Source organism: Syngnathus floridae, chromosome 17, assembly GCF_059516105.1.
Source record: "Syngnathus floridae isolate MCC-2025c chromosome 17, RoL_Sflo_1.0, whole genome shotgun sequence".
NCBI lineage: Eukaryota > Metazoa > Chordata > Actinopteri > Syngnathiformes > Syngnathidae > Syngnathus > Syngnathus floridae.
Genome location: NC_142429.1, coordinates 1,552,094 through 1,623,726, shown reverse-complemented (window position 1 = coordinate 1,623,726; position 71,633 = coordinate 1,552,094). Strand labels below are relative to the sequence as shown.

The 71,633-nt window shown below is 45.1% G+C and overlaps 2 protein-coding genes and 3 long non-coding RNA genes across 11 annotated transcripts in view; 3 read left to right on the top strand and 2 right to left on the bottom strand.

Moving 5' to 3' along the window:
- The window catches only part of LOC148383153 (uncharacterized), a 4,964-nt gene extending 2,127 nt beyond the window's left edge, over positions 1-2,837 (top strand). The window contains exon 2 of the long non-coding RNA XR_015853438.1: positions 2,449-2,837. This is a non-coding gene — a long non-coding RNA (uncharacterized LOC148383153). The remainder of the gene's footprint in view (positions 1-2,448) is intronic.
- A 25,476-nt stretch (positions 2,838-28,313) lies between these two features.
- Positions 28,314-45,142, top strand: gprc5ba (G protein-coupled receptor, class C, group 5, member Ba). Of its 3 annotated transcripts, XM_088357596.1 has the most exons (5): positions 28,314-28,792; positions 36,749-37,809; positions 39,186-39,304; positions 39,445-39,485; positions 39,580-45,142. In XM_088357596.1, coding segments are annotated over exons 2-5 (1,191 nt in total). In that variant the 5' UTR covers positions 28,314-28,792; positions 36,749-36,779; the 3' UTR covers positions 39,581-45,142. The 3 variants fall into 3 exon arrangements, with proteins under 3 accessions (XP_088213722.1, XP_088213721.1, XP_088213720.1); XM_088357595.1 differs by having other exon boundaries at positions 39,445-45,142; XM_088357594.1 differs by lacking the exons at positions 39,445-39,485; positions 39,580-45,142 and having other exon boundaries at positions 39,186-39,438.
- iqck (IQ motif containing K) lies at positions 45,124-55,956 on the bottom strand. Of its 4 annotated transcripts, none has more exons than XM_088357600.1 (9): positions 55,867-55,956; positions 49,586-49,674; positions 49,081-49,243; positions 48,907-49,004; positions 48,599-48,651; positions 48,433-48,510; positions 48,221-48,305; positions 46,104-46,215; positions 45,124-45,712 (listed from the first exon to the last, which is right to left on the bottom strand). In XM_088357600.1, the coding sequence occupies exons 3-9, from the start codon at positions 49,235-49,237 to the stop codon at positions 45,516-45,518; spliced, it is 780 nt and encodes a 259-aa protein (XP_088213726.1). In that variant the 5' UTR covers positions 49,238-49,243; positions 49,586-49,674; positions 55,867-55,956; the 3' UTR covers positions 45,124-45,515. The 4 variants fall into 4 exon arrangements, with proteins under 4 accessions (XP_088213726.1, XP_088213725.1, XP_088213723.1 ...); XM_088357599.1 differs by lacking the exon at positions 55,867-55,956 and adding an exon at positions 50,162-50,439; XM_088357597.1 differs by lacking the exon at positions 55,867-55,956 and adding an exon at positions 49,772-49,905.
- Positions 51,665-57,972, top strand: LOC148383150 (uncharacterized). Its single transcript, XR_015853346.1, has 2 exons — positions 51,665-52,867; positions 53,675-57,972. It is a non-coding gene; the product is annotated as an uncharacterized LOC148383150 (long non-coding RNA).
- A 5,034-nt stretch (positions 57,973-63,006) lies between these two features.
- Positions 63,007-68,254, bottom strand: LOC148383149 (uncharacterized). 2 transcript variants are annotated; one of them, XR_015853423.1, is made up of 2 exons: positions 63,935-68,254; positions 63,007-63,442 (listed from the first exon to the last, which is right to left on the bottom strand). It is a non-coding gene; the product is annotated as an uncharacterized LOC148383149 (long non-coding RNA). The 2 variants fall into 2 exon arrangements; XR_015853424.1 differs by having other exon boundaries at positions 63,007-63,418.
- Between the last annotated feature and the right edge of the window lie 3,379 nt (positions 68,255-71,633).

Below are 71,633 nucleotides of genomic sequence, written 5' to 3'. Positions count from 1 at the left end.
ATTTCAACATCCACATGAATTCACCGTCAGAACCACTGACTTCGGCATTTCAAACTTTAATCAATACGTTTGGTTTTACGCAAGCCGTACAGGCAGCAACGCATAAGAATGGAAATACCTTAGATCTGGTATTATCCCGGGGACTAGCAACCTCAAATATAGCAGTACTGCCATACACTACTGTTCTGTCTGATCATTTCTTAATAAAATTTGAAATTTTAGTTCCTTGTCAAAGACAAGAGAGCAATCAGAATTATAGCAGCCGTAATTTTAACTCCATGACTGCAACTGCGCTATCTGAGTTACTGTCGCCGGCAACCGCCATGTTTCCCGCATACAGCGGCTCTATTGATAATCTTACAAATGAATTCAATGCGACATTATTAAAAGCCATCGACTCTGTGGCACCGCTACGTCTGAAACCTCGCCGTAGATGGCCAACTCCGTGGTTCACAGATGAAACACGTACGCTTAAACAATTATGTAGAAAGCATGAGCGCAGATGGCGTTTAACCAAACTTGAGGTTTTCCATCAGGCATGGAAGGACAGCCTCCTGAAATATAAAGATGAGCTCATTTTAGCAAAAACTCGTTATTTTTCGCAAGTCATTAATCTCAATAAAAACAATCCTAAATACCTATTTGATACAGTGGCAAAGCTAACTCTGCGCCAGCCTACCCCCGATAGCTCCTTCCACTCAGCTGACGAGCTTATGAAATTTTTTGCTCAAAAGATTGAGTCCATTAGGGACGAGATCAAGAATACCATTCCAATCGCTCCGCCGGTTACTAGCGCTGGGGATCATGCAATAACCCTCTCAAATTTTAAAAGCGTGTCCCTTGAAATGCTACAAAATTGGGTAGTGCGGCTAAACAAACAACATGTTTACTCGACCCGCTTCCAGCCAAACTACTTAAAGAATTATTTCCAATTTTAGGACCGTCCGTCTTAAATATAATCAATCTGTCTGTTTCCTCTGGGATAGTGCCAACAGCCTTTAAAACCGCTATTATTAAACCGCTACTCAAGCGAGCAAATCTTGACCCGGACTGTCTCAGTAATTATAGGCCAGTTTCAAACCTCCCATTCATAGCAAAACTTCTTGAAAAAGTAGGAGCGCAGCAGCTTATTGATTACATGGTCGCTAATAATCGATATGACTCTTTTCAGTCTGGTTTTAGAGCTAATCATTCCACAGAGACAGCACTTGCTAAAGTGACTAATGATCTCCTCATAGCTATGGATTCAAATACGTCGTCTGTATTGTTACTACTCGATCTTAGTGCTGCCTTTGACACTGTAGACTTCGATATTTTATTAGGGCGTCTTAAAAGTTGTGTTGGTATCTCAGGGTCAGCACTCAGCTGGTTCAATTCCTATCTATCAGACAGGAAGCACCGAGTGGTCCATGGCAATACGTCCTCTGAGCTGTATAATGTTACGTGTGGTGTCCCACAGGGATCGGTACTCGGACCGATTTTATTTAATATTTATATGATTCCGCTTGGGGACATAATACGTAAATATAATATTAGTTTTCAATGCTACGCGGATGACACCCAATTATATATGCCGTTATCGATGACAGATCCGCGGGACTGTTGTAATCTCGAGGCGTGCCTTGCGGAGATCAAGCAATGGATGTCTCTCAACTTCCTTCGTCTTAACCCAGATAAAACTGAGATGTTGATAATTGGTCCTACTCGTTATCAACACTTATTTAAGGAAACCACTATAACTATAGATAACCGTACTATCACTCAGAGTGATACGGTAACTAATCTTGGGGTAATATTTGACCAAACGCTCTCCTTTCAAAAACACATTAAGAATATAACCAGGATTGCGTTTTTTCACCTTTGTAATATTGCTAAGATTCGTCCTATCCTCTCGACCGGGGATGCGGAAACTATTATACATGCGTTCGTCACGTCGCGCCTGGACTACTGTAATGTATTATTCTCTGGTCTTCCTAAGTCCAGTATCAAAAGTCTACAGTTAGTGCAAAATGCCGCTGCGAGGCTGCTCTCACGGTCAAGAAAATTTGATCACATTACCCCAATATTAGCCAAATTACATTGGCTCCCGGTCCATTTAAGATGTGACTTCAAGGTTCTTCTACTAACCTATAAATCACTGCATGGCTTAGCGCCTTCATATCTCGTCGACCTAGTCGTTCCTTATGTTCCGTCTCGTAACCTTCGTTCGCAAAACGCTAGTCTTTTAGTTACACCGAGGGCCAAGAAAATGTCTGCAGGGTCTAGAGCATTCTCTATTCGGGCTCCAGAGCTTTGGAATGCCCTTGATATGTATCAGTAGAAACATTTAAGACACATTTAAAGACACATTTCTATGAGATCGCCTTTAACTTACTTGTAGTGGCCGATTTAGCCGGAGTTTGTTTTGTTCTCTCTGCCCACCCCCTCCCTGGCTGGGGAGGGGGTTAGGTGGCTCAAAAGCTGATAGCGGCTAGCTGGATTCTCGGGGACCAATTCAAGATGAAGAAACTGCAGCTCAAGCTCCTTGAAGACACTGCCAGGACAATCGAGGGCACCTCCGACATCCATTTTTTCATTGATTTTCATATTATGTATTACTTGTGCCCTCTCTGCATCCATTACAACCTGGTGATCCTGAAAGGGGGATCCTTCCATCTGTGGTCCCTTCTCAAGGTTTCTCATTTTCCCCTGGCAGGGGTTTTTTGAGTTTTTCCTTGCCCTTTTGGGAGCTTAAGATCAGGGGGATGCTTTGAGAATAATTGTCAATTTTGGCTATGTGAAGCCCTTTGAGACTGTTTGTGATTTAGGGCTATACAAATAAACTTGACTTGACTTGACTTAACATGTATGATGCAGCTGGCTAAGGTCATCAAGGGCACATCCGTCACATGTCATTTTAGCATGTTTAATTAAGGCATCATACAAAAGATGAGCGACTATCAGTTTCACCCGTACATAATCTTCAATCACCAGCCATTTAAGAGGCTCTACCATCATATTGTGTTTCTCCTGCTGTGCGTTGACTCTCACAGGCGTCGAAGTCACCGGAGGAACGATGCCAAACTCAAGGTCCATCAGTGGGATGTCTCCAGCTGTGGGCGAGGGGTAATTGGTAATGATTGTGTTGTCCGCCCCCGCAGCCAGCTCCATGTACCCCTCAAAATCACCAGGTAGCTCTGTCTCTGCATTGAGCATGAGTGCTATGTTATCGGCAGATAAGCAGGGCAAATCCATGCCATTTTCAGGATAGCGTGCGCATGCGTCGTCAAACAGCTCGATGGCTCGCGACGAGGACCACGGTTCACGCTGCTGCTGCTGCTGCTGCTCCGTCGTGCTTGCTAGGCCGCTTTGCCCGCTGTATCCCGGGGTGACCTGTAGGGTCTCAGGGCTCCCAAACCCGTCAAAGGTTGATGACAAAGCTCCATAGAGACGATCGGGCTGCAGATTCTCGAGGCAGATCGGTGACATGCGATCGCTCGGGTCGGGAGTAGGCACTGGAAGAATCTCAAACCTTTCGATCCCTGTCGCTGGCGTTGGTCCCGGTCGCTCAGTTGACGTGCTTGGCCGTGGTGCCGCTATGAAGGCCGTGTCAGCATCGTCTGTCTCTGCACCAGAGTTGTCAGGGCTGGACCAGAGTGTGATCCCAGGCCCATGTTCCATAGGTACAGAACTTGGTTAAAGTCGTCTGGCGAGGATTTTTTGAGCCATCTTCTTTCTCTGATGTGTAGACCAAACTCTTGTGTGTACAAAAGAGGAGTCTGCAAGCCTGCTCTTATACATTTTAGATAGTTATGCTAATGACTACAACCCCACCTTTCTGTGACTGTAGGTGAAAAAGGGGGGTTAGGGGGGCACAGGCGACTGTGCTGAGGAGGGCCAAGGGTGGGGAGTTTAAAGGTTTGGGTTTTTTTTTAGTAAGGGTTAATCTACAGTCAGTTTGTTTCACTCCGACGACGTTTGTCCAGACACGGCTCGATAGGAAGAGTCCCGTAATACTCTCACCAAATGCTTGCATTCGTTCATACCACTCTGCCAGTGGTAAATTCAATAGTGTTTGGAAAACTCCACATTCACTATTAAACACTTCTAGCGTTAGATACATTACGTCGATTACCTCTCCGTCTTCTGTCCCATCCACAGTTTGAGGAGAAACTTTAAGCCGGAAAAAACATCTTCCGCTTGCTGTAATTCTGGAAATCCAAGTTACATTCAGCTCCCCCTCTAATCCGTATCCATTGACAAAGTTGGTCAAAACCTCAGGCAGGAGTTGATTTCAAACACCCCAGTCATTTGAGTTCAACGTACCATACGCGCCGGTCTGCTCACAGTTGTTGTTTGATCCAGAGCCCTCTTGATTTCTCATAAAGAAAGACAACTCACCAATCTCGTAAAAAAATTTAAATCCCCATAGAGTCTCCGGTGTTAGATGCCAGCTCCGCTCAAGTTTTTCTGTAGGACGCTGTTGCATACGCTTTAGATACATTTGTTTCTTCCTAGGTGCATCTAACAAGCCATCTGGGCCTTTACGGCAAAGATGGATACTGACCGGCGTTTCTGCTATCATGATTTGAGCTTCAGGTTTGCAATTTAACACCACAGCTTTAGCTTAGCTCTTTTCTGTGAACTAGCAGCACGATACTCTGGCGTAATATACCAATACCAACAACAGGTCCAACCCCTCTCTCAAACCACACCTCTGTGTATCACGTGTTTTTAATCAGGATATGTTTTAAACTTAGACAACCTTCATAAAAACAGAGGCCTTCATCTGTCTCCCTCCAAAATTAAAAGACCCCTAACTTTGCCCGCATACCGATTCAGATAACTTTGGCACCATGCTGACGACACTTCAATGACTCGATCACATTTGACTATCTCCTCCAGTCTCTTTCAGAGGATTTCTTCTCCTTTAGATGTCTTTTTCTCAACAAAACTCCCCCTTGATCCTCTAAACTATTGTATGTCAAATTAGATGCGACACCCTGGCTATCTCCTCCAGTCTCTTTCTTTCAGATATCTTTGGCACCAATAATGCCGACTCGCACGACCCCCCCATACTGACACAAACACCCCTCCCCTTCTTTTTCTCAACAAAACGCCCCCCTTCACCCCACACGTACTGGCTGATAGCAAAGCTAGCTCAGATGCTGCACCTGTTTTGATTCACAAAAATACATGCCCATACCTATCCCCATCTAAAAATGGCGCCAGCAAACCAAAACGGCGACAGTCAAAGATGGCGCCGTCATGACTGGCGCCGTCATGACTGACGCCATCTTGACGCCCTCAACCCATCCCCAAAAGGGGGTGATTTATGATACCATAACAAATCATAAAAAGGTCATAAAATGTTATGACCCCATACCTCATTTACATATGAATAGACATCAAAGTCACGTGCCTTACGTATATTATTCTCTCTATCATGTTTAGCAATTGTGACGGGATCTGTGTAGGACTCTGTCTACCTTCATTCAGACTTTGATTGTTCAGTTCATCTATGACAGCTTGTAAATGGGTAAGAATAGCAGGACTGACGGGGCTTTCTCCCTCCAACAAAGCAGTGCTCACATTGTTGAGCAAATCTGCTATTTGGCTCGTAGACGTATTGTTTGATAGCAAATCATTGTTAACGCTTGACAAATCTAGCTCAGGTGTATCACTTCTTTGGCTTGTTTCGCTAAATGGTTGCAAATCTATTTCATCAAGATTTGTTAAGAAATCTGACTCTGCTGACGTGAGGTTTGAATGATCCATTATATTTCCTTTTTTTTTTTACAAAACACAACAGAAACACAGAGTAGTAAAAAAAAAACAGACCTATCTTGATTCGGCCAAATCTGTCAGAATACGTATTAGCTTAAAACATTCCTGTAACCGCCTTTTGTAGATACAATTACCACTGCACTTTACAGGCTGTCTTCCATTCGTGTGGCGATGACTCTCGCGTGCCGGCTTAGGCCCCCTGCTGGCTGAGTGGCTCGTGCTGTAGAAGGATGACCCCTCCTCCTCCTCCATCCTCTTTGAACCCCTCGTCCTGTGTCACGACGCTTAACTGGAAGTAGATATGAAAAAAAAACAGTTAAGCCGTTATAATCCCAAAAATAGCAAGTCGAATGATAACATAGAAAGAGAAAAAAATAGAAGGAATACCTCCAACTCTGTCGACTGGTGAGGATGGTTCAAGCCTTCGTATGCAGAAAGAGCCTCCGCTAATTCTATGTCCGTGGATGCTTCCTGCCGGTCGGTGTAGGACGTAAGTGGATTGGTTTCAATGGTAGCACGTGACTCTGATGCGGTTGGTCTCGCTGGCTCTGATCCGATTGGCTCTGCCGCTTCCGCTGCTTCAAAATGGCATCCACGAGAGTCTGTGTTTCAAAATCAGCTTGTGTTGACTGCTTGTTTTTCCTAGTGGCCGCGGCCACGTGATCTGTTACATACATAAAATAAATCACCAACTAATAGCATTTATATTAACTATCTTAGATGAACGGTTGACTCTGATTGTGTTAGATAAACGTCGCTAAAGTTGTCGTGAAAAGATGCGTGGACGTCAGCAAAAACGGTGATGTCTACAAACATTACATAAACATTACATCGTGTTTTACAAATAGCCCCAGTGTATTATTATTATTATTATTATTTATTATTATATCGACAAAATAGTAACATGACTTACCTTTAACCATCTTGAAACAATTTTCGACGCACTCCTACTCCGTTGATCAGAGCTCATGCGCTGGCTTGTCTTCTCAAAATGAGCGCTGGTTATCCGTCCCAAACTAACTTCAAATTCGGTGGAGAAAAGACCACGCCTATGGGGTCATGTGCCGCGATAACACTTTGCTGCCGCTAATGATTTGTGCTGTCGTTTTAATGACTCAACCTCAGCTCAAACTATTGTATGTTAAACTTTCTCCTTCAGATGTCTTCTTCAACAAAGTTACACGCAGACAACTTGGAGCCAATAATGTTGACTCTCATGACTCAACTAGCTGTGGCCCCACAAGCTATTGTATGTCAAATTAGATGCAACAACACCTTGACTATCTCCTTCAGATGCCTTTTTTTCAACAAAACTCCCCCCTTGACCCCCCTTTTTTCAACAAAACTCCCCCCTTGACCCTAGACGCACTGGTTGATAGCAAATCTAACTCAGGTGTATCACTTCTCTGCTCTGTTTCACAAAAATACAGGCCCTATACATGTCCCCATCCAAAAATGGCGCCAGCAAACCAAAATGGCGACAGCCAAAGATGGCGCGGACTCGACTGCCGCTATCTTGGCGCCCGCCAGACTGGCGCACATGCCCCCCTCCCTATCCAAAAGGGGGTTGATTTATGTTACCATAAAAGGCCATAAAATTTTATAACCCCCTGCCTCATTTACATACAATAGACATCAAGGTCTTAAGAACAAAGGAAGCTGAATTAAAATATAAGACCTACAAAAATAAATTGATTAAAATAATGAGAAACAGTAAAAGGAACTATTATAGCAAAATACTGGCGGAAAACAAGAATAACATAATAATTACATGGAAAGTGTTAAATGAGATTATTAAAAACAGAACTGGAAAGCCAGGATATCCTTCTTATTTTCTAAACAGTAATAACATAACTATAAATGATCTTACTATGATTGCACAGGAGTTTAATGACTACTATGTTGGTATTGGGCCTACTTTGGAAGAGGAAGTAGCAAAAAAAGGGAGTACAAGCGACCAAATTAAGGATGTACCCATAGCCGAAAGTATGGTTCTAAGAGGAACGAATGAGAAGGAAATAATAGAAATTGTTAGAGAATTTAAAGGTAAAAAGTCAACTGACTGTAATGAGATAGATATGTCACTTGTTAAAAATATTATTGAATGTGCGGTGAAACTCCTTACACATATCTGCAAACAATCTTTGACAACTGGTGTTTTTCCGAGTGAAATGAAAACTGCTAAAATTATTCCAATATATAAAGCTGGGGACAAACACACATTCTCAAATTACAGGCCAATATCTCTACTCCCACAATTCTCCAAAATATTAGAAAAAATATTTTATAAAAGGCTTGATGATTTTCTTACAAAACAAAATATTCTGTGTGACCAACAGTATGGATTTCGAAAAAATTGGACCACCACACTAGCTTTGTTAGATTTTGTAGCTGAAATAACAACAGCTATTGAAAATAAACAATCTGTTGGAGGTGTTTTTTTGGATCTTAAGAAAGCTTTTGATACTGTAAATTATGAAATATTGTTAACAAAACTTGAAAGATATGGGATACGAGGTATGTCACTCACTTGGTTAAACAGTTATTATCCAACAGGAACCAATATGTGCAATTTATGGACTGTAAATCAAAACTAAAGCAGGTAAAGTGTGGGGTCCCTCAGGGCTCAATGTTAGGCCCCTTGTTATTTAATTTGTATGTCATTGATATGTGCAAGGGTCTCCAGGTTACTCAAGGCCGTAGTTTTTGTAGATGACACAAACCTGCTTTGCAGTGGGGATGACCTGGATTAAATACTGGATACTGTGGGTATTTAAATTAAAAAATTACAGAGTTGGTTTGACACAAATAAACTTACACTAAATTTAAGTAAAACAAAGTATATCATATTTGGAAACCGTCCGACTAACAGATAAAATTCTTACAATAATTAATATAGAAATAGAAAGAGTAAATGAAATAAAATTTCTTGGAGTGCTTATAGATAATAAATTAAATTGGAAACTGTTAGAGCGGTGCTCACTCTAACTTATTTTTACAAGAACCACACGGGAGACTGTATGCCCTTTTTAAGCATTTGCAAATGGAGAGCCATTTGTCGCTGTGCGTACAGCGATGATCGAATGAGGTCTGGCACCGGCCTCTTGCAAGAGCATATTTATTATGAAAAACAGGGTGGGGGTAAGAGTGGACTGGATAGAGTTGAAGCCCTTGACCTCATATCAGGGTGTGTGTTGGATTTTGTCCACAATTTAGGGAGCGCGTTATCTGCGCCTCACGGCAAAAGCCATTGCAAATCACCTGATCCAATTTACTCACTGCGTGCTCGTTTGATTTCTTCAGATTTAGGAAAATGCTAAGACACTGAAGCACAAATTAGACTTACACAGGTTGGTTGAGTTCAATCACAATTCTTGTTCAGGAAGCTCTGTTTTCAGGAAAGTCCAATACAGTGCTGGACCCTTCAAGAGCAGAAAGTCTCCATTCAGAAAAGGCAATGTTCAAGGTTCTTTGATGAGTTTATATTCAGTTGCACATTGTGGGCCGGGATTGATGGGTGATGAGTCTTTGGGGTGGGGCAAGTTCGCCATGGAAGTGGGTGCTGGTTATGGGCGATTCGGTGTGTGTGGGGGCTGTTGTCTTCCATTCCGTCTTTCAGCCTTGGCGATCATCTTTGGCCGAGTCCTTGGCTGGCTCCCTCTGGCACCTGCTGGTTTTATCTCCACGTGACCTTCCTGTGAACATTCTTCTCCAATCTTGGACATACACTGTCGTACCTCATTCTTTCAATTGTGTCATTTTGTACGAAATTATGTTAGCTTTTGGCTGTGACATCATTAATCTATTGCTGTTCCCTGACTATGTAAAGTTTGTTCTTTTGATACTTCATGTCTTTGCTTACGTCTGTTAGATAAATTGTATATATATGTTATCATGCATTCCCTAATGAGTACTTATTAATAAGATTATTGCACAGAATGCTTGCTGTTTCGACTTGCAGACGTCCACCAGTCAACAACAAGTCAAACGATGCTGTCTGGAGCTTCCTGACCTTCTACACCTCTGGGAATCCAAGAAAGTTGTTGATAGCTCACTCTATTTTGTTGATGTCTTGCACATGGCATTTTGTCCTTGCATTCTTCTCTCATGGCGTCTTGTCTGTGACTTCTTGTTTCACATAGCATTTTGTCCTTGCACTCTTTTTAATCTCTCATGACGTCTTGTCTGCGACTTCTTGTTTCACATAGCATTTTGTTCTTGCTCTCATGACGTCTTGTCTGCGACTTCTTGTTTCACATAGAATCTCGTTTCTTCTTGTTTTGTCTGCTGATTCTTTTCTTTTATACAGATATTCAGTCAGAGAAAATACCTGACAGAAATTGGGGGCTCGTCCGGGATCTCTTCAGACCGGAAGGCGCTCGGCTGACTTCTTCGACACAGGACAAGTCCTTGGCCAAGGCATATAAAGAAACCCTTTTCACGGGGCTGTCTCGATCAAGTCGGCTGGACGCCGGAGTGGTTGACGAGATCATCCAAGGAAAAGAACTGGCAGACTGTGAGTATGAATATTGATTAATGAATGTGCAGTGACAAGTGGTCACTTAAAACCTTGACAATTCTAGACCCTATCAAGTGCAACTAGAAACAGTTAAATTCCGCTGGGATGATGGAGTCCCCTGACTTATTCAGTTAAATTACATGGGAGGGTGGACTCCTCTGTTTCCTAATAGAAGTACAGGTGTTCAGAGCAGTTAAATTTCGCTGAGGTGTCGTGGGGCCTCCTAACTTGAAGAGTTTGTTAAAATCCACGGGAGGGCGGACTCCCCTGCTTGCCTGTGACGATAAAAGTGCGCATTATGTGTGTGTATGGTTTGACTGAGAGTGATCTCATTAGAGCTCTCCTCTATATAAACACACAGGATCTTAAACAGTGGCTTTGTGTGGACGCAGATGCAAGGACTATCCGCTTCCTCCGGGAAGGTGAAAGGAGACTCACCACACATCGAACATTTAACCACTGTCCTGTGAATAAAGTTGGCTTTAGGACACTGTAGGTGCCATTCGAATTGCTAACTCTGAAATTTAGAAAAATAAACCATGGGAAAATCAAATAGCAAACAAAAGCCACTACTCCGACATGAATTAAAATGCAAAGATTGGAAATTGATGGAAGGGGTCGACCCTGAAAATATAAAATATCTTGATAAATGGATAACCGATTACAAATTTGCTGGTCATGTGGGAAAAAAGGCCATATAGCAAGAAACTGCCCGGGTAATCATGGGGGAGAGAGTAAAACCCCCCTTATGACTAGCCGACGGTCAAAATACAGTTGAAACAACTGCCTTGCCAACAGCTCCCCCTGTTGATATAGATGTGAACATTCAAGATTTGTTGATGAACAATATTGAGAAGCCCGTGATAACCCTAATGGTAAACGGGACTCCAAAAACTTTTTTGTGTGACTCAGGGGCGTGTGTGACCACATGTAGTGACATACCTGCAGATGTGCGAGAAAATGGTAAATCTTTTTGGGTGAGAGCAGCAAATGGGCTGGCAACCCCACTTCCCCAGTCTCGACCAGTTTGGATACGGGACCCAGAAGGGGGAAGTTGTTGTATTCCCATATTGCTGATACCCAGTTGCCCTATTAATTTGCTAGGTAGAGATGCTCTCACTGCCCTTGGGCTTTCCCTTGCGTCTCTTAACGATCAAATTGTTGTCAAAAGGCGACACCGGGTGCAGGTTTTTGGTCAATTTCACTGCTACTGTTTTTATTCATTGGATTTGGCTGACGCAGAAGTGGTGGAATTTGGTTCCCCTCTTTTGGCCCGTGTGGCCACCCTTTTGCACTGCCCTGAACAGGCAATGGAAGCCGATAAACTACACATAACTATGTGGCATAAAGACGCACCTGGTCCTGATCACAACTACGAGAACATGCTTGAGGCTGCTACACCTGCCTCTTTGATGACGTCTTTCCTTCTACATGATGGTGAAAGCCGTGCTTGTGTAGTCATACAAACGGCTCCCCCTGCTGTTCAGAAGTTGCACGTGTCTCCCACTCCGCTCCACATCTCTCTACAGGCCTCACACTGCAACGTGGCAAAGTTTGGGATTTATGGCTGGTGATGCCTTGGCAGCTTCTGACTGGACTCAGGTTAATCCTGACTCCTTTTATAGTCCTTCCACCAAGCTCTTTAAACAAAATATGACTCGAGACCTGTCATTTATTACTGGAATCCACGCTGATCCTTGTGTTGAGCAAACACCCTCATGTTGAGATTTTGTGTTGATGTCTGATGACGAGCACATCCTCGCTGCGGTCCCAAGTCATCTTTGGTCTGCGGGTCCTTCTGACGTTGGTTTAGTGAAAGGTGCGCTTCCTGTTGTCATAAGACCTAGAACTGAATACCGCCCTTGTGTGAGGCAGTATCCTTTAAAACCTGATGCCTTACAGGGTATCGCACCTGTTATTTCTGATTTGTTAAAAGCAGGTGTCATTGTTCCTTGCCCGGATTCTCCTTGCAATACTACAATTTTCCCTGTAAAGAAGGCTCCCCCTTCTGTGGGGTGGAAAATGGTGCAAGACTTGCAGGCTGTAAACAATGCTGTTATCCAGAGAGCACCTTGTGTCCCTGACCCTCATACCTTGTTGAATTCATTGACACCTGATGCGAAAATCTTTTCAGTGATTGACATTAGCAATGCTTTTTTCTCTGTCCCTATTGCAGAAGAGAGTCAGTTTTGGTTTGCATTTACATATGCTGGCTCGAGGTACACCTTTACAAGGTTACCACAAGGGTATTGTGAAAGCCCAACAATTTACTCGCAGGTGATGGCAGCCAGCATGGCTAAATTTGTCCCGCCGATGGGAAGTCAAATCCTGCTCTATGTTGATGACATTTTAATAGCATCTCCTGATTTTGCCTCTTGCCAGGAAAACACGCTTGCAGTGTTGCATCACTTGGCAAGTGAGGTCAGCAAGAACAAGCTTCAACTGTGGTTCACTGAAATTAAATATTTAGGCCACAATCTAAGTTCCCAAGGTCGAACTATAGTTGAGAGCAGGAAAACATCTATTTTGCAAGATCCTAAACCACTCACAAAGAAACAAATGATGTATATTTTGAGTCTCACAGGGTATTGTAGGAGCTGGATACTTGATTGTGCCCAAATTGTTGCTCCTCTGTCCAAATTGATGTATGTGGAAGACATCTCAATGTCCACTCACTTAAAATGGACACCTGAAACTGAGGGTGCTTTTGTTTTGAACAAACAGACTTTGGTCTCCAGCTCCACTCTGGCCTTACCCAACTATGACAAGGCATTTGTCCAAACTGCAAAGGTCATTACATGACCTCTGTTTTGCTCCAATCACATGGCTCAAAGTTGCGACCTATTGCTTTTTATTCCTCTAAACTGGACAGTGTTGCATGTGCTCTCCCACCATGCGTGAGGGCCGTGGTGGCGGCCTCCATGGCTGTGGAGAGCAGTGCTGGTGTTGTGTTGTTTCATCCTTTGACACTGAAAGTTCCTCATGCTGTCTCGGCTCTTCTGCTACAGACTAATGACCTTTCTGTCGCCTGCACGTCATCTTTCTTGCATGTCTACGTTGCTGTCTCAGCCGCACCTGACCGTTGAAAGATGCACGACACTCAATCCTGCCACTCTCATTCCCCTTCCTGACGACGGTGAATTCCATGATTGTGTCGATGCTGCTCAACAGATTGCAAGGGCTCGGCCTGATTTGGGAGATACGCCTCTGCCAGATGGTCATGTGGTTTTTCTTGATGGGTCTTCTAAGAAAAATGAATTTGGTGTGACCCTTACTGGGTATGCCATTGTTACTGCTGACGAAGTTTTGGAAGCTGCTAATCTGCCATCCTATATGTCAGCACAAGCCGCTGAGCTCATTGCTTTAACTGGGGCATGCAAATTGTTTGCAAACAAATCCGTCACTATCTGGACTGATAGTCAGTATGCTTTTGCTACAGTGCACGTTTTTGCTCAGCAGTGGAGCAACCGGGGCATGGTAACTTCTACGGGGAAGCCCGTCACCCATTCCGCATTACTAACTCAACTTTTGGATGCTGTCCAGCTACCTTTAAAGGTGGCGGTTTGCAAATGTGCTGCTCACACTGCAAGCTTTGATCCTGTCTCTCTTGGTAATGCTTTTGCTGACAAGTCCGCTAAGGCCGCTGCAGAAGGCCTGCTCCATGTCTTCTCGTCTCTCACTGATCATGATTCGATGTCACACATCTCCCCTGATGTGTTGCTTGACATGCAGTCTCAGAGCCCCTCCCGGGAACGACTCTCTTGGGAAAAACGGGGTGCAACTAAAAACGCTGATGGTCTTTTTGTGTGACCGTTGGGCAAACCTGTCTTGCCTCGTAACTTGTTCAAATGGGCTGCTATTTCGAGTCATGGGGTCACCCATGTCTCGACGGGGGGTATGGTGAAACAAGTTGAGGCTATTTATACAACATGCGGGTTTGCAGCTTTTTCACAACACTTTTGCAGAGCATGTTTGATCTGTGCTAAACATAACCCACAAGGAAACTTAAGGCCTCGGAGAGGGAAGTTCCCGACTCCATTGTATCCATCTCAGATAATACACATGGATTATATACAATTAAATAAGTGTGAAGTGAAAGAATATTGTTTAGTCATAGGAGATGCATTTTCTAAATGGGTAGAAACATTTCCCATCGAACATGCTGATGCACTCACAGTGGCAAAATCCTTATGCAAAGACATCATTCCAAGGTATGGTATTCCAGAAAAAGTTTACAGCGACAATGGTCCACATTTTGTGAGTCAAATAGTGCATAACATTGGAAGAATGTTCCACATAAATTTAAAGAACCATTGTTCCTACCATCCACAGTCAGCTGGCCTTGTTGAGAGGGCTGATGCAAAAAACAGATTACGAAAATGTATGGAAGAAACCAAACGACCATGGACTCAGTGCTTAGACCTGGTCAAAATGTACATAAATATTACAAGTACAACAGGGCTAACTACCTATGAAACTGTGTTTGGAAGACCTTACGGGCTTCCTCAGTTCAAGGACACATGGGAGATCCCCGAGGAAGCCACATTAGCTGATTACATGAGAAAAATGTTGGAACGTCAGAAGAATCAAACCAATAACACTGATGATGAACCCATGTCTCCACAGGAAGACCCCAAAGTGGTACCGGGAGACTGGGTTTTGATCAAGAGTATCAAGAGGAAGAATTGGCATTCACCCAAGTGGGAAGGTCCCTTTTTGGTACTCCTCACGACACCTAATGCTTTGAAAATAGCCGAACGCAACATGTGGATTCATTTATCTCATTGCAAAAAGGTGATCTCCGCAGACCCAACCTAAGTACGGAAGGTGAGCAAAGTCTGGTAATAGTGCCTGATCCTGGTGCCAAGATCCAGGGTTGACACGAAAGCTAGCAGAAGCCTATTCCAAGACACCAACCCGAAGCTCAGGGTGTTGACTCTGAGGAGATCTAAAACATGAGCATTAGAGAGTCATTCGTAAAGTGCTTTAATCGGGCCATAGCCTGCGCAAAGTCTACCATGTGCTTTTGGTTGTTTTTGCTGGTTTGTGTTGTTATACTTTTTTCGGGGGTTATTTTATTGGTAGAGTACCATGAGCCTCGAATATTCTTCTCTCAGGCAACTACCAATACTGATTCTAATCAATATGGCTCATGGGGAAAAATTGCTAGACATAAGCGCAACACTAAATCCCCTTTTGATCATGTTGTTTGTACTCCAGAAACCGTCCGCGTTCCAACTTGTGTGCCATGGCTTTTGTCCTGTAGTTACAATCATTCATGGATGTTTACTGTGGCTCCTAATACGTCTTCTTCTATTATTTTACCTTTGAAAAGTTTGAAAGGTTTTCAAAATGGTCACCCCACTACTGGGGGTGAATGGCTCGGATATTGGTGGTATTTAACTGGCCACCCAGTTAGCACCGACTAGGGCACCCTTGTCACCACACAAACGCGAGATTATTGGCCCTCTGGTTCCAGTGAAGAGGCTGTGTTCTTCGCTAGACGAGTAACTTTGAAGAATCAGGGCACAAGCCTCCTTTTGACTCTTACACTCTCCCTGATGGTCAAATTCGTCCTCCAAATGCCACCTTGTTTAACACTTCCTGTTGGGGTTTTCAACTGTGGGCTTAATCCTCTGGAATTGATCCTCACTTTCATATTGCTATTTGCATTAACAAAACAATGTCGATTGCGGACCGTCCCGTTATAAATAATTACACCCTGTCAGCAGGAGCAAAAATCACAAGTGTGCTCCTCACTGATGTAGACAGCTATTTTTTAGCCTCCACGGGAATAAGCGGTCAAACCAACAACTGGCTTCTTATGGTTGAGCAGGCCGCAAAGATGGCTAACACCAGTTGCATTGCATGTATGGGTCCAAGACCTCTTCTGAAAATCATACCTGCAATTATAGTTCCTCGGTGTGCTGTTGTTTTGATGTTAAACTCATCCATTTTACCCACTCATGATTGTTTTAAATGGGATAAGGTTTACCCTGTTGCCTCTATGACGAAACGTAAACCCCTTTTTTCTTCCGACGTAGCTAAGGGTGATTTCACATGCATTAGATCGGTGTTTCCCAACCACTGTGCCGCGGCACACTGGTGTGCCGTGAGAGACGTTCAGCTGTGCCGTGGAATTGTCCACGAATCGGAGAATCTTGAGATTTCATATTGTGTCTGTCTGATTGTATTGCATCGGCACATATTCAGTTTATGCTGTGTGCTTTTGCTAACAGTGACAGACAACTATGACAGTTGTGGTGCGTTTGCAGTCCAATGAAAATCCGAGCATACAGTTTATCCGGAGAACCCGGATTGGTTATTTTTCACATACATTAAATAAACAGTCAAGTCGAGCCACCTCGACTGTGATAGCCACTCAGCTGCTATCAGAACAGCAAGTGACTTTTTTCTTATTGTTGCAATATTTATAGACCTAGTATAAAACGGTAAACAAAATCACGTTGATTCTTATATTTTAATCACAATCACTTTAAATACTTTATTTCTTACACCGTCTAAAACCTTTTTAAAAAAACTGTCACTTTTATCTTAAAAAAGGAATACAATTTAAGGAATACTTAGTATTTATTTCTATTAAGTTATTCGACTCTCCATACATATATAGGAATAGGACTTCACGTCTTTCGTTGTAATATAACTGATTTTAATGTAGGAGCTTAACAGATTTTTGTTGGCGGTGTGCCGCGAGATTTTTTCCAATGAAAAGGTGGGCCGTGAATGAAAAAAGGTTGGGAAACACTGGATTAGATTACCTGGTACCGGTGGGAAGCTCGGCGCCCTAGCTACTCCATGGTGTGGGTCCATGATTAATGTCACTGCCCCTTTTTTGCCTATTGCTCGTAGTGATATTTGGTTTTGGTGTAATAGTAACAAACTTTATGATAGGTTGCCTTTAACCAGCTTTGGAATTTGCGCTTTGGTAACCCTATTGCTTTCTGTTCATTTGATACCAATGTCTTCTTATGATCTAACATCTTTTGCTAACTCCGTAGTGCCCGAGTCCTGGCCGAAAACGAAGCGAATCACCGAATGGCAGGGTGCGGCTGATCAAACTTACATAGACGCCACTGGTGTTCCTAGAGGAGTACTGGATGAGTATAAGCTGGTGAATCAGATAGCAGCTGGTTTTGAATCCGCCCTGTGTTGGTGGTGTACTCTTAACAAAAATGTTGACAGGATTAACTACATCCATTACAACATGCAGAGGCTTGGAAACTGGACCAAGGCGGGTTTCAAGGCGGTCCACTCCCAACTGGCCGCTACTTCCCTCATGGCTTTCCAGAATCGAATGGCCCTTGACATGCTACTCTCAAAAGAGGGCGGTGTCTGCGCCATGTTCGGTGAGCAATGTTGCACATATATTCCAAATAATACTGCAGCCGGCGGTAGCCTGTCCCAGGCCCTTGAGGGCCTGCGGACCTTGAACGGGAAGATGAAGGACCACAGTGGGGTGAACACAGAGGTTTGGACCGACTGGTTGAACGTGTTCGGAAAGTACCGCACCCTGGTTTCCTCTGCCCTGGTCTCCATTGCCGTTTTTTCTGCCATTTTGACCTTGTGTGGATGTTGTTGCATCCTTTGTCTCCGATCCCTAATTAACAGGCTAATTACAACTGCTATCTCTCCACCAGCTGAGACTTTCCCGTTGCTCAAAAGGGATGACCTTTCGATCGACGGGGGTTCCTTCTCTAGTGACGACCCGGTCAGCGAATCTATTGTGGTAAACCTGTCCGATTTGTTTCCTGACCCTGGCTTTGACGATTAAGACTCAATTTCCTCCCGAGTGTAAGCTAGTTCTTGCGAAATGTGATCCCTTGGTTGAAAATATCATGCATTCCCTAATGAGTACTTATTAATAAGATTATTGCACAGAATGCTTGCTGTTTCGACTTGCAGACGTCCACCAGTCAACAACAAGTCAAACGATGCTGCCTGGAGCTTCCTGACCTTCTACACCTCTGGGAATCTAAGAAAGTTGTTGATAGCTCACTCTATTTTGTTGATGTCTGCACATGGCATTTTGTCCTTGCATTCTTCTCTCACAGCGTCTTGTCTGTGACTTCTTGTTTCACATAGCATTTTGTCCTTGCACTCTTTTTAGTCTCTCATGACGTCTTGTCTGCGACTTCTTGTTTCACATAGCATTTTGTCCTTGCTCTCACGACGTCTTGTCTGCGACTTCTTGTTTCACATAGAATCTCGTTTCTTCTCTAATGAGACAAAGTCCACGCCTTCTCCCCACCTCCTTAGGGGCTAGTCTCACATTGTGGGTAGGGCATTCCAAATAAAAAGAGCGACGAGTGCAAACAGATTTTTTAGTGTAGTCAGATTGCTGTAAATCTGGATGCACTCCTCGCGAGAAAAAACTCAATATTCTGCCTCACTTGTTTTGTCTGCTGATTCTTTTCTTTTATACAGATATTCAGTCAGAGAAAATACCTGACAACGTCATTATATTCTTAGTTTAATCATGCTTCCAACCGTATATTTTCTTTGTTAGGCAAAATATTTCCCTCTGTGCAGAGCGTTCAGTAGTAATCAAAAACTGGCGTCTAGCATTAGTCAAAACATAAGATACAATCAAGTACTGAACGGTCAAGACGACTCTGGCCGTGTCCATGATTTAGAGAAAAACATCAGGCAAACATTACACAGTTCCTTAAGTTCAAGTTCAAGTTCAAGTTTACTTTATTGTCAAAAATTCTATGTAACAGGTTAGCACAGAAGTTTCAAATTGCGTTTGACCAGTCTCCAATGTGCAGTTTAACTAAAAACATTTAAATAAGACATTGACATAAATCTCTTTCTTTCTCACACACACATACACACAACACACACACACAGCTAACTTACTCATACTGAATTTACAATTCTTTCTCTGACATATTCATTCACAACATAAACACAGACAATGCACACTTACACATTGCAGTCATTCAAACACTAACATGCTGATAAGACATGTGCAATACTATACAATAAAATACTCTCTCTCACATTCACAAACACGCACACACACACACACAGTGTGTAATAAGAGTATTGACATAATGCAGACATAACACACAACCCCCCCCCCCCCACACACACACACACACATACATACACAGCAGCAGAAGTACAATCAGTGGTCATAGAAGTAAAGTGAAAAAGTGTAGATCTGTATATAAGGTGCAAGAGTAAAGTGCCAAGTGGCATGGTGACTTTGGAATGTTCAAGTTGTTTTCCTCAGTGTGTTCATGAGTCTGATGGCTTGAGGAAAGAAGCTGTTACTCAGTCTGCTTGTGCGGGACCGCAGGTTGCGGTACCGCTTCCCTGATGGTAGAAGGGAGAACAGTCTGTGTGCAGGATGAGTAGTGTCTTTGATGATGTTCATTGCCCTCTTGAAACAGTGTGAAGTGTACAGTTCCTGAATGGCTGGAAGGGGTGACCTGATGATCTTTTCTGCTGTCCTCACCACCCTCTGCAGCGCCTTTTTGTCTGCAGCTAGGCAGCTGCCATGCCAAACAGAGACGCTGCTGGTCAGGATGCTCTCAATAGCACCTCTGTAGAAGGTGGTGAGTGCAGAGGTGGGGAGGTCGGCTCCTCTCATCCTTCTCAGGAAGTGGAGTTGTGTCTGCGCCTTCTTGACCAGCGCAGTGATGTTGGTAGTCCATGAGAGGTCATCAGTGATGTGCACTCCCAGGAACTTTGTGCTTTTCACAGACTCTACTGCACTGCCGTTGATGATGAGTGGGATGTGTGTAGGTTGTTTCTTTCTGAAGTCCACAGTGATTTCTTTTGTTTTGTTTACGTTGAGAAGAAGATTGTTCCTATCACACCAGGTGATGAGTTGCTGTACCTCCTCTCTGTATGCTGAGTCATCGTTGTCTTTGATGAGGCCCACCACTGTTGTGTCATCTGCAAATTTGATGATGTGATTCGTTTCAAATCTGGCAGAGCAGTCGTGGGTCATCAGCGTGAACAGCAGGGGGGATAGCACACATCCTTGCGGCACCCCGGTGTTTATGATGGTGGTCGCTGAGGAGTTGTTTCCGACTCTGACTGTCTGCGGTCTGTTCTTTAGAAAGTCCAGCAGCCAGTTGCACAGTGAAGTGCTGACGCCTATTGTACTCAGCTTATTCACCAGATGTTGGGGGATGACTGTGTTGAACGCAGAGCTGAAGTCAATGAACAGCATCCGCGCGTGACTGTTTTTGTTCTCCAGATGAGCCAGGCAGAGGTGGAGTGCTGTTGCTATGGCGTCATCAGTGGAGCGCTTGGGGCGGTAGGCAAATTGGTATGGGTCCAGAGTAGTGGGGAGGGTGGATGTTAAGTGGGCCTTCACCAGTCTCTCAAAGCACTTCATCATGATGGGAGTGAGTGCTATGGGTCTGTAGTCATTCAGTGATGATGCTGGTGACTTCTTGGGTAGTGGTACGATGGTGGTAGCTTTGAAAGTTGCTGGTATGATGGCTTGGTTCAGAGAGGTGTTGTAGATGTCTGTGAGGACGTCAGTGAGTGAGTCTGCACAGTCTCTGAGCACGCGCCCGGGTATGTTGTCTGGACCTGCAGCTTTCCTGGGGTTCACCTTGAGTAGGGTCCTCTTCACGTCCGCTGGGTCCAGTTGAAGTGTTGTGCTGTCTGGGTGTACTGGGATTTTTGTGGGTGTTGTGGTGTTGTTTTCTTCAAACCGGCTGAAGAAGGTGTTGAGAGAGTTGAGGAAGTCTGTGTTGTCCTCACACGGTGGGGGGGATGGTTTGTAGTCTATGACTGACTGGATGCCTTGCCACAGGCGTCTTGGGTCCTTTGTGTCTGTGAAGTGTGAGTTGATTTTTCGACCATATGCACGCTTGGCTACTCTCACGCCCCGGTGCAAGTTTGCCCTGGCAGTCTTGAGGGCCTCCTTGTCCCCAGACTTGAAAGCAGCGTTGCGTGCCCTCAGGAGCTCACGTACCTCCCTGGTGAACCAGGGTTTTTCATTTGCTCTCACTGTAATGTCTTTGGTGACGGTTACATCTTCCATGCACTTCGTTATGTATCCAGTTACAGAGTCTGTGTATTCGGTGAGGTTGACGTCCTGGTTGGTGGTGGCCGCCTCCCTGAAGACAGACCAGTCTGTGCGTTCAAAACAGTCCTGTAGAGTTGCTGTGGAGCCCTCTGGCCAGGCCCTGATCTGCTTCACAGTTGGTTTGCTTCTCGTCAACAGAGGTCTGTAAGGGTCATTAAGCTATTTAGGCAATATATCAAAAGACATTTGTTATTTCAAAGTGCTCAGAAATATACATCAGATCATAAAGTTTATAAAAATCTTTCTCATTACCACTTATCAAAAATGTCCAGTTATGTCTTCTTTATTGATTTGGTGTGTAGATATAATTATATGCTTAACATGTTTCTTTTATTGATTTAATATGTGAATATACTTGTCTCCTTATGTACGTTATTCAATGAGGTTTGAGCACATCTGTTTTTTAGCTAGGCAGGACTTTTTGTATTTTGACTCCATTCCTTCAGGTGTTTTACGACGTTGTATAGGATGGGACTAGCTAGGTTATTTATTACAGGTTACATTCCAACATAAGCATAAAACTAATCTAGCTAGGTTATTTATTACAGGTTACATTCCAACATAATCATACGATAAAGATAATCTGTAAACCCTAACAGAAACCACATATAATGTAAATCAAATCAAAAATTTCAAAATCATTAGCAGTATTATATAAAGTAAAAGACCTTATAAATCAGTCATTATATTCCTTGTACTGCTCCTTCATACTCCCATACATTATTTACTGTGTGGAGGTGTGGGGCAATATATATAAAACAAACACAGATCCAACCTTTATTCTTAAAAAAAAAAAAAAAGCAATACGACTTGTAAATAATGCTGATTATAGAGAACCATCAAACCCTCTCTTTATTAAACTGAACTCACTGAAATACAACGACCTGGTCAACTTTAAAACCATCTAACTCATGTACAAAATAAAAAATGATCAATTGCCAAACAGTATCCAGAGGTTGTTTGAGTGGAGGGAAAGTATCTATTATTTAAGAGGAACACTTATGTTTAAAAGGGATTTGGTGAGAACAAACCTAAAGTTACATTGTATAACAGTTATAGGTGTGGAATTATGGAATACCAGCAGTGAAGAACTGAAGAACTGTAGTACCTTACCTAAGTTTAAAAAAATGGACAAAATATTGACGGGATACCGTAATATGCTGTGAAGTTGTTTAAGTTGCTTTTGTATTTATTTATTTTTTTTTAAATATATTTGACTATGGTCAAATCTTGACAGAATTAAAGAGAAACATATGTAGTTACAAGGGGTAGAGTCAGATAAGCTTAGGCTTATCTGACCCTCCCATCTGTGGTCTTTTCTCAAGGTTTCTCATTTCCCCTAGCTGGAGTTTTGAGTTTTTCCTTGCCCTCTTGGGAGTTTAAGATCAGGGGATGTTTGAGAATATCTTTCGTTCTTCACATGTCCTGAGTGTTGTTGTTAGTCACCTAAATGTTGAACAGAGGCTGTGATTTACCGAAGTCAAATTCCTTGTTTGGCACGCTCAAACATGGCGAATAAAAAACTCTTGAATCTTGAATCTTCCTTCTACTACTTTTTGAACAAATATGAATTTACTATAAAGGGAAAATTATAATGCAATATATTTTTTTATGCTCTATTGTACTATGGAGTTATAACTTTCTATATTTTTACTTTTTTCTTGTATTTCTTTTAATGTTCGAAATAAAAAACAAACAAACATGATGGGCGAGTGCTGTAAATTTCTAGTTTGGTGAATACCGTAATTTCCGGACTATAAGTCGCGGTTTTTTCATAGTTTGGGTGGGGGGGTGATTTATACTCAGGAACAACTTATATATGTTTTTTTTTCACAAATTTTTACTTGATCATTAAGACATCACTTACAAGTATAGTTGACCACTTCCCATGTTATTTTTAGTATAGTTGATCACTTCACATGCTTTTGTATCTTTATCTTGAACATATTCAAAACATAAAAAATAGAGAAAACATCAAATAAAGCAATTAACACTTTAAAGCACCATATCCAAGTCCACTGTCTGCTGTATGTACACTTGCTCCATTTTTGCTCCTCTTATATTGATTATTATTATTTATTATTATTTGTTTATTTATCATTTATTCAACACTCTTATTTATTCATTGTTTGTGCCTTCTTGGTTTTTTTTGTGTTGCTTGTATGCATATGTGTACTATCTCACCGAGGGATAGTGGGAACGTAATTTCAATCTCTTTGTGTGTCTTAGTATATGAAAAAAAAAATCGACGATAAAGCAGACTTTGACTTTGATAAAACAACCCAAAAAAATTATATTTTCAGACGAAACTGGATGAGGGCACTCTAAATTTCACCGTTGGCCGTGACTCATCAACTGGGTGGGCTTAAGAAAAATGGCAGCAAAAAGAAACTCATATTTTGCAGGTTACAAACTTCAAGTTGTAAAATATGCAGCTGAAAACAGTAATCGAGCAGTGGAAAGAAAGTTTGGAGAACCGTGATGTACCAATGGATTACTATTTCAAGTGACGTCAGTAGCGCGGTGCGGCGGTTGTTTACATACAAACGTGCCCACATAAGGACTACCGGCATCATTAGCGGTGATCATTTCTAAGTGACACGGAGGACAAAGAGTTTGAAGGAATTAAGGATTTGGAGTGACATAGAAGGTTTGAAAAACTATTATGGCTTTTACGCACGCCCGGTCCTATTCTACTGAGTCGGGGGCCGGCGCTCGGCCGAGTGGCTGTCCGCGAACGGTGCGCGGGGCTCGGACATGGCCATTACGCACGCCCGGTCTGTCTGGAAGTCCACGCCGCCACACGCTTGGAAGTTTGTTTTGTTTAATAAAGAGCCGTTTACCAAACCCACGTCTATCCTTGTACTTTGTTAACGCTACAATATAGTTATATAGTAGATCTGTAGAATAAAGACGAGGCTGACGTCAGGGCGCACGCGCGGCGATGTTGACAAAGGACGAGGGATTTGATCGATGGATTTAATGGAATTAAAGTGCACGGATGCTTTGATAATATTATTGGCTTGTATTATAGTTATTTGAAATATAGTTTATCTATCGTTATATGAGCCTGTGGAATATTTTGAAGTGCAAGCGCCCTCAGCCGTGCGCACCCATTGTTGACAAAGAACGATCGATGGATTTAATGAATTTGAGTGACACCGATGGTTTTATAAACATGTTATTCATGTAATAGTTGTCCTTAATCACTCTATATGTTACGTCAAGCCCGTTCTCAGGTCTTTGTTTGTGTTTGTCACGTTAGCATACCTATCGTTTAGCCTGTTGTTGCTATTTAATGAATTGGAATGACACCAATGGTTTTATAAACATGTTATTCATGTAATAGTTGTCCTTAATCACTCTATGTTACGTCAGGCCCGTTCTCAGCTCTTTGTTTGAGTTTGTCACGTTAGCATACCTATCATTTAGCCTGTTGTTGCTATTTAATGAAGTGGAGTGACACCGATGGTTTTATAAACATGTTATTCATGTAATAGTTGTCCTTAATCACTCTATATGTTACGTCAGGCCCGCTCTCAGCTCTTTGTTTGAGTTTGTCACGTTAGCATACCTATCATTTAGCCTGTTGTTGCTATTTAATGAATTGGAGTGACACTGATGGTTTTATAAACATGTTATTCATGTAATAGTTGTCCTTAATCACTCTATATGTAACGTCAGGCCCGTTCTCAGCTTTTTGTTTGTGTTTATCACGTTAGCATACCTATCGTTTAGCCTGTTGTTGCTATCGTTTAGCCTGTTGTTGCTCGTTCATGACTGTTTTTGGCGTGGGATTTTGTCGAATAAATTGCCCCCCAAAATGCGACTTATACTCCGGAGCGACTTATATATGGTTTTTTTTTCACTTTTTGGGGCATTTTATGGCTGGTGCGACTTATACTCCGGAGCGACTTATAGTCCGGAAAATACGGTATATATTTATTATAAATGTACTATTTATTTATATAAAGGCCGGTCCGTGAAAATATTTCTGACACGTAACCCGTCCGTGGCGCAAAAAGGATTGGGGACCACTGCTGTACAGTATAGTATTCCATGTTAGTCCTTGTTCCTGTTGCCCACAGTCCCATTTAATACAGTGGTTGACCCAACCGCGTGAACTTTCTCCTTTTTCTTGTAGCTGTGTCGGCAATCTTGCTCCGTCCTGTGTGTCATCACATGCACACGTTGCCTGTGTCAAGCCTCGTTTCTGCCGTTCACAAGATTAATCTGTTTCCTACATGCTGTGCCGTGAACCTAACTTCTGTAGCCATGTTGGACCCTGTTCCGGAATGTTTACTCATGCATACCTATCATTTAGCCTGTTGTTGCTATTTAATGAATTGGAGTGACACTGATGGTTTTATAAACATGTTATTCATGTAATAGTTGTCCTTAATCACTCTATATGTAACGTCAGGCCCGTTCTCAGCTCTTTGTTTGTGTTTGTCACGTTAGCATACCTATCGTTTAGCCTGTTGTTGCTCGTTCATGACTGTTTTTGGTGTGGGATTTTGTCGAATAAATTGCCCCCAAAATGCGACTTATACTCCGGAGCGACTTACATATGTTTTTTTTCACTTTTTGGGGCATTTTATGGCTGGTGCGACAAAATCTCCGCCAGCATCACGCTGAGCACGGGGGCCCCCCAGGGCGTGCTCAGTCCATTGCTCTTCACCCTGCTGACGCATGACTGCTCTGCGACCTACAGCGACAACCGCAAAGTGAAGTTTGCTGACGACACGACTCTGGTGGGTCTCATCACGAAGGGCGACGAGACTCGGTACAGGTCGGAAGTTGACCTTCTGACCACGTGGTGCAGGGACAACAACCTCCTGCTGAACATCAACAAGACCAAGGAAATCATTGTTGACTTCCGGAAGGGTCACACAACACACCTGCCGCTGATCATCGACGGTGCTGTGGTGGAGAGGGTGAGCTGCACCAAGTTCCTGGGGGTGCACATCAGTGAGGACCTCTCTCCTGGTCCGCAAACACCTCGTCATTGGCAAAGAAAGCTCAGCGCCGCCTGTACTTCCTGCGGAAGCTCAGGCGTGCTTGTGCTCCTCAGGCAGTCCTGTCTACATTCTACCGTGGCACCATTGAGAGCGTCCTCACCAGTTGCATCGCTGTCTGGGGTGGTAACTGCACTGAACAGAACTTGAAGGCCCTGCAGCGCATAGTGAATACGGCTAGTAAGATTATTGGTGCTTCGCTCCCCTCCCTGAAGGACATTTACACCTCCCATCTCGCCCGCAAGGCAACCTCGATTGCCAGTGATGTGAGTCACCCGGCTCACTCTTTGTTTGACCTTCTGCCCTCTGGGAAGAGGTACAGGAGCCTGCGCTCCCGCACCACCAGGCTCGCCAACAGCTTCTTTCTCCAGGCTGTTAGGGCCCTGAACTCGCTACCCCCTTCTGCGTAGCGTGCGGCACTGTTGCGCTATTTTCGGGAATGTCTGCTGTACGCGCACTTGCTCCTTTTTTTTTTCTTCTCCTCTTATTTATTTATTTATTGTTGTGTTATTTATTCATTATTTATTCAGCACGCTTTTGTTGTACTTGTTTACTTGTTTGTCTGTTGTGAGCCATGTCTTGTCACCGTGGGATAGGGGGGGACGAAATTTCGGTTTCTTTGTGTGTCTTTGGCATGTGGAGAAATTGACAATAAAGCTGACTTTGACTTTGACTTTTACTCCGGAGCGACTTATAGTCTGGAAAATACGGTATACGTTGAAAATAAATTCCTCAATTAATTTCCTGAGCTAGCGAGCAGAGTTGCTGTGAAATCTGTTCACAACTGCATCAGGTTTGCACGTTGCTTCATCGGGCACATTTGACAACAAAACACAAAAATAGTTATCATTGGCAACTCAGAACAGAGGCCTCGCACTTCCCAACAAATCAGAAAAAGTACAGTGATAACCAGGAAGCTCAACAGAAATGAAACACAATCATTGCCCTGTAAGAGAAGAGCCTGTTTGAAATATGAGTGTCTGGAAACTAAGTTTGTGTGTGTGTGTGCGTGTGCGTTTAGAATTACACTCTCGTCCTGCTAATTTTGGACACCTGCGTCCTGTCATAGTGAAAACATCCTGCCTTGGAAACCCAAACCCAAACTATTGTTACTAAAATCCTAAATCAGCTTTACAGTCAACATCTGAGTGGGTCACATGAGTGCAGAATGGAGCCCAAGTCTCTCACTGGGTTGTCGTAGGTGGCCCTCAATTAAAGATGGAAAGCGCAGATATCAATACCTGAGGTACTTGCTAACTATTTCAGGAAACATCAACCAATGAAAAGCCTTCAGCTTTGTCGCCAAAATGCTCCCTCCATATGAGCGACATTTTCGAGGCCTTCTGATGTCTCTCCAAGTGTGAGAGTCACTACACAGGCCGTGTCATCAAACACACTATTGACAGTCATGAGCACGGCTTCGCATTTTACAGCTAATCGACAATGCAACGTACGGGCGTCCCCCAAGTAATGATATATTGAGCAAGTTGACAAATGGAGACTGCCTTAATCCGTGCACCTCATTTTGCCATGCAGCACGTGTCACGTTGGCCTCGAGTTGCCAGCTGCCACGCCACATGAGACGCCCCCCCACCCTGTCTGCCTGTAACGCAGCAAAATCCTAAAGAACGCCCTCAAGCACATCGCGCATGTGTGCGCGCGCGTGCGTACGCGCGTGTGTGTGTGTGTGTGTGTGTGTGTGTGTGTTGGGGGGGTGCAAGGAAAGAAGGACCCGGGTGTTCATGCACAAAAGATCATCACAAAAAACCTCCTTCACCTTTTTTATGCAATCCCATAAAATGAAGCGGAAAATGACCTGCGATTATAGTTAGTCACCTATTCAGACGGCGATTCTTTTACAAGAGCGCGGATTGGATTTATGTTCTCTGTGCGTGGACGCGCGTGTGAACATGCGCAGAGTCGAAGAGGGGGAGGCGCCGGTGGAGGGAGGGGTGCGCTGGCTATGGCTAATCTGTACGCGCGTTATGCAGAGCGCAATTTTTTAGTGAACAGCAGCGAGCGTCAAACTGGACTTTAGCGGATCGGTACTGATCGGCTACCGTCTGCGGTGGGGTTTTTATTTCGCAAGATGCTCAAACAAAGGATTTAAGTGGTGGGGGGAGCGAGAGGGGGAAATCACGCTTTTCTCTGTCGGACCTGTCGAAAACATCCGCGGGTGGAGGGGTCAGCTGATCCGCTCTTCGTATGCCATTCGGGTTCTGCGACCAGCGTCGGTTCCGAAAGTGAGTCATTCGAAAACAATTGGGCCGGCGACGCAAGCGTGGATGCGGAGAGTCGAGGACGACGACGCGGCTCTTTTCGAAATGTGACATTTGAAGCACGCAGTCTGGTCGACGCTGCCCACCGCACCTCCATACCAGCAAGCGGATCTATTCGCATCGATTCAAAAAGGTCGGTCGTGTTTATCATGCCACCATAAATAGCTAATTTCGGATGCAGTAGGGTAGAGGGGGCGGGGTGGAAGTGTGTGTGTGGGGGGGTCATGAAAATTAATGAACGATTGCACAAAGCCCAAAAGGTTTTTTTTGTTTTGTTTTGTTTGTTTGTTTACTAGTTATGGACTGAGCATCATTTGCCCCCCCCCCCCCCCCCCCCCCCCCCATGCTGCTGGTGAAACGCTGGCGTCCTCCATTTTCACCCCCCCAATACCCACATGCTCACGCGCTCACGTAAGCGCTCACTGGGATATTTTGGGGAGTGCCAAGAAGTAAGGTGTCATTCATTCTTCCAGGCACACACGCATTTGTAACAATGCCGCCTCAATCAAACACTCTTCTAGAATGCCCTGCATGGAGAGCCTGCCTACATGCATGTGCCCAACATTGTCAAGAGGAGGATGGGGCTGCTGAGCCACTGCAAAAAGAGCATGTGTATGTTTGCATTAACCTGCTCCTTAGGTCAGCTAAAAGCAAGAGTACCCCCCGCTCCCCCGCTTTTTTTGGTGGTGGGAACACCAGCAGCACAGCACTGCCTGTGATTCAGCTGGAAATGGAGCCCAAATAGTCACTTAGGTACCATTAGAGGGAGAGAAGGGACGATCGAGTGGAAATGGGTGCCTGTGGATGTGTCGGCGTTTGGGTCGCTCAATAGACGACTCTCAATTTGAGCCTCGCTGGTGGAACTTCATTGTCAGTTAGAATGCGTCATCCCATACATGTGTTTTTTGGGATAAGAACGGTCCCTTCAGCCGATTACAAAGCTGCGAAACAAGCACGAGAGGTTGGCAGTGAACTCACTTTGGCGCTCCCACTTGATCAAAGTAAACATACTGTCAGTGTCTATTTGGAATACCGTAACGCTTACAATGCAAAAGGCCATTGACAGCGACGGAAGAGTATTGCAGTGCCAGTTTTAGAACACAACAGCTACTTGAACACAAAAAGTGAAGCAACCCATGTAGACATAAAATATCATAACACACATATATTCTTAGTCCTTTGTGAAGAATGACTAATATGAGTGCAGTTGTGAAACTCTTCTGAATTTAGAATGTCATTTTCACCATTGGAAATGACGAAAATCGGATTCATGGCTTGGCAGTGCAATAGGCGAGATAAGAAAGGGAATGTCCCTGCTTCCCCTTTTCATTTATGTCCATGCCTCAACCCCTCCTCCACACATGCACGCACATGCAGATCACCCCCACGCACACACACATGCACACGCACACACACGCACACACGCTACGTACGCAGAGAACACAGAGACACAAACATGCACATCACACACATTTGCAGATGCCTCACACACGTACATGTGCACACGCCCAAATGCCCACACGCATGCGCACACACACACACACACACACACACACACACACACACACACACACACACACACACACACACACACACACACACACACACTCACACTCACACTCTTTGGTCTTTGCAAATCAATTGCTGTGACCTGTGTGTGCAAGTTGTGTCTTTCTACCTCATAAAAAATTAAAGATGAGCAGATGACATGTCGGCCAAAAACATGACTGAGTCTATTTTGATTAGTTTGGGATGCCCCACCCCTGCACACACAGACCCTGTCTGACCAGTCACATTGTGTGTTTATGTTGAATCACTGCTACTGTTAATTGCCAAGTCAATTAGCATATGGTCCTGCCGTAAGCCCAGTCCCATGCTAATGAGACCTAATTAAGGCGATAGGGGACGCCAGCAAACATGCATGCTGCCTCTTAGCAGTCACGCAGACTCAGGTTCATTTCCCCCAGCCCGAAAATTTCATCACTGACTTTGGACTCGTTTACTGCCGTCCATCATTGTTGAAGATGAAAAGGCTCGCTGACATCATTGAGACCAGGGCTCGGACTCAGGGACTCGGACTCGGTCGGACTCGGTCATTTTTGTCGGACTCGGACTCGGTCGGACTCGGTCATTTTTGCCGGACTCGGACTCGGTGCTGATTTTGACCGAGTCCACCGAGTCCGACAATAAAAAAAAAAATACGTTCAATTTTATTTTCATCATGCTGCTGAGAATGCGCGTAGGAATACTGTCCACAGCCCTGCTTACGATCAATGCGGCCACGTTGAGTTGCACTTAGGCTAATGTTTACATTATGTACCAATGTCAAGAATGATTATGTCACCCAGCTTATATCATTATTTTGATTTTGATCTAAATTAGCCTTGAATAAAGACTAAGCAGTCAAAGTCAAAGTCAGCTTTATTGCCAATTTCTCCACATTCCAAAGACACACAAAGAAACCGAAATTTCGTTCCCCCCTATCCCACGGTGACAAGACATGGCTCACAACAGACAAACAAGTAAACAAGTATAACAAAAGCGTGCTGAATAACACATGAATTAACAGAAGAAATGGACAGCCGGACTCGGACACGGACTCGGTGGTCAAGAGGCCGGACTCGGACTCGGTGCAAAAATCCGACCGAGTCCACGGCCCTGATTGAGACAGATGGATGCATGATATTGTTGAACTAGGAAGTGAATTGTTCCCCCAGGGAGACAGTACTCCGGCTTGCATTTTGACCCCTCCCCCCACCCCAACATAAGCGTCTGCCTGCTCACTAGCTGCCCAAGAGGGGACCGCAAAATATTAGCACAATGGCAAGACTAACAACAAGCATGTGTCCTGTCAGCAGCTCCGTGACTAAGTGGACTTTATGTCATTCGCTCAAAGTTATTCTTGCTCAAGTAGGAGAAGAAGCAATAAAATCCATCTTTGGCACCAAAGATTACAGACAATTTACTTCATTAAAGATTAAGATTAAAACATTAAAGTCCCAATGATCGTCACACATACATCTGGGTTTGGTGAAATTTGTCCTCTGCATTTAACCCATCCCCGTGTGATTTTGATCCATCCCCTAGGGGAGAGGGGAGCAGTGAGCAGCAGCGGTGCTGCGCTCGGGAATCATTTGGTGATCTAACCCCCCAATTCCAACCCTTAATGCTGAGTGCCAAGCAGGGAGCCAATGGGTCCCATTTTTATAGTCTTTGGTATGACCCAGCCGGGGTTTGAATCCACAACCTTCCAGTCTCAGGGCGGACACTCTACCCCATGCCACTGAGCTGGTCATAATACATTGGAGCCTCCAAGGTCAACTGCAAAGCCCCCCCCCCCCTTCCGTTTCAATGAATTGACACGCCATTCTACATTGCTATACACTGGAACAAGTCAGCCAGATATGGCTATTTTGGTGACTGCGTCTGGCTCGCGGACAAATCTGACATTTACACAATTGAAGTCATAAATAATTTTGTCATACTATCAAAGTAAAAAATACACGTACTGAAATCAAAATGTTAAATTAGCTTTCAAAATATAAAATATGATCACGTTTGCAATCCATCCCATCTGTTTTCTACCGCTGAAGTCCACGGTTGCGTCATATCAGCCAATCCCAGTTGCCCTTCGGTGTACAGAAGGGTGACGCCAGGTCGGACAAAAAAGCGCGATTTTTATTGGACAATACAGGGCCTACGGGGTCGTGAGAGGTAAAATTCCATCCCCATTAAAATTTCAGCTAGCTAGCTGGTGTGTGCCAGGCAAACAAGAAAGATGGCAATTACCGAACATTTCAGAGTGAGTGGACCAAAGAATTCGCATTTGTGGAGAGAGGAGGACAATACCAAAGAAGGCGGCATGGATGTTGCCTGCGACAAGCTCAAGCAGGACAGTCAAAGGAAGGTGGAGCGAACGCCACCTGCACAGCAAACGCACGTCGCAAATGCACAACAGAGGACGACAGCCCAAGCAGCGACAAACCAAGGGAAGGCGGCGCAAACGCTACCTACACAACAAGCGCAAATGCATGTCACGGGGCGACAGTCCAAGCTGTGGCAAGCCAAGGGAAGGCAGTGCGAACGCAACCTGCTCAATAAGCCAAATGCACGACACAGGGCGACAGACCAAGCAGCAACAAACCGAGGGAAGGCGGCGCGAATGCTCACTGAACAGCAAGCACGTCACGGGCGAAAGCCCGAGCAGCGACAAGCTGAGGAAAGGTGGCGCAAACACTACCAACACACAGCAAGCGCAAAATGTACAAAACAAGAGAAAAATCCACGACGTGGAGGCTAGCACGCGACCACGCCGGGACACAAGAACGGACACAACAACTCCGCCGAAACACCATAAAGTCAACCACAGCCGCAGCCTGGGAGGGCAAAAATACGCTGCTCCGACCAAAGGTCACAAGGCTCCACAGCAGCGGAGAAAAGACGTCAAAAGGTGAATCCAACCTTTCTTCAGGACAGAAAACACACAGTGGTATGCAAGCTACACGAGAAGAAAAGAAGGAACGAGCCTCTGGTGACACTGGACTTTATACCAGTCTAGGGTCATCCAGGGGTCAAAGGTGACTAATTTGGTATGCATATTCTGACTGCGCATGCACTCAGGAATCATTCAGTGCTTTAAGCACTGCCTCCTGGGGGTTAGCAGAGATGAAATAGAAACACTTGTCAGAGGCCCTCCATTGACACAGCCATCAAACGCTCATCCTCTCGATGCCACTTAACCTTCACATCCACAAGATTGTTTCAAATGTCAATGGTTTGCTTTGGCTCAAAGGTCGGGGAACGCTGAGATGGCGTAGTGGCTTCTTGACATTCAAACAGCACAACAAAATGGCAACGTTGCTGTGGGGGGCACAATGCGGCGACGGGAGTAACTCCCAACAACTGGAGCAGGAGCTGCACACCGACTCAAACGTTACATAAGATGCACGGAATGGCGGCAAGGAAGAGCAGGGGCTGGGTGGGGGGCAAAATGGAAGGGGGGAGGGGAGGGATGTAATTGGGAAGGACAAGTTTTGTTTAGAGACAAAAGCGGAGGCTTTAAAATGGCGGAGAGAAAAGAAGCAGGATGAAACGCTATCCTTCTTGAACTCAAATTCAATTCAGCAGTTTTGCGACTTTCAAGGACACACACCCAAAGAAAGCATCCATCCATTCAGCTGTCCATTTTCTACATTTGAACTGAGAACTCTTGTGGCCAAAGTCCCAAAATGTTCAACCAAACCAGAACATGTCCTTTAGTATAATGCCAACCTAGCATGTGAAAACCCATTGGCAGGCTGAAGAATCTTGGCCTCAATGCAAGTGTCACACAGTGCTGTCATTTCCACTGTTGTGGCACATTGTGGTACTACGCTGAAGTTCAGACTGTCAAAACCTGTCAAATACCACACTTACAAACTCTTGTGCAAACAACAAAGCACAATATTGTTCTTGCTGTGGTACATTGTTCATCAATTTTGTGGCTCGCCTCTGACAAAAAAAAAAAGGATTCGTGTGATGTCCGTTAGCTTGTGCTTGCATGTAAAGGTCGATTTTGTCATTTTGCATGTGACTGATGCATGTGAATGTGTGTATGTGTGTGTGTGTATGTATGTGTGTGCATGTGTGCGTGCGTGCGTGTGTTTTGCCACTGGCACTTCAATGTGTGTGTGTGTCCTGCAGCCAGAGCAACCATCTGTGCAAGGGGGAGTGACAGCGTGACAGAGGGGTGTTGGTGGTGGTGGGAGGGGCGAGGGTCTTCCTGCCTCATGTTGCGAGTATGCCTACGATGTTCTCCATGCTCGCTCATCGCTGACAAATAGCAGTAGCAAATTCAAAAGGAAAACAAGACAAGAGCAGGAGCGGTCTACCCTGCTTAGTACGGACGAGCTTGTCTCTGTCAAGATGGGGGAGGTAACCATAGGTACCGGCGGGGCTGCAGCTCAAGTACGTCTTGAATGTGAAGGTGGTGTGCACGTCACAAAGCTATACTAAGCCATACTATGGCCGGCTTTTGGTGACTCATCAGCAGGTGATGTAAGTGAGGGGGTTGGGGGCGGCAGGAGTAAAACATGAAACTACAGTGGTGGGCAAGAATTCCAGTGGGTGCAAATCCCTGCGGGTTGCACAAAAGAGCTGAAAACAACATGCGTGCCGATGGCAACACTCACAGTGAGATGAAGTCATCGTCATCATCGACTTGCATCGTTGTTCTTCTTACAGGAACAGTACTTGTTCGGTATTTGTTCAAATTGTGTCCCACGCTTCTCTCCACGGACATCATCTTTAGAGAGCACGAGGTCATTTGAAAGCTGTGTAATACGGAGTACGTGTCGTCTACAACTGTTTTTAAATGGCCACTCAAAACGATTTCTTTTCAGTCCAAGAACAAAAGCAAAATGTTTGATGTTGTCATAAATGGGGAATTCAACCGTATATCGTTAGGACTTTGGCAATGTCAATACCGATACTCCTTATCGATGCCGATATTTATCAATACGCTTGTCCGTGTTTGTATCTAACTTGATTGAAGATGTGAACAAGAAGATAAAAATATCATTCATCTTTAACAACTATTTTATTGCTGCAAAAGGGATAACACAAGCAACATCATGTACCTTCAATGTAAGCTTTCAACAAGTCAACTAGCTCTGCAGTGTAACTGGAAAACAAACAAACAGCACCCTATTCTCAGTGACAGAGATACTGAAACTTTATAATGAATGGCTCATGTACTGGTTCAACTGTACATGTAATGCTGCAACAGACGCACAACTACCGTGTTTTTCGCTCCATAAGACGCACTGGATTATAAGGCGCACCCTCATTGAACTTTTTATTTTAGAAATTATTTCATATATAGGGCGCACCGGATTAAAAGGCACATAAAATAGAAGCTATACTGCATCAAACTGAGGTTGACTAGGGTTGCGGTATGCATCCACTAGCCAATAACCAATGAGCCCTCAGTAAACAATCACGTTTCTCAAACTATCTCCTATAAAAGTGATCGGAACCGATTAAAGTTCGATCTACCACATTGGTACTTTTTACCTGTTTCCCTTCCATATCGATCCGTAAATTTACTCGAAACATTAACGGAGCAGCCTATTTTGAAATGAAATAGCCTCGTGCGTATAGCAGCTATCATTATAGCATTAGCCACACGCAAACTCCCATGAGCCTCAACTCGCAGACTCCCATGAGCCTCAGCAAAGTGTCGTGGAAGCCCCCTGTAAACCATCGCGTTTCTCAAACTATCTCCTATAAAATGATCGGAACTGACTAAAGTTCGATCTAACACATTGGTACTGCTTACTTATGTTTCCCTTCCATATTGATCCGTAAATTTACTCGAAACATTAACGGAGCAGCCTATTTTGAAATGAAATAGCCTCGCGGGTACAAAAGCTATTCAGTAATGCTGGGAAGTGATGCGACATTGTAATTTACTAGTCGTACTAAAATGTACTAAAACATTTTGGCAGAACGCAGTATGGATCAACAAATTCATCAATTGATCCATGTATAAGGCGCTCTGCATTATAAGGCGCATTGTGGTTTTTTGAGTAAATTTTAAGTTTTTATATTCGCCTAATAGTGCGGAAGATACGGTACTCCACATAAAACAGTCACATTTAGAAAGTTTAGCCAAACCTTTGATCGCTTCGCTTTCACAGCTGACATGTTTGTTGTTAGACGCGTTAGAAGTAGCGTTTCCGGCAGCAGCGTCATGATTAATTGACGGTTGCTGGATAAACACACTACCATTAGTGGTATCGTTTGTATAGAATCTTTACGGTGCTACGGTACCGACCCAATTTGGTACAGGTACCAAAAAGTATTGATCCACTGTATGCATCCCTAATCGTTAATGACGAGAACAAAATAACGTGGCCTTGTACGTATTTTGTCAGCATGGCAACAAGCGAGGCCAACATGACAAGTGCTTTCTATATTTTGTCAAACGCGAATGTTGGCCTTTTAAAGGGTCCTAAAAATTCTGAGCTGAAAATAAGTGGTCGCCGCAAATTCTGCTGCGCTCTTTCCGCCTGCACGCCTTTGAACTTTTTTCCCCTCCCTCACGTAGACGTCTGGTCTTGATTGCTTTCCCGGAGGAGATGGCGTTCGCCAGGGTCCTGTTCCTGCTGCTGCTGACTGCCGCGGCAGAGGGCCAAGAAGGCGAGGACTCGCCAGCGGCAGCGCTCCCCGCGGGTTGCAGCTGGGGCCTGGGGCGGCCCTACACCCTCCTGTGCGACCTGGACACTGCCTGGGGCGTGGTGGTGGCGAGTGTGGCAGCGTGCGGAACTCTCGTGACCGTCCTGTTGACCTCGGTCCTGCTGTGCCGCCTGCAGCGCATCGGCGAGGCAGAGAAGCGCAGTGGCGTGGGGCCCATCCTGCTACTGCTCCTGGGCGTGGCGGGCTTGTTCGGCCTGAGCTTCGCCTACCTGATCGAGCGTGACGAGTTGCTGTGCGTGCTGCGACGGGCCCTGTGGGGGCTCCTGTTCGCCCTTTGCTTCTCCTGCCTGCTCGTGCAGGGGGTGCGCCTGCGCCGCGTGGGGCGCGAGCACCGCGGCCCGGGGAGCTGCGCCCTGACGGGCCTGGCCTTGGGCCTGAGCGCCGTGCAGGGCATCATCGCTGCCGAGTGGCTCCTCCTGACCGTGCTGAGGGAGGGCCGGGCCGCCTGCGAGTACCTGCCCATGGACTTCTCGTTGGCCTGCAGCTACGTGCTAGCGCTGCTGCTGGCCGCCGCTGCTGCCGCTGCGCTGGCCCTGTGTGGCAAGACGCGGCGCTGGCGCTGCAACGCTGTCTGGCTGCTGGTCACCTGCCTCCTGTCCCTGCTGCTGTGGGCGGCCTGGGTGGGCTTCTACCTCTATGGCAACGCCTGGCTGAGCAAGTCGCCAGAATGGGACGAGCCAGCGCTGGCCGTGGCCCTGGTGGCCCAGGGTTGGCTGCTGCTGGTCTTCCACGCCATTCCCGAGGCGCACGTGTGCCTGAAGCCGCCGCCGCAGCCCACCGTGCCAGACTACTTTGACACGTCGCAGAACTCCACTCGGATGAGGGAGACCAGCTTCGACGATGACATCCCACTTTCGCACAGGCAGTTTGTGGAGGACCAAGGCTTCGGATACAACGACGACAACGCTGCAGGTACGCTCGCGTCAGGTCGAGACCAAAGCGAAAGGCACAGCCTACACACCACCCAACAATTCACCAGTGAGTGAGCTAATGCACTTACTTGCTCACTTTCTTGGCAATTTTTTGGGACGGCAAACCTGCTTTTATGGCGGCGGCCATCTTGGAATTCCTATGGCGATGGACTGCCTCCTCCATATCAGAATTGCAACGAAAGCATTTTGCCCATTAGCGCACTTTCTCTCCTGGTTTCTGCAAATTGTAGCGGTGACAAAACATACGGTAATGCCCTCGCATGTGGAAAAGGAGAGTCACAAGCGCCACAGACGGTGAAAAAGAGAAATGACTGCTGTCGGCGCAACTCATGCCAAGGCGCTCACACAGAAGCATACCGGCTTCCAAAACTCCGGCCACACATTCAACACAGCATAGAATACGATGGACCGACCGTGACACTGTTTTTTGTTGTTTTTTTAAGGCAGATTCAGATATCCGGCAGGGAACAATTCTGTTCACCCACTAATTTGAAAAAATAGATAATGTATCTGCAAATTCATCTTTTTGGATCCTTTAGAGCAGGGGTGCTCAAACTTTTTCAGCTTACGAGCTACTTTTAAGATGACCAAGTCACAAAGATCTACCTACTACAATAAATAAATAAATAAATAAATAATATAGTGCGTGTATTTTTGGAACGCACTTAGAAAATGACATTGTGAGAAAATTAAGTCCAACTCCCATTCCGTATAAAAGTGATACGTTTTTGGCTTCTTAATTGGTCCAGCAACCCCACTCATTTTTGATGGTCATAAACTTTCTTTTGTTTAAAAGAACAAAGCGAGTGCGTGCATTGATAAGCTTATAAACGTTAGCGGTTTGTGTGTGCGCGGCCGTTAAACATGCTGCGGTGAGGGGTTGTAGTCACTGTCTATTGCGCATGTGCGGTTCACTGTGATTGCCTCCCGACAGGCCTACCTGTATGTCAATCAAGCGATGGGCTTGATTCTAGCATACAGCATTTTTTTTTTTTTTTGAACGTCATGCGATCGACCAGTAGTAGCTTGGCGATCGACGTATTAAGCACCCCTGCTTTAGAGCTTACAACAAAGATGAATTGCAGGAAGAATATTTGCCAGTTTCACCACCAATTTTATGATCTTATTTTGTAATGTGGGAAAAAATGTTTTTGATCATTTGAAAAGGGGCAAATAACAGCTGATTAAATCTGCCAAAATATTAATTTTAATAAAGTCATGACTTTATCTTGAACCGGTTAATTTGTTGTTTTAAAGCATGGCACAATTGTTACAAACAACACATTTTAAGAAAACGGCTGTTTGCGCACGTTGGGCTCAAGGTGCTCGCTGACTTAGACTCGTGCTTGCATGCAGGCCTGAGAAGTGGTGGCGGGCAGCACAACAGCAACACGGGCGCCAGCAGGCCCAGTGCGCCCTTCCGCAGCAACGTCTACCAGCCTACCGAGATGACCATGATCCTCAACGGGGGGGCGGTGAGTACGTTCTCCCTCCCTTCCCAGGCACAATCACGCCTACGGAAACTGTTGCAGCAATTTGTCATTTAAAACCGTTTCCAATTTTAACATTATGCTGCTTGTCAGACTCAATGTTCTTTTTTTGCCCGATCGCGTAGGTACCCTCGGCCCCTCCCACCTACACGGGGAGGCAGCTGTGGTGAGCGGATCGTACGGACGAGGGGGCGGCGCAGTTTCCCAGGGGAGGCGAGCGTACTTCAAAAAAATAAATACATAGATTTTACTTTGTACAGATGGCGTGCCAATCAAATAAGGAGGCCATGGAGGACAGAGCTAAATGTCTCATAAAGCGAGGCTTTTTCTTTGGCGTGAGTGCAGCACTGTAAGCATCCTTCAAACTGTGAACATCCTTCATTTGGCTCTGTCCTTCATCACTGTGTCAACGACAACCGTTTTTTTTTTTGGTTTTTTTTTGCATGAACATGAAATGTGATAATGAAAAAGCACAACCTGCATACAAGCACTGGAAGCAAGCATCCCAACTGCCGCATCACTGAATGGCGGCCAAACATCAGGCCACTTTGAAACAGGGAAGAAAAAAGCGTTTCTGGAAGAAAACAAGACAAAGTTTCGAGCCATTTGCAGTGCAGGTTGGAAAACGGAAGGAGGGGGAGTACAACAGTGAAATCTTGCTCTCTTCCTCCTTGTCCTGGCGTCTGGATGTTGCACCACGCTGCTTCTTAATTCTGTCCTCCTCCAAACTGTGGCACTGATGCAGTACATATACAGACGACACAAAAAGGCCAGGCTGCTTGTTGAAATTTCTCTTGTCATGCATGAACCACCGACCGGTGTTTCCCAACCTTTAGCGAGCCGAGTCAGGCAAATAGGCGTTAGAAAAAGCGCTCAAGACAACACCAAATGGAAAAAAGAGGCAAGAGTGCAAAAGACAAACCGCAGTTTGGGGTCATCCGACGTGCGGCTTGCCTATTGCGACATCCAACTGGCTGTAGAACGTTTGTGAGCTAACGTACTCCAGCCAACTGTAAAGCTTGCACGGAAATTGAAGATGGAGCGAGCGATGCCATCCAGACCATGGATTGAAGAAGTGGAGACAGTACGTTAGCCGGCCGGCTCACGGCCAGTCATCTCTACAGTTTCATTTACTAACGTCCTCATGGCATGAAAGGAGTACAACTTCAAGGTCACGGACGCGACGACGTACAACGGGCAAGCGTATCTATGGCTCAATCGCAGGCAGGGCTTTCGTTTTCAAACCCATTTACTACGTACAGTCTGCTCGCTACTTGTGCGCTTCATTTGGAACACAACCTGTTGTAGCTTCAGCCATCTTGCCCGAAAACACTCAACTGTCCTACATTTATTCTATACAATTGCTAGCATACATCTTGGATTCAATCGATCACGTTTGGGGATCACTGGCATCAGTGCACACGTTATCGACTGCTATTTTTAGTTGAAGTCTTTTTTTACATGGTTGCTTTGCATACACAAACATTTTCTTTGGACATTTTTGTAAGGTAAAATAATTTTAGGTCGCGGCAGTGTTATTTTACATTTTTTGTGCATCTGAGGTAAATAAATAGCTGTGAATAGAAATGAGCACAACTTTATGCAGTAAGCTAGACAAGATTTCAATACTGATCAGTGTTGATCCAAAAAAAAAAAAAAAAACAGTCCTAGTGGAGCCCTCTCAGCAACACAACCGCCAATGCCGTGCATTTGTCTGTGCCAAAACAGGAACCGTTACACGACAGGCCCAGACTCAGCTTGTCCTGCCACGTCGCTTGACGGGAACTAATGTGCGACAGGAACATGAGTAAACATTCCGGAACAGGGTCCAACATGGCTACACAGAAACGAGGCTTGACACAGGCAACGTGTGCATGTGATGACACACAGGACGGAGCAAGATTGCCGACACAGCTACAAGAAAAAGGAGAAAGTTCACGCGGTTGGGTCAACCACTGTATTAAATGGGACTGTGGGCAACAGGAACAAGGACTAACATGGAATAATATACTGTACAGCAGTGGTCACCAATCCTTTTTGCGCCACGGACCGGTTACGTGTCAGAAATATTTTCACGGACCGGCCTTTATAAAAAATAAATAGTACATTTATAATAAATATATACCGTATTTTCCGGACTATAAGTCGCTCCGGAGTATAAGTCGCACCAGCCATAAAATGCCCCAAAAAGTGAAAAAAAAAACATATATAAGTCGCTCCGGAGTATAAGTCGCATTTTGGGGGGCAATTTATTCGACAAAATCCCACGCCAAAAACAGTCATGAACGAGCAACAACAGGCTAAACGATAGCAACAACAGGCTAAACGATAGGTATGCTAACGTGACAAACACAAACAAAGAGCTGAGAACGGGCCTGACGTAACATATAGAGTGATTAAGGACAACTATTACATGACTAACATGTTTATAAAACTATCGGTGTCACTCCAATTCATTAGATCCATTGATCGTTCAATACAATAGCAACAGGCTAAACGATAGGTATGCTAACGTAACACAAACAAACGAGAAGCTGAGAACGGGCCTGACGTAACATATAGAGTGATTTAGGACAACTATTAATGAATAACATGTTTATAAAACCATCGGTGTCACTCCAATTCATTAAATCCATCGATCGTTCTTTGTCAACAATGGGTGCGCGTGGCTGAGGGCGCTTGCACTTCAAAATATTCCACAGGCTCATATAACGATAAACTATATTTCAAATAACTATAGTATAAGCAATAATATTATCAAACCATCCGTGCACTTTAAATCCATTAAATTCATCGATCAAATTCCTCGTCCTTTGTCAACATCGCCGCGCGTGCGCCCTGACGTCAGCCTCGTCTTTATTCCACAGATCTAGTATATAACTATATTGTAGCGTTAACAAAGTACAAGGATAGACGTGGGTTTGGTAAACGGCTCTTTATTAAACAAAACAAACTTTCAAGCGTGTGGCGGCGTGGACTTCCAGACATGAGAGCTCCATGGCATAGGACCGGGCGTGCGTAATGGCCATGTCCGAGCCCCATGCACCGTTCGCGGACAGCCACTCGGCCGAGCGCCGGCCCCCGACTCAGTAGAGTAGGACGGGGCGTGCGTAAAAGCTATAATAGTTTTTCAAACCTTCTATGTCACTCCAAATCCTTAATTCCTTCAAACTCTTTGTCCTCTATGTCACTTAGAAATGATCACCGCTAATGATGCCGGTAGTCCTTATGTGGGTACGTTTGTCCTTTATGTAAACAACGTTCGCAGACAGCCACTCGGCCGAGCGCCGGTCCCCGACTCAGTAGAGTAGGACCGGGCGTGCGTAAAAGCCATAATAGTTTTTCAAACCTTCTATGTCACTCAAAATCCTTAATTCCTTCAAACTCTTTGTCCTCCGTGTCACTTAGAAATGATCACCGCTAATGATGCCGGTAGTCCTTACGTGGGTACTTTTGTCCTTTATGTAAACAACCGCCGCGCCGCGCCGTGCCACTGACGTCACTTGAAATAGTAATCCATTGGTACATCACGGTTCTCCAAACTTTCTTTCTGCTGCTCGATTACTGTTTTCAGCTGCATATTTTACAACTTGAAGTTTGTAACCTGCAAAATATGAGTTTCTTTTTGGTGCCATTTTTCTTAAGCCCACCCAGTTGATGAGTCACGGCCAACGGTGAAATTGAGAGCGCCCTCATCCAGTTTTGTCTGAAAATATAATTTTTTTCAGATGTAGTGTTTTGTTTTGTTTATTTGGTTGTCTGCTTTATCGGCGATTTTTTTTCATATACCAAGACACACAAAGAGATTGAAATTACGTTCCCACTATCCCTCAGTGAGATAGTACACATATGCATACAAGCAATACAAAAAAACCCAAGAAGGCACAAACAACGAATAAATAAGAGTGTTGAATAAATGATAAATAAACAAATAATAAATAATAATAAATATAAGAGGAGCAAAAATGGAGCAAGTGTACATACAGCAGACAGTGGACTTGGATATGGTGCTTTAAAGTGTTAATTGCTTTATTTGATGTTTTCTCTATTTTTTATGTTTTGAATCTGTTCAAGATAAAGATATAAAAGCATGTGAAGTGATCAACTATACTAAAAATACCATGGGAAGTGATCAACTTTACTTGTAAGTAAGTGATGTCTTAATGATCAAGTAAAAATTTGTGAAACAAAACTTATATAAGTCGCTCCTGAGTACAAGTCGCCCCCCCCACCCAAACTATGAAAAAAACCGCGACTTATAGTTCGGAAATTACGGTAAATACGATGAAATAAAATGATACGACTGGCATAATAACAAGTATAAACGACATATTTTTTTAAATTATTTATTTATTATTTATTTTTTATTAAATTTTATTAATAAAACTCACCATTACATTGAATTAGTGGGAGCACAGGGCTTGTTTCTCAGAAACGAGCCGGTCCCATCTAGGCGTAATCGGAGACAATGACACCCGAAGTGGTTACGGTTTGTCTTTTAATGCAGGATGCTTGGTCTCCATGTGCCGAAGCAGTTTTGAAGGCTTCATTGCCTTGTTAGCTAGCCTGTCGCCACATATTATGCAGAGTGGGCTTAGCGCGTCAGTCACCTGTGGCGACAAATCCATATTTTAAGTAGGACTCCAGAAATGTTCTTTTAAATGCAGCTTTCCTTTTCTTAGAAGTCGTAGCCTCTTCTTCAGTCTCCTCATTGGGCTTTTTTCCCTTTCTGAAGCTTTCCAAATATCTCTGTTTCTTGCTCATTTTTGCTTGCTTTTCGGGCTCGACTGAGGTGACATGTCACGTGACTGAGACGAGCGTCTTGACCTGAACTGACGGATGTAATTGGGAGAGAATTGCCAATTTTTTAATATATTTTTCAAAATAAATTCTTACTCATTTTTGCTAGCTTTATGGGCTCGACTGGGGAAACATGTCACGTGACCGGGACGAGCGTCCTGACCTGAATTAATTGATCGTCGATAAATTTTTTTTTTTTTCCCCTGTGCGGCTTGGCGACCCGGTATCAAGTGACCCACGGACCGGTACCGGTCCGCGGCCTGGTGGTTGGGGACCTCTGCTGTAGAGTATTCATGGCGAGCTTTACCAACCCAAAGGAGAGCTTCTTCCGTGCTTCCACTGGAGTGTCAAACAACATGGACTCCGGCGACAGGGTCAATCATGGGATACAGGAACAAGGCGAGCGAGGATCAACTTGAAGAGTCAAAGTGGGACGTTTTCAACACTTTTCACTCAGTGTGGAGTATTTCAAACAAAAGATGTGACTGTAGCGTTTGCACTGTTGACTACCTGCAGTACGTGTGCATGCTCATCAGCACCGTGTAAGACCTCCTTTTCAATACTTGTTCTTTAGGTGACAAATCTTCATTTTCATAGTTCTCAGTGGGTTCTTTGGCAGGTTCTTTTGCTCCACATCAGAAGGGGGAAAAAAAAATGCCGTTATCGCTGGACCCAATCAAGAGGGGGCACCTTAGGTCTCATCTCTGTGTTGTGATTGTGGTGAATTTGCACAACATTTCTGTGTTCAATGGCGGTGGATGGCCAAGTTTGAATGGCGTTTTTTTTTTTTGGGGGGGGGGGGGTCAATGTCAGTTCTACTCCCCCAGTCCTTGCCTGTCCTGTCCTAATGTGTGTTCTGCCTTCAGACCGACAGGCCGAGGTGATCTTGCTTTTCACAGCTGAACTCTGAAATCATGCAGCATGCAAATGTAGTTTTATTTGTTCATCCCCTCCCCCACCACCCCCACTACTAGCAAGAGACAATGACTAAAAAAATAAATGAATTTAAAAAAAAAAAGGAAAGCAACCGGCTCTTTATTTCACAAAACAAGAGCTCAACAACATACGAGCTCTGTCCTCTATGTTATAAACAACTTCAGACTTATTGTCAGTTGCAGTTCCAATTATGCCACAGGCCTAGTGCAACCTCATGCAGTTTAAAGTGGAAATAACATGTGAAGTGATCAACTATACTCGTAAGTAGGTAATGTGCTAATGATCAAGTTATAATGTGTTAAAAATTTCACATAAGTCACTCCTGATTATAAGTCGCACCCCCGGCCAAACTATGAAAAAAACTGCACTTATGGTCCAGAAAGTATGGTATGTGAAGCAGTTTCTGTCAAGATGTCAAGATGTGTCAGAAAAGGTCCTGCTTTTTGTGACGCCGTGTCTTTTAAATTGGCGACGGTGTGGCCGAGGACCTGGGCACAGAGTCCATGTACCTGCGGTCCTGCTCGTCCAGGCCGGGTGGGCCGCCCGCTGCTCGCTCACCGCCGCCGTCCAGGAGAGAGAGGGGAGAGAGCATGTTGACACACAAGTCGGAGTTGTCAGACTCTGTGCTTTCCGTTGTCTCTGTGATGCTTGCGCCCACTGTGGACACATCAAAAGGTAGCCTGTGGGTGGTGCACAATGAGCACTTGAATCAAACTGATTTGACTGGCATGCTGATGCATCTGTTGCTGGGCTTTGGAAAGGAGGGTGTGGGATTGTGGGGGAGGGGGCAAGCAGACAGTACCCCCCCAATCAGATAGAATGTCAGGCCAGCAGCCTTGCTGTGGTGTGGAATGTGTGTGCGCTGAAAGCGGCAGCACATTCAAGCAGGCGGGGACGTGTGCCCAGCTGCCACGCACGCTGCTGAGTCAGCATCTCAAGGCGCACACGAGGGAATTTGGCGAGCGAAGGCCGAGAGGCAACCAGGTTGCGAGACGCTCTTCTTCGTCGGGTAACGGCAGTTAGCATGCCAGTTGTCATTCAGTCTCACCTCGCTTCTCCAGTCTAGCCCAGAATTCATTGACGGCCTTGGGAATGTTTCGGGTTAGCCTCAGGTTCTTCTGCCACTGGCGCAGCTCCTGCACATGAGGCTGTGCCCTGACCTGCACACAAAGCACAAGCGCATACCATGGTCATGGCTCCAATGTTGTACGGGTGCAACTTTTGGCCCTTCTGTCAAGCAAAATCAGCGCTCGCTCACACCTGCCCGACAAAGGCACATTCGGACAAGTTGGCTCACCTGACAAAAGTGGACGTTGCTCGTATCCCTGTAACGTGCTATTCAAAATGCGTTCAAAATTGGACACACCGGAAAGATGTCATTCAATGAGACGCCCGTTTCTTGCACAGCGACAACTCAGGCTCAGCTGATAGCCCCCAACAAGTCTTAGCCATCAGCTGTGTGTGTGTGCGCGAGAGACAGGCATGGATGGATGGATTAGCGAGCAGTGCTGAGGCACACAATGTAAAGACGATTACATAACGTTGAGACCCTGCAGCCTTCGGTAGAGCTTGACAGGAGCAGGAACAACAGACGCATGTACTATACGCGAGCTTGTTTCCCACTCGTCTCCACCGTGTGCAATGTTTTGTTGCGGATGCGGAATAACAAACACACGCTCTTTTTCCAATTTCTGTTACACTGCAGTCAAAGTTGTATCACGCAGGTAAATAACCTGTTATATAACAGATGATAGTGTAAGCGTGTGTGAGCGCGTGTTGCGAAGAGCAGCAGCGAAGGGCTGACAAGAGCAGAACATTTGGATGACTAGAAACGTAATCCATCTAAAAATATTTGCTGTTGAAAATAAAGGACTGGCTCAAGGAGCGATTTGTTTTCCTAGTTTGTCTTTGTAGTCATAGTCACACTCTTGTGCAATGGGATGGGATACAATGCAATGCAAGAGCTGGTGTTCCAGACAAACGATTTGCATCTACGCATTGGCCATAGTGGTGCTCCTTCTGGCCATCAGGGAGCAGTATAAAACAGCCCAATATCTACTGTCAAGGGAGGTGGTCAGTAGTTGTTCTTCTGCAAACCGCAGTAACTTTGGGGCATGGATTTTTGGGAGCGGCCCTTAGCCACTTGGCAGCGGGGAAAGATGCTTTGTGATTAACAAAACCGAGTGAACTCGTATCTCCAGGTGCAGTGACATGTTCAGTAGTGCAACCAATCCAATCCTTTGCGCCCCTTGGTAAGCACAAGCTTGGGAATGGCTCTTGACGATAAATGCCTCCTCTCCGGTGTCGCTCAAAACTCAGTAAACCTAATTTTGTGAGCACAAGACCGATTGAACTCGAGTGAATAATCACTTCCACCCAGAAACCATTATGCGGGTTTTGCATAGACACAACGTGACTGCCAAAATGATGACACGCACACAAACAGGCACAGAGTCGCCGCATGCCCAAAATATCCTGGGCAGCTTCAATAAGTAATGAGGCTCTTGTGTCCTCCAAGATGCCCCAAGTGCTGCGTTTGGAGGGAATTAAGGTGATTGGTTGTTGCTTGTTCCTCGACACGCAGCACTTTGGGAGGAAGACGGTTGCTCTACTCGTGCCTTAGCTTTGAGCATCTGAGTGGATACGCAGTTTCAACTTGTCGTGCTGGTCGTGTGTATGTGTCAGCTCGTGCCCTCACTGGGACCGTCACATGCAGAAAAGTCAGAGCATAGCGTTAGTGCTGAGACATTCGTCCTTCTACTAGTGTGCCCAACTGTCTTATCGGGAGGGCGGTGAGCATAGCAGGACTTGCACCTTGAACGAGGTCTCACCATTGTCAAAGAAATGCTCAAACAGCAGTTGAACGAGAAATAGAACAATAGCCAGCATGGCTCAGCTGACTTTGAGCATGTGACATCCAGGCGAGGAAAGGAAAGAGAAGAAACAGACGGCAAGATGCTAGCGCCACATTGTGCAGATGGCAATGTCTACATTGGGACTGTGGCCGTGTGCTCAACTAGCTTAGTGCAGCCAAGCGTCGACCAGAAGCCAGGAGATGCTGAATTTGACCCTCCCCCCCTCCCCGTCCCTGACTCATTGCGCTCTCTACTGGTCAGCCACGGGTACCGCACATGTTGTTTCTAATCTCGGCTGTGTGATGTGCACCTTGTAGCCCCTCCAGAAGGACTGGATGATCAACGTAGCCTGCTCGTCACTCAGCTGCAGGAAGAGCGGGATGGGCGGCCTTGGACTGGCAACGTTGGGGAAAAAACAAAAACAAGCGTGTCATATGACTTGCCACTAGACGCACAATGTGCTTCAGACAGGAGCAATCGTCTTAATGTTTTGCATATGCCTTCATTCCAAATTGCACTCACTGCATGCTGAGCCAGGCTCTGACAAATGGGATGTTGTTGAACTGACGGGGGGGCTGTCCTTGTCGGCGGGGATTGTGACTGACAGAGTGAGAGAGCAAAGACAGAAAGGCATCACCTCTGGCTGCCTCCCCCAAAAATATAGCAAACGAGAAGACATGAGACTCACTTATAAAGCCACTCCACCAGGAAGTCGATGGGGTTAAACGTAATGACTTTCTTCTGAAACGCAACAGAGATACAGGACGTCGCTATGCTGCCCAAGCACTACAACCATTTGCAAAACAGATTTCAAAATGACTTTCAATCTTGTAAGCTTAGAAAGGCCATGGAGAGAAACAAGTTGGTGATGTCATTGGCAAGTGGCTGATTCGAAAGAGTTGCAAACAGGAAGAGGAGTGGCAAAATCAAAAGTAAGACCAAATCAATGGTGTCTGTTTGGTGTGACTTTTGGTGTCGGAAAAGCAAAGTGCGCACCTGCAGACAGCCTTGCTTCTCTGCTTCTTTCAGCACAGCCGCAAGTGCGGGCACCAGCACAGGGAACACTTTCTCTTCCATGTACTGCGTGACGGGATCTGATGCATGCCGCCACCGCCGCCATCAGCACCTCAATCATTCCATTCAAGCAAACAAATGACGCGGCGATCTTACGTTGGAACGATTGCGCGCAAAACGGAGGGTGGGCTCGCTTTTTGTCGCTCAGAGGAGGATCCACTCCAAACACGGAGAAACCGGCGTGGGCGGGGTGGTGCAGAAGCGGGTCCAAGTCGAGCAGTAGCGCGTTCTCCTCCTCCTCGTCATCCTCCATCAATATCTACGCTTAAGAAAGTTGAAGTTCAGGGAAAGCAGGGGCTGCCAGTTTTAAACAGGGCATCATACGTCTGCAACGTGTTCCATGAAACTGAATGAAGTTCTTCCAATGTTAATTTTTATTTTATTTTGTCCAATCAAATTTGAGCCTCTAGCTGTTGTAGTAAGTAGCACTTGTGGCACGCGGGCTTCCTCTTTTAGGTAATCAATATACAAATGATGTCTGTTTGGTGCTTGCTATGCATACAACCCGTTCACAAGCTTGTGGTGATCCCCCAGAGTAAGATGTTGACTTGTATTTAACTATTAGAAAAAAATGCAGAAAAATGGCTTTGGACTGGCTTACATTGGCAGAGGTGTGTGAGGTGCTGCTGTCTTTGGGTTCTGAACTGGTCCCAACAGGACAAAGAGGACATGGCAATGCTGCTTCAAAGTCTGGGAAGAAACACATGAAGACAAAAACGTTAATTTCAAAAACTCCTTTTGTGGCTTCCTGATTAAAATGGTCTTAGCTTAGCGCACTAAACATTGCCTCGAATCATCCTCTTCATTTGAAAAGGAAAAAAAAATCCAGATACTCTGATTTGTTCTGTTTTATAGCTTACACCATATAACTCAACTGTGCACACACTATTCCGGGATACGGACATTAAGATCAAAGGGAGAAAGTTTTTTTAAATCTCATCACGTAATCGCACTATCATGCAAAAGGCAGGCACCTCAATATTATGAAAGGCATATAAAAATGTTCACGTCATTTGAATGCTCCACAACTCATACATTTGCGCGGTTACGTTTTCAACGCTCACTCGAGTCGAGTCGTTGCTGAGTGTAATCAAGAGCAACGTTTCAACCTGAAGGTTATGCACGCAAGCCTCAATCATGACTCCGTTAATAATTAATAGAAATAGCGTGACCTTACCGGCACAAACCTCTTCCCAAAGGGACCTTTTGGCACCGGCTGGGTTTGGAATTCGTGAGGACTCGTCGGGTTGGTGGCTGAACATGATTTCGTTGCAAATTGCTCAGTTGCAACAGAAGACTGGCATATATTAGCCTTCAAACTCACTACTCAAGTATCCATGAGCGTTGTTAATTGGCAACACAAACTCAAACCTGCCCGTCATCGCTTTCATCGCAGCCTGTTGTGAATTAATGTTGGCCCGTGAGTGAACGGTTCGTTCAAAAGAACAAATCTATTCAGTGAACGAGAGTGAACGATTCACTTCCTAAAGTGATTCGTTCTTTTGTCAGTTCATATGACTTCAACCAGTAGGTGTCTGTAATGCCCATTGAAGCTGGTGCCAGCCCGCCGTAAAACAAAACGAAGAAGAAAATTACGTAACTTCACGTTCACGAACGAGTCGTGAATTGCATTTCCCGTTCACCAACGAACGAATCTATGAGTGAACGAATCAGTGAGTTAGTGATTCGTATTTCGCACATCGCGAGAACGGATCAGTGAGGGAACGAATCCGGACTTTCCCGTTCGCCAACAAGTCAATGGGTGAACTGCCTTCCCGTGCATCAACGGATCAGTCTGTGTAAACCAGAATGTAGATTTATGATTTACTTATAGTAAGTTTTAAATAACGTATATGCATATATATGCCTAAATATTGTTATCCAATATATCGACTGCAGTTTCACATTAGATTGCTGGTTTGAGATGTACTTTTATCAAAGTCAAAGTCAGCTTTATTGTATTATTATTATATTATTATTATTATTTTAATAAACATTTATGTATAACTTGTCTGGTGTTTTATTCCTTGTTTTTATATTCTCCAATCAACATAAAAATCTGACATTTGGTTAACTGCTTTATATGACAATATGTATGTGTTTTACGTTGTTATATAAATTGGTGCCCCCCAAATAACAAATGTCGGCATAACGTGTTTTTTCAACCTTTTATTCAAACACAAACACATTCGATATAATAACACCATCAACTATAAGCCAACAAATACAAAATTAAAACATCAATGTCGGCATAGCGTGTGTCGGCTGACAATGGCGTAGCGGCAATCCTGTCTGTCACTCATTCGTGAATCTTCGCGAACGACCAATCAGCAGCAAGCGATAGATGGAGGACGGACTTTACCAGTCAGTGACGTTTTTTCCTGTTCACAAACGGGTCAGTGACACAACTTCCCATTCACGACCACGTGAGAGATTGTTGCCAACGGATGAGTGTGTAGGTATTGTATTATAGAAAGACGTGTGTTTATTACCCCAGCCAATTATTATTATTATACATAATATTTTTTTTTGGTGGGGGGGGGGGGTAGTTGTATTGTTTGATTTGTATGGGTTGTTTCCACGGGATGTTGTGTTAAAAAACAAAACAAAAAAAAAACAAAAAAAAAACGGATCAGTGTGTGTGTGTGTGTGTGGGGGGGGGGGGGGACGATTCGTTTAACGATTCATTTGAACGAATGTTATGAGTGAACTGATTCTACAGATTCAGTTCACTTAAAAGAACTGGAATGCACACTATTGTGAATGTTGTCGGCTCGCGGTTGGTAAGCAGCCGCCGGTCGCTAAGGTATAGACTAAGTCGATTCTTCGACTTGTGTCTCAGGTTTTTGTAAAGATGCTCGCTCGTGTATGGGCACGTCTCAAGTTTTAATACGTGCCTTGTAACGAGGGGATGAGCGAACGAAGGGGGCACCTTGTTCATGTGACCACTAGGAGGCTCCCAAGGACAATTGATAGTTTGGAGCGCAATATTCGAGAAGGACAACGGCAGGAAAAAAATGAATTGATACAAAAGCTTTTTACTTCAAAAGGCACGTGATTCCACTTGATTTCACTTGATTTTGTGACTGTTTTAATCACCTTATTTCAGGCACCAGGTGGCACAGTGCTGCACTGGTTTGCACGTCCGTCTCACAAATACGAGTGCGCGGATTCGATTTCACTTCCGGCCCTCCCTGTGTGGACTTTGCATGTTCTCCTCATGCCCGCGTCCCACTGAGCGTTTTCCGGTCTAAAAGCGGTCTATTAGACCGCTATTTGGTACCTAGAAGTTGAAGAGGGAGCAACAACAATGTGTACATACGCTTATTAGTTCATACATAAGTAACTATCATTTTAATCAACGTGTATATATTCCTATTAATTTATATACTTTTAATGTCAATCAATGTGTAAATACTCTTATTAATTTATATAAACATAGTTGTTGAATCAGAACACTGACACAGTTCATAGAGCTCAGTTAACTTTCCATGACACATAGTCACAAAACATTCTGTAGATAACAGGACATTCAGGTGATAACAGAACAGATGTCTACCTCATAAGGACATCCTTCTTCTTTCCTTCTTTCCCCCTCCCTCGCTAGTTCCTGCTTTTGGTCAGTATAAAGCCTTCTGATCTGGAGTGTGACGTTGTTTCATCTGCTGAAGTACCTTGTGCGCTGACCGCCATTAAACAACCCAAGATCTTGCAAATAAAGAACCAACTGTTACTCCAAATCTTTGTTTTCCTTGCTCAATGACGGACATCTTGAACAAAACGCAATTGGTGACCCCTGACGCGATGTTCAGTTGAGCGATTTTTGGACAAAGAGGGGGAGAGGTTCTTCTTCGATCTGGAGGCCTGGGGCCCCACCTTTCAGGTCAGAAATCTTTTTCCTCCATAAATGGTGGCCTCCGCACCGAAGTGGTATTGTCTTTCCCGACCCCAAATTTAATAATTTATGTGGAGATGGTTGTTTCTTTGTTGAACAGAGTTAAAATTTCTGAGGTGGAGTCCGGAATTTTCTTTTACGTTGTGTTAAAACTTTGAGGTGGAATCCGGAGTTTTCTTTTATGTTGTGTTGAAACTTCCGATGTGGAATCCGGGGTTTTCTTTTATGTTGTGTTAAATATTTTATTTTATTATTATTTTCTGGAATGTCTGCTATACGCTCACTTGCTCCTTTTTGCTCCTCTTATTTATTTGTTGTGTTATTTATTCATTACTTATTCAGCACGCTGTTGTTTACTTGATTGTCTATTGTGTGCCATGTCTTGTCACCGTGGGATAGCGGGGAACGAAATTTCGGTTTCTTTGTGTATCTTTGGCATGTGAAGAAATTGACAATAAAGCTGACTTTGACTTTTGACTTTGAAACTTCCTAGCTGGAATCCGGGGTTTTCTTTTAAATTGTGTTATGTTGAATAGTGTTGTCTGTGCTGTTGAATACGTGGTCTGTGCTGTTGTTGTTTGGAGTCTGTTGAATTGATATTGAAATTGTCTGTGGAGAGAAACATAGTGTTCCGGCTCTTGTATTGTCTGTATTGTGGAGGGCCGGTGGCAGGGTGTTGGCTCTGTTGCTTATATGTTTGTGCACAATGTTTGTGTAATTCGAATGTCTTCCTTACGTGTGTGTGCGTGTGTGTGTGTGTGTGTGTGTGTGTGTGTTTGTGTGTGTGCGGAGAAGTGTTTCCGACAGACCGGATCTCTGGCAGTCCCCTGCAACTACACTCACTTGAAAGTCGTCTCCAGCTTCTCGTACCACTGAAATATGGTGGGTGTGGCCAAAATGGTGGTGGAAGGAACTGCATGCCCCATCCCTTACACAAATCCATTCTTTGCACAAGCACCAGCTTCTTCTGTAAAGTCTTCTGGCGACAGGATAAAGCGACTGGGGCAGGTCAAGGATGTGACTGGAGGCTCTTAGCTCGAGTCCTGCACAGGGGTGGCGTGGGCGTGATGGTCGTTGGAAGATTGGGATTCAGGAACAAGATGTCTCTTCAGCAGCTCCCAATGTGACTGAGCAGCCCTATTCAGGGTCAGCTTTGCTGTAAAAAGTAAACACTCAATACCATCCCGGAGTCCCCCCAAGTCATCAGTGAACGGCTCATGACCTGGCGTATCCCCTTGGTGAAAGGTCGGTTTGCTACGCTACTCAGTGCATATGCCCCCAACCTGGATGCTGATAGCAACATCAAATATGCCTTTTACAAGTCTCTTGCAGCTGCCCTAACCTGATTTCAACGCCCGAGTTGGGACCGATGCCAAGCTGTGGACTAAGGTAATCAGAACCCATGGGTCTGGAAAGATAACATCTTGGATGCACCCGCGATCCAAACATCAGCACTTGCTGGACTATATAATAACATGGCAACAAGAGCAACAAGACAACTGCATAACCCGGGCCTTGCGTGGGGCTGAATGCTGGTGGTCGATGGTCACATCGACTGATCAGATCGAAGCTGAAGATGAAAACCCCCACAAAAAACAACAGCCAAGAAAGCGATTGAACTGCAGGGCCCTGGACTCTCCAGAGTGTACATCTCACTAATGCAGCAACTGGCTACGGGGCGTTCCACCTTGGAGGACTACAGTACCACCTGTGACATGGACAAAACTGAGGTCAACAATACATCAAGCTGCCTCTGAAACCATTGGCTTCACTCAGAAGCACCATCAAGACTGGTTCAACAACAGCTCGGTAGAAATAGAGGAGCTGTTGGACACCAAGCGAAAAGCCCATGCTGCCCTTCTCTCCAACCCTCACTCTCCATTGCTCCTCCACCATTACAAAACAACCAGAGCTGAGACACAGAAACAACTGCGACTCATGAAAAATGAATGGTGGCTCAAAAAAGCCCAGGAGATCAGGGAATATGCAGATGCTATTAACAACTACGCATTCTACGCTGCAAAATCCATCTATGGCCCACAAAAGCGAAGCATCGCTCCAGTAAGATCTGTAGACGTACTTGAGTTATTCAAGGACAAACAACAAATTCTCGAGCGTTGGGCTGAGCACTTCGACTCACTGCTCAATAAAATAAACCCCTTTGATCCATTAGTGCTCAATGCGCTCCCAAATCTCCTGCTATCTACATCCCTTGATGACCCTACCATGTTCAGTGAGGTCCTTACTGCAATCAGGAGCCTAAAAAAAAAACAAGAGGCTACCTTCTCAAGCGGAAGCTGTTCCACGTCTTAGTAACCATCAGGCACAGTAAGACCCTGCCTCAAGAATGGAAAGACAGCAACTGTTGCGGAGCCTGAGGACTGTATAGGGGGGGGGGGATATATGCTATTTTCGCCCCCGGGTGTCGGTCAGAACACAGGAGGGAGACGTGGTTCACTTTTGGTTGCTTTACTGAATTGTTGGCAAGCAACAGGCACTGTGGCTCATATGGGCATACAGGCGAACGGGCAAAAGGTATATACACTCGTTTGGTCGTAAGGATGTGAGAGCAGGAGTGTGTAATGTACATGGGTGAGTGTTTGGGTGTGTGAATGTGATTGTGTATGTATATTTGTGGTGTGTGGGTGATTCTTGTGAAAGGTGTGTGTGTGTGTGTGTGTGTGTGTGTGTGTGTGTGTGTGTGTGTGTGTGTGTGTGTGTATGTGTGTGTGGTTCTGCAACAGACAGAAATACAGCGCGTCAGTCAACGCTCAACTTCTGAAATCACACAACACTAGTAGGCGGCACACATTACTTAACTAACTGCGAGTTAGTCGCTGTGGCGCTGTTTAACGGCTACTCGTACGATGCGAGGCAAACTGAAAAGAGCGCGCCGAAGCTATCAAACGACGCATACACGAAACAAACCGCGATTAAACAAACGGCACAACAGTAGACAGTAGTAACACTTAAATGTATATACTTACTTTGAGGCAAAGACGCACATAATTACAGCAACATGCTCCGTCGATACCGGCAACTTTTAGCTTAAGCTTAAGCTTTTAGCACCAGCTCCGACGATCGCGATAAGCTGTGGTAACTCACACGGGATTTAAGGCGCGGTGACGTAACTGTCCAACATTTTAACCTCAACGTAGGAACCTTTCAAACAGCAACATCGGCACTATCTATAAGAAGAAAGGTGATAAATCATCCTGTGGTAATAGCCGTGGCACCGGCTCAGTGGCCTAGTAGTAGAGTGTCAGCCCTGAGACTGGAAGGTTGTGGGTTCAAACCCCGGCCGGGTCATACCAAAGACTATAAAAATGGGACCCATAGCCTCCCTGCTTGGCACTCAGCATTAAGGGTTGGAATTGGGGGGTTAGATCACCAAATGATTCCCGAGCGCGGCACCGCTGCTGCTCACTGCTCCCCTCTCCCCCAGGGGATGGATCAAAATCACATGGGGATGGGTTAAATGCAGAGGACAAACTTCACCACACCCAGATGTGTGTGTTACGAAGATCATTGGGACTTTAACTTTATCTCCTATCTCTCAGTAGCTGGCAAGGTACTTGCGAAAATGATGCTCTCTCGCCTTACATCTCTAACAGAGGGCATCCTTCCAGAGGACACAGTGTGGCTTAAGAAAGAACCGAAGTACACTGGACATGATTTTTACTGCCCGTCAAATCCAGGAGAAATGCAGGGAACAAACTTTATTGACCTCACCAAGGCCTTTGACACAGTTGATCGTGATTTGCTCTGGAGCATCCTCATGAAGTTTGGTGTTCCCCCCAAATTTCTCAGCATTTTAAAACAGTTTCACAATGGTATGCAGGCCTGTGTACTTTTAGGCAATGAACAGTCCTCATCATTCCCCGTGAAAGTAGGGGTGAAGCAGGGGTGTGGACTGGCTCCAGTGACCTTCAACCTCTTCCTGGCAGCAGCCACAGTCCTATTCCGTCAGTCCATCACGGAAGATAGCGGTGTCTCCATCGAGTTTCGCCTGGATGGCAACTTGTTCAACATCCGATGCCTACAGGCAAAGACGAAGATGGTAGACTCCAACATCCAGGAGCTGCAATATGCAGACGACTGCTACTTTCCTCGCCCACAGCCCTGATGCTGTGCAGTATGCTTTATAATTAGGGTGACCAGACGTCTTCTTTTTCCCAGTGAAGGAATGAGGTCGAAATACAAAAAGTCCTGCCTCGCTACAAAAACAGATATGCTCAAACCTCATTGAATAAAGTACATAAACAGACAAGTATATTCACATATTAAATAAATAAAAGAAACATTTGAAGCATATAATTATACCTACACACCAAATCAATAAAGAAGGCATAACTAGACATTTTTGATAAGTGGTGATGAGAAAGGTTTTTATAACTTTATGATCTGATATATTTCTGAGCACTTTGAAATAACAAATGACTTTTGATAGATTGCCTAAATAGCTTAATGACCCTTAAGGAACTGTGTAATGCATGCCTGATGTGTTTTCTCTGAATCATGGACACGACCAGAGTCGTCTTGACCGTTCAGTACTTGATTGTATCTTATGTTTTGACTAATGCTAGACGCCAGTTTTTGATTACTACTGAACGCTCTGCACAGAGGGAAATAGTTTGCCTAACAAAGCAAAGATACGGTTGAATGCGGTACGACAGTGTATGTCCAAGATTGGAGAAGAATGTTCACAGGAAGGTCACGTGGAGATAAAACCAGTGGGTGCCAGAAGGAGCCACCCGAGAACTCGGCCAAAGATGATCGCCAAGGCCGAGAGACAGGATGGAAGACAACAGCCCCCTCCACACACAGACACCAACAGCCCCCCACCAACACACCGAATCGCCCATAACCAGCACCACTCCCATGGAAGCAGACTCTCCTTCGAACTTGCCCCACCCCGAAGACTCATCGCCCATCAATCCCAGCCCACAATGTGCTACTGAATATAAAACTGATCTAACAACCTTGGACTTTGCCTTTTCTGAATGGAGACTTTCCGCTCTTGAAGGGCCCAGCGCTGTGTTGCACTTTCCTGAAAACAGAGCTTTCTGAACAAGAATTGTGATTGAACTCAACCAACCTGTGTAAGTCTAATTTCTGCTTCAGTGTCTTTGCATTTTCCTAAATCTGAAGAAATCAAACGAGCACGCAGTGAGTAAATTGGATAACAGGTGATTGGCAAAGGCTTTTGCTGTGAGGCGCAGATAACGCGCTCCCTAAATTGTGGACAGAATCCAACACCAGACATGTCCTACTTTTGAGCCCTAAAAGAATGTCCGGGGGAATTTCAAAATCATCCGGGATTTTGTTGGACTGCCTTAAACGTAATACATGTACAGTACATTGTCAATAGAATTGCCACTCCGTTCCATTTCACTCAATTCCAGGTTTTTCTTTATCATTCGCAAATAAGTCACACCCTTCTCCTCAAATCTATTCACTTTGCTAAGAAGTAGGGTTGGCTAGCCAGTCTACACCGAGTGTTTACACGCAATGCCGAAACGAAAATGCACATTCACAGAGGAGTTGAATAAAAAAATTCCCATGCTTTCGCTAGGGTCGTGATCCATAAGAAGCTAAGTGCTTGACATGCAAGGCATGTCTGTGTCTGTGGAAAATAAAGGTGCCAACGCACCCCGCAAGAGGAGGACTGAAGAGGAGCCCTTTTTTTCTTCAAATGCTGTACCAATGGCCGTATTTGTTTTGTCTTTTTTTACTCAGTGTACCACTATAAAACTAAAAAATGTCAGTGTACACATGTTTTTGTTAGTGTAAATATGTTTTTGTTATTGTATATATGTTGTATTGTGTTATTCGGGCAATAAATTCAATTGCTATACAGACACCATGTCATTTGTGTCAGAACATATGACACAAATGACCCCACCCAAAAAATGATATTATGATATGAAATTAAACATGAATGCTCCTTATGTATTTGTAGCCTACATTTGACAGTAGGCTAACATAGCTAATATAGACACAGCCCATGTTGCGTTTATTATAAGGCTTATATCAGACTTTTAATTTTTTTTGCGGCTCCAGACAGATCTGTTTTTTGTTTTATTTGGTCCAGTATGGCTCTTTAAACATTCTGGGTTGCTGAACCAAGCCCTACACCATCAGCGACTCCTGCATACAGATGCCTGACGCAAAATAAACGATAGTGAGCACGTAGCCGTTCTCTGTGTATTTCTTAGGGTGACCAGACATCCTCTTTTTCCTGGACATGTCCTACTTTTGAGACCTAAATAAACGTCCAGAGGGAATTTCAAAATTCCCCGGGACTTTGTTCGATTACCGTAAATTCGGTGTCTTGGAAGAGGAAATGATTCGGGATCAGCTGGCGGCTTATACGACCGACCCTAGGCTGCGGGAGAAACTGTTTATGTCACCGGATGATTCAATGCTATCCAAGGCGGTGAACATAGCCTTCCAGCTCGAGTCGGCTGCCCTGTTAGCACCCTGGCTAGCGACTTCAGTCTGGCTGCTGCTGAAAAGTTTGGCTCCTGGCACTTCCACCTGTTTTTTAACTATAACTCTATACTACGGATTTTAATGTTTTTAGTTTAAAGGACTATTCAACGATTCATTAACTAGCAAAGCGCATATGCAAACAACATTGGTGGATGATTTCTGTGATTCCTGATATTTGGTGGATTCACTCTTCCTCGGCCTATACACCTGCTGTGCTGAACCAGCCTGAATCAGAGACAAAGGAAACAGAACACTGGAAAACCAGAAAACCCAGGTCAATGGTTGTGAAATTCTTAAGATACAAAGACAAAGAACTTATAATGACTAAAGCGAGAGCCCATCTTAAGAATTTACGTAAATGAGTTGATCTGATCTGTTAGGAAAAAGAGAGCTGACCTCATTCCTGCAATGAAACAAGCCAGGGAAAATGGAAATTATGCTGTCATCAATTATGACCGGCTGGTAATCAAACCACGGAAGCCACTGAAGGACTGAATCTATGTATCCAAATAGCAATGATTTTTTTTTTTTTCTTAACTTGTTTTTTCTCCCTAACATGTTAACATGACATCGAACATTTTATATAATACTGACCCGGACACAAACTGTTTTTCTCAGCTTAAACAAGGTTCTATTGGTATATCTGACTACTATTCTGAGAATTAATCTAAATCCTCTGTCACCCACCAAAATATGAATAGTGAATTTTCCATCATTCACTTTAATGTTCGCAGCCTGAAGGCAAATTATGGCATTTTAGCTCTATGTTTGACTAGTCTTGATTTGTCTTTTAAAGTAATTGGATTAACTGAAACTTGGTTGAATGATGGCACTGCTGAATTGTATGAATTGAGTAACTATAGCCATATTTATAGATACAGAAATGACCAAGTGGGGGGAGGCGTCTCCTTATATCCTAACTCTAACATGGTATTTAAAGAGAGATCTGACATTGAAAACTATTCTGTGTCTTCTGCTGAAGCTGTCTTTTTTTAAACTGGCCAGTCCATTATTGCATGTATGTACTACCACCTAGCTCTAGCCTGTCTGATTTCAGTGGTGACTTAGCTAAGGTTCTGGACACTATTTCTAAAGAAGGGAAAAATTTGTATGTAATGGGGGATTTAAATATCAACATTATAGACCACATGAAAAATGATTGAACTAAGGAATTTATTGATACAATGTATTCATATTATTTTCATCCTATGATATCAGTTCCAACCAAAGTGACAGAGATGTCTGCCACACTGATAGACAATATTTTTACGAATGAGTTGGGTGTAAACTGTAAGTCAGGGGTTCTGTGCATGGAGGTTGCTGATCACTGTCCAATTTTCTTAATAATATCCAAGAAACACATTGAGTTAACATCAAAATCTTCTAAATATAAGAGAACAGTTAATGTAACAAACACAGCTAAATTTTAGTCAGTGATCAGCAACCATCCATGGACCAATATCCTTCATTCTGTAGACCCGCAAGAATCTTACACTCTGTTTTCACAATGTATCTCTCAAGTCTCTGTGTTTTCCCCTTAGATTGGTGTGTTCCAAACTTCATCATAACCCATTCAAACCATGGATAACGTCAGCCATCATCAAATCTGTAAATACTAACATAGATTGTACAAAAAATATCTTCTGAGTCCAACACCATTTAATCATGCTCAATTGAAAAACTATAGAAACAAATTACATCATATTATTAGAGGAGCTAGAAAACATTATTACAACAAAGAGCTTTCTAAACATAAAAATGACATGACTATGTTGTGGAAAACAATTAACTGTATCCTCAACAAAAGCAAAAAATGCAAGAAACTATCTAAAGAATTCAAGGCTAAAGGAGGGCTCATTTCTGACCCTCAGGAAATTGCAAACAATTTCAATAAAGTTTTCTCAGAAGTTGGTCCTGCTCTGGCCTCAAAGATCTCACATAGTAGTAACCATAGTCCACTCGAATTCATGAATTCTCCTATCCTAGATCATATGAATTTCTCAGCTGTTTCTGAAGATGAGGTTCGGAAGACACTAGAGAGTCTGAAAGATTCTTGTCCAGGTTGTGACAATATTGACAGTAAATTATTGAAAACCATCCAAGAACATATTATACAGCCTTTAACTCATATTTTCAACCTTTCATTTGACCAAGGAACAGTTCCTTCTGAACCAAAAATAGCCAAAATTATACCAATTCATAAAGATGATGACCCAGCCATTTTCAATCATTATAGACCAATTTCTGTTTTGCCTGCTATATCAAAAATACTTGAAAAACTTGTTTACCATAGATTAATTGAACATCTCAACAAATACAATATTTTAAATACACACCAGTATGGGTTCAGGAAAAAACATTCGACTTACATGGCCCTCTTACATTTAGTAAATGAAATATATAGTGCGAGGAATAGAAAGGAAAACACAATAGGTATTTTTCTGGACTTATCTAAGGCGTTTGTCACGGTCAATCACCATATTCTATTGCAAAAAGCTGTCTCATATTGGGGTAAAAAATAATGCGCTTCTCTGGTTCAAGAGTTATCTACAAGACAGTTAACAGTTTGTATCCGACAATGGAACCGATTCTGCCTTACTTCATATGCAATCCGGAGTGCCTCAAGGATAAATTCTTGGGCCTTTGTTATTTTTTATATACATTAATGACCTATCAAATGTCTCAGATAAACTGTCCAAAATTTATTTGCAGACGACACAAGTGTCCTTTACTCTCACAAAGATCCCAACACCATTATAAGGGTCTTAAATGAAGAACTTGGTAAACTGTCCATTTGGTTTCGGTGCAACAAATTATCACTTAATATTAAAAAAACAAACTTCATATGTTTTGGTCTCAAATCTCATATATTTAACAAATCACCAGCAATATATATTGATAGCATCCCTATAACTAACGTGTGTTCTCCACAATTCCTTGGCATTATGATTGATGGATCATTGTCCTGGAAATCTCATATCATGACTATTTCCACAAAAATGGCCAAGAGCATTGGTATTGTACGTAAAACATGTCATCTAATCAGCTCTGAGGTAGCCACTATGCTGTACTACTCAATGATCTATCCGTATATTTACTATTGTAATATCGCTTGGGCTAGTGCTCACCAGACCAAACTTGAGCCTATAAATCGTCTGCAGAAACGAGCTCTCAGAGTAATATGTTGTGTACATCCGAAACATTCATCTCAGCCTCTTTTTACTCAGCTAGGCATCCTCACTGGTTTTCAAGTCAATCATCTTCAAATTGGTCTCTTTGTTCATGGCTCATTGGGGAGAACCCTTCCCCTATTTTTTCATAACTTATTTAGACATAATTCTCAGGTCCATAATTACCCCACACGCAGCTCAAATGACCTCAGACCACCAATAGCCCGTACAGCCCATACTCAATTTAACATAGGCAACAGAGGGTCAAAGATTTACCGTAATTTCCGGACTATAAGCCGCGACTTTTTTCCAAAATTTTGGACCCTGCGGCTTATAGTCAGGTGCGGCTTATATAAGATTTTTTTCGTGATTTTTGTGATGACTTGATCACTTTTACTCTTACTCTTCTGTCAGGTATTGACTCAGCAAAAGGATCAGCAGACAAAAACCAGTGAGGCAGAATATTGAGTCTTTTCTCGCGAGGAGTGCATCCAGACTTACAGCAATCCAAAATACACTAAAGGTCTTTTGCACCCCCCGCTCTTTTTATTTAGGAATGCCCTACCCACAGTGTGAGACTAGCCCCTGAGGTGGGGGGAAAGCTTGGGCTTTGTCTCATGAGGGAAGGAAAGAGATTCTATGTGAAAAAAGAAGTTACAGATGAGAACCAAAAAGGGTGCAAGGACAGGAGTCTATGTGAAATAAGAAGTCACAGACAAAACACCATGAGAAAAGAGTGAAAAGACAAAATGCTATGTGAAATAAGAAGTCACAGACATAAACAAAACAGTTTGAGCTATCAACAGCCTTCTTGGAGTCCCCGAGGCGTAGAAGGTCAGGAAGCTCCAGACAGCAACGTATGACTGGTGGACATCTGCAAAACGAAACAGCAAGCATACTGTGCAATAATTTTATTAATAAGTACTCATTAGGGAACGCATGATAACATATATATACAATTTACCTATCAACTATTATATACAGTAAAAGCTACAAAACAAACTGACAAATAACTCGTTTTCAAATCAGACGAGTAAAAACTGGTCAAATATTTAAAAAAAAAAGATATTATTAAAAGTGAAGACAATTTGCAATTCTAGTAATGACACACAAATTTGATGCACAATTTGTCTTCGCGGGCCACATAGAATGATGTGGCGGGCCGTATCTCGCCCCCGGGCCTTGAGTTTGACACCTGTGCTCTAGACACAATTACACAAAGCAGTGGCGCTGTTTGGACCATCTGCATTGTATTACAACCCAATCAATCAGCATTTAAATTCAATTCTTCTGACATTTTGCTCACCAAAAACGAGTTGTAATGAATGTGAACTTTTAATGCAATTTATTCAGAAGGTTACTTTGAACCTTAAACGGCGGCGCGGCGTACTTATGGATTTTTACGGCCTCTGGCCTCCAGGGAGCCCACTAGCAGGAAGCAAGAGCGAGACAGGCGAAGAAGAGACAATGCGCTGAAGAAGACGTGCTAGTTTGTGTTTACATTTCACGCAGAACGCGATCAAGACGGACATTACTGAAAGAAAGCCTTTATACACAAACCGTAATCATGGGGGACAAAAGAAATGCATATGATGCCGCTTTTAAGCCAAAGGCAGTCGATGTTGATGACATTATCTTGTGTCTACTCTAGAGCGTACTTATGGATTTTTACGGCCTCCGGTCTCCAGGGGGCGCTTTAGCAGGAAGCAAGAGCGAGACAGACGTAGAAGAGATAATGCGCCGAAGGAGACGTGCTAGTTTGTGTTTTGATCGTCTCATGCATCACGCACACACCCGCACTCACATAAAGACAGGAAGCTTTTATACACAAACCGTCATTATGGGGGACAAAAGAAATGCATATGATGCCGCTTTTAAGCTATACGTGTCGCTCGCTCGTTTAATGTGATTTAGCGCTTCGTGCATGAATAAGATTAGCGAACAGACCCTTTTCACACTCGAAGAAATGCATAAAACCGACGACGAAAGAGAGACTGAGAAAGTGTGAGGCGAAGGATATCTAATGCTATTCCAATCGGACACTAAGGAGGAAGACTTCGATGGTTTCAGTGCACAGGAGGAAGATGAAGACGGCTCTTTTTTTACTTTTACTGGTATGTTTTTTTAACCAGCCCTGTTAGTGCTGTGCTACCGTGTTGCTGCTGTGTTACCGCCGCGTCTCAGTGACTTTGCTGTGTTACTTTCGTGTTGCTGCGGTATTACTGCCGCGTCACAGGCAGTGTTTGGAAAGAAATGTTAAGGTATGTTATTAAAGCTTTAAAAAATCTTTCTATGTACTGTCTTTCTTTGTAAGAAACTCATGTGCACGTGCGTCTTGTAGTCCGGTGCGGCTTATGTGAGAAATAAACTGAAATATCCCTGAATTTTAGCTGGTGCGGTTTATAATCCGATGCGGTTTATAGTCCGGCAATTATGGTACAATTCGCTGCCACTATTTTTATGGGACTTGTCTTCTCAACAATTTAAGAAGGCTCTGAAATCACTTCTCTTAGACACTAAATACTTTCCATATGGTATGGTAAATGAACCTGGATCCATTCATTAGTTTTGGTGTGTTTTTTCCCTATTGTTGTATGTTGTATACCTTATCCCTGTTATAAATTTTTCGTTTTTTTCATCTGTATGACATGTATTAAGATGCTTTTTTTTTTTTAATCCATTGAAGTTTCATCTTAAATGTATTCATATTTCTGGAGAATGCCACTTTGTAAGCCCTTTAATCTATGTACATTTTAAATTATTGTTGTATGTGACGGGGCGGCTCGGTGGCGCACTGGGTAGCACGTCCGCCTCACAGTTAGGAGGGTGCGGGTTCGATTCCACCTCCGGCCCTCCCTGTGTTTGCATGTTCCCCCCGGGCCCGCGTGGGTTTTCTCCGGGCACTCCGGTTTCCTCCCACATTCCAAAACATGCTTGGTAGGCCGAGTGAAGACTCCAAATTGTCCCTAGGTGTGAGTGTGAGTGCGATTGGTTGTCTGTCTCTGTGTGCCCTGCGATTGGCTGGCAACCAGTTCGGGGTGTCCCCCGCCTACTGCCCGATGACGGCTCCAGCACGCCCGCGACCCCCGTGGGGACTAAGCGGTTCAGAAAATGGATGGATGGATGTGAAAACAAACAAACAAACAAACAAACCCGAGCCCCTCTCACTCTGCTCCACTGGCTCAGACGGTGGCTTCAACTGCTCCACTCTTCGGGCCCACCTCTCACTCCGACGAGCTCGAGGTTAACGTCGCCGGTCGAAGGGGCGCCATGCCACGTCAGCACTGTGGGAATTGCGACTCTTTGTCACACCCTACACGCGCGCCTGCAGAGATGGTTCAGAGGTGCCAGTGGTGTGGACTTCTCCAGAATCTTCTGCTCTGCACCCACCCCTGCCAGCCTCAGGTCTCGCTCATCCACTGCTTCTAGCCACACCACCATCTACTCCGTGGGTTCCAGTACGAAGCCGTTTAAGTGGTGCACAATGGAGCTGGATAATGTGTGCCTACCACTGCTGCTGGACACTGCAGCTTCCAGGTCCCTTCTGAATGTATCCACGGTCCGTCGGCTCTTTCCCCAACTGAAAATTGAGCCGAGTGCAGAGGACCTGTACGGCTGTGGGCAGGTTAAAATTGGCATGGTTGGGACTGCCACCTTTGCGGTGTGCTACGGCTCCAGAACTCTCCCTGCATTCACCTTTCAGGTGTCTCACCATGGGAGCAACCTCCTTGGATTTTCATTCTGTTTTGTGCCCTGGGCTTCTCCATCACGGACAACTTTGGTTACACTATACTGGGTATGTACCCGCTGCCCACAACAGAGGAGCTCTCGGCCAAGATTCACGGCTCAGTGGTCTTCTCGAAGCTTGATCTCCACCAGGGCTACCTGCAGGTTCCCCTGCACCCAGAGAGTCACGACCTCACCTCTTTCATTACGCACATGGGGGTCTTCAGGTACATGCCTTTTGGACTTAGCTCTGCCCCCAGCTGTTTCACAAAGATCACGACCACTATCTTCGCTGGCATCCCGGGCATGGTCGTGTACCTGGATGATATTGTGATACATGGAGTGACGTCAGCCTTACACAACGACCACCTTTCCAAGGTGCTGGATGTTCTCTCCCACTACATTCTCACGTCGAACGCTGAGAAATGCACCTTTGCTGCGTCCTCCATCAAGTTCGTGGGCATCCGTCTGACCGCCAATGGCCTCAACCCGCTACACCAACATTGATGCCATCCTCCCTGAGCCCACCTGCCCAGCGCAACTGTCCTCATTCCTGGGAATGACTGCATTCTACCTGTGTTTCCTCCCCCACTGCTCCGAATCCACCGCACCACTGGACGCCCTCCTCAAACAGGATACGTTGTGGTCTTGGACTCCTGCCTGCTCCGCCGCAGTCTATCGGCTGAAGGCCCAGCTCACCTCTCCTCCTGTGCTTGCCCACTTTGATCTGCAGAGTGACCTGTGATGCGTCCTGTCCCAGCTCCATGGGCGGATGGAACATCCTGTGGCGTTTGCCTCCAGTTCACTCACCCCGACTGAAATGAAATACTCAGTCGGAGAGGCAGAGGCGCTGCATGCGTTTGGTTATGCGAGAGGTGGCACATAAACACAATACTACTACAGAAGGTGTGTGAAATATTACAGAACTCTCTGCCGATCACAAAAGGCTCCGCACAAACAAATTTTTTTAACAGTTTTATTAGTGAAATTGAGAAAATTTTAGAATCTGAGCTTCTGGAAAAAACACTTGTTTTTGCCTGTCTTGTGCCTGCAAAAGAACAGTGGACCCAATCAAGATGACACTAAGGTGAACTTAACAGGTTAGAACTTTCCATAAAAGGAAGCTCACCTCTCTTCAAATTTTATTTTTGGACCTCTTAGCCAGCTTCTTATTGCCCTTAGTGGCGGTCACCTTGCGGGAGTAGCGGCCGATATCGGCTTCCAGAGCATTTCCTGCTTACCATTTTTCCGGCTTACCGTTTTCACACGTATTGTTTTTGCCGCTTACCGTTTTTCACGCTTACCGTTTTTCGCGCTTACCATATTCACGTATATCGTTTTTCCCGCTTACCGTTTTTCACGCTTACCTTTTTTTGTGCTTATTGCTTTCCGGCTTACCGTTTTTTTTTGCGCTTACCGTTTTCCCGCTTACGGTTTTTTGCGCTTATTGCTTTCCCGCTTATTGTTTTTCGCACTTACCGTTTTCTCGCTTACCGTTTTTCGCGCTTACCATTTTCATGCATATTGTTTTTCCCGCTTACAGTTTTTCACGCTTACCATTTTCATGCGCATCGTTTATCCCGCTTACCGTTTTTCACGCTTACCGTTTTTCGTGCTTATTGCTTTCTCACTTACCGTTTTTCGCGCTTACCGTTTTCCCACTTACAGTTTTTCGCGCTTATTGCTTTCCCGCTTTTCGTGCTTACCGTTTCCTCGCTTACCGTTTTTTGGTCTTACCATTATTCGTGCTTACAGTTTTCCCGCTTATATAACACCTTTTTTGTTTTTGACAGTGCTTACAGCAATTTAGATAATGGACCAGTTCTAAGTTCGGCTATATGTGTAGTGGTGATAGAATAAGCACAATAAATGACCACAGACCTAGGTTTGAATTGAACTGCCGGCTTATTTTAGTAGAGAAAATATTTGACATACAATTTACAAACAATAGACATCCATCCATCCATCCATCCATCCATCCATCCATCCATCCATCCATCCATCCATCCATCCATCCATCCATCCATCTTCTTCCACTTATCCGGGGTCGGGTCACGGGGGCAGCAGCTTTAGGAGGGACTCCCAGACTTCCCTCTCCCCACCCACTTCATCCAGCTCATCCCGGGGGATCCCAAGGCGTTCCCAGGCCAGCTGAGAGACTTAGTCTCTCCAGCGCGTCCTGGGTCGTCCCCGGGGTCTCCTACCGGTGGGACATGCCCGGAACACCTCCCCAGGGAGGCGTCCAGGAGGCATCCTGATAAGATGCCCGAGCCACCTCATCTGGCTCCTCTCAACGTGGAGGAGTAGCGACTCTACTCCGAGTCTCTCCCGGATGACCGAGCTTCTCACCCTATCTCTAAGGGAGAGCCCGGACATCCTGCGGAGAAAACTCATTCCGCTTGTATCCGGGATCTCGTTCTTTCGGTCATGACCCATAGCTCGTGACCGGTAAATTGAGAGCTTTGCCTTTTGGCTCAGCTCTCTCTTCACCACAATGGACTGGTACAGCGTCCGCATTACTGCCAACGCTGCACCGATCCGCCTGTCGATCTCGCGCTCCATCTTCCCCTCCCTCGTGAACAAGAGTCCAAGATACTTGAACTCCTCCACTTGGGGCAGGATCTCATCCCCAATCCGGAGATGGCATTCCACCCTTTTCCGATCGAGGACCATGGACTCGGATTTGGAGGTGCTGACCCTCATCCCGACCGCTTCACACTCGGCTGCGAACCGTTCCAGCGAGAGCTGGAGATCACGGCCTGAAGAAGCCAACAGCACCACGTCATCTGCAAAAAGCAGAGACGCGATGCTGAGGTCCCCAAACCGGACCCCCTCAACGCCTCGGCTGCGCGTAGAAATTCTGTCCATAAAAATTATGAACAGAATCGGTGACAACGGGCAGTCTTGGCGGACCAGACTTCGGCATCGGTGATACAGGGACCGAACCACCCTTATCAGTTGGCTCGACACCCCGTATTCCCGAAGCACCCTCCACAGAACCTCCCGAGGGACACGGTCGAACGCCTTCTCCAAGTCCACAAAACACATGTGGATTGGTTGGGCGAACTCTCATGCACCCTCGAGGATCCTGCCGAGGGTGTAGAGCTGGTCCACTGTTCCACGGCCAGGACGAAAGCCACACTGCTCCTCCTGAATCCGAGGTTCGACCTCCCGACGGACACTCCTCTCCAGCACCCCTGAATAGACCTTACCGGGGAGGCTGAGGAGTGTTATTCCCCTGTAATAGGAATACACCCTCCGGTCCCCCTTCTTAAAGAGGAGAACCACCACCCCAGTCTGCCAATCCAGACATCCCCGATGTCCACGCAATGTTGTGGATGTGTGTCAGCCATGACAGCCCCACAACATCCAGAGCCTTTAAGAACTCCGGGCGGATCTCATCCACCCCCGGGGCCTTGCCACCGAGGAGTTTTTTAACTACCTCAGTGACTTCGACCCCAGAGATTGGAGAATCCGCCTCAGAGTCTCCAGGCCCTGCTTCCTCAATGGAAGGCGTGTAGGTGGAATTGAGGAGGTCTTCGAAGTATTCTCCCCACCGACTCACGACGTCCCGAGTTGAGGTCAGCAGCACGCCATCCCACTGTAAATAGTGTTGACGTTGCACTGCTTCCCCCTCCTGAGACGCCGGATGGTGGACCAGAATTTCCTCGAAGCCGTCCGGAAGTCATTCTCCATGGCCTCACCAAACTCCTCCCACACCCGAGTTTTTGCCTCAGCAACCGCCGAAGCCGCGTTCCGCTTGGCCATCCGGTACCTGTCAGCTGCCTCCGGAGTCCTGCAGGCCAAAACGGCCCGATAAGACTCCTTCTTCAGCTTGACGGCATCCCTTACCGCCGGTATCCACCAGCGGGTTAGGGAATTGCCGCCACGACAGGCACCAATGACCTTACGGCCACAGCTTCGGTCGGCCGCCTCAACAATGGAGGCGCGGAACATGGTCCACTCAGACTCAATGTCCCCCGCCTCCCCCGGGACGTGGGAAAAGCTCTGCCGGAGATGGGAGTTGAAGCTCTTCCTGACAGGAGATTCTGACAGACGTTCCCAGCAGACCCTCACAGAGCGTTTGGGTCTGCCAGGTAGGACCGGCATCTTCCCCCACCATCGGAACCAACCCACCACCAGGTGGTGATCAGTTGACAGCTCCGCCCCTCTCTTCACCCGAGTGTCCAAAACATGCGGCCGCAAATCCGATGACACGACTACAAAGTCGCTCATCGAACTACGGCCTAGGGTGTCCTGGTGCCAAGTGCACACATGGACACCCTTATGTTTGAACATGGTGTTCATTATTGAAAATCCATGTCGAGCACAGAAGTCCAATAATAGAACACCGCTCGGGTTCAGATCGGGGGGGGGCGTTCCTCCCAATCACGCCCTTCCAGGTCTCATTGTCATTGCCCACGTGAGCATTGAAGTCACCCAGTAGAACGATGGAGTCCCCAGAAGGAGCGCTCTCCAGCACTTCCTCCAGGGACTCCAAGAAGGGTGGGTACTCTGAGCTGCCGTTTGGTGCATAGACACAAACAACAGTCAGGACCCGTCCCCCCACCCGAAGGCGGAGGGAGGCTACCCTCTCATTCACCGGGGTGAACCCCAATGTGCAGGCGCCCAGCCGGGCGGCAATAAGTATACCCACACCTGCTCGACGCCTCTCACCGTGGGCATCTCCAGAGTGGAAGAGAGTCCAGCCCCTCTCGAGAGGGCTTGTACCGGAACCCAAACTGTGCGTGGAGGCTAGTCCGACTAAATCTAGTCGGAATTTTTCTGCCCCGCACACCAGCTCGGGCTCCTTTCCAGCCAGAGAGGTGACATTCCATGTCCCAAGAGCCAGCTTCTGCAGCCGGGGATCAGACCGCCAAGGTCCCTGCCTTTGGCCGCCGCCCAGCTCATACTGCACCCGACCCCTTTGGCCCCTCCAACAGGTGGTGAGCCCATGGGAAGGGGGACCCACGTTTCCTTTTCAGGCTGTGCCCGGCCGGGCCCCATGGGCGAAGGCCCGTCCACCAGACGCTCGCCTTCGAGCCGCGCCTCCAAGCCTGGCTCCAGAGGGGGGCCCCGGTGACTCGCGTCCGGGCGAGGTAAAACGAAGTCCATTTATTTTACACATCATAAGGGGCTTCTGTGAGCCGTGCTTTGTCCGGCCCCTCACTTAGGACCCGTTTGCCATGGGTGACCCTACCAGGGGCATGCAATCCCCGACAACATGGCTCCTAGGATCATAGGGGCACGCAAACCCCTCCACCACGATAAGGTGACGACTCACGGAGGGGATAGACATACAATTTACATATAAACTCAACGTTAGTTGGAGAAAATAATTTCCCTTTCAGTTAAACTTTTCA

Bases quoted from the DNA above. Each gene is read 5' to 3' on its own strand.
- gprc5ba (XM_088357594.1), top strand. From the start codon at position 36,780: ATGGCGTTCGCCAGGGTCCTGTTCCTGCTGCTGCTGACTGCCGCGGCA. The intron at 37,810-39,185 runs GTACGCTCGCGT...GCTTGCATGCAG, and splicing joins CAACGACGACAACGCTGCAG to GCCTGAGAAGTGGTGGCGGG.
- iqck (XM_088357597.1), bottom strand. From the start codon at position 49,889: ATGTCCGTATCCCGGAATAGTGTGTGCACAGTTGAGTTATATGGTGTA. The intron at 49,244-49,585 runs GTAAGCCAGTCC...TCTTAAGCGTAG, and splicing joins CCTCACACACCTCTGCCAAT to ATATTGATGGAGGATGACGA. The intron at 48,652-48,906 runs GTGCGCACTTTG...GTTGCGTTTCAG, and splicing joins AGAAGCAAGGCTGTCTGCAG to AAGAAAGTCATTACGTTTAA.